This window comes from Nycticebus coucang, chromosome 16, assembly GCF_027406575.1.
Source record: "Nycticebus coucang isolate mNycCou1 chromosome 16, mNycCou1.pri, whole genome shotgun sequence".
Taxonomy (NCBI): domain Eukaryota; kingdom Metazoa; phylum Chordata; class Mammalia; order Primates; family Lorisidae; genus Nycticebus; species Nycticebus coucang.
In genome coordinates this window covers 94482306-94554394 of record NC_069795.1, presented here as the reverse complement: position 1 = coordinate 94554394, position 72089 = coordinate 94482306, and positions in this window count along the sequence as shown.

Genomic DNA, 72089 nt, shown 5'->3' with positions numbered 1-72089 from the left:
ACAATGGAGCTTTGATAGGAATTTCATTAAAATTATATATTGCTTTGGGTAATATAGACATTTTAATGGTGTTGATTCTTCCCAGCCATGAGCATGGTATGCTTTTCCATTTGTGAACATCTTCAGCTATTTCTTTTCTTTAAGTTTCATAGTTCTCTTTATAGAGATCTTTCACGTCCTTTGTTAGATAAACTCTGAAATATTTCATCTTCTTTGGCACTACTGTGAAAGGAATAGAGTCCTTGACTGATATTTTGGCTTGGCTATTGTTGGTATATATAAAGGCTACAGATTTATGGGTGTTGATTTCATAGCCTAAGACATTGCTATATTCCTTGATCATTTCTAAAAGTTTTGTAGTAGAATCCCTAGAGTTTTCCAGAAATACGATCATGTCATCTGTGAAGAGTGAAAGTTTGATCTCTTCTGACCCTGTGTGGATACCCTTGATTGCCTTTTCTTCCCTAATTGCAATGGCTAAAACTTCCATTACAATGTTAAAGAGCAATGGAGACAATGGGCAACCTTTCCTGGTTCCTGATGTGAGTGGAAATGATTTCAATTTAACTCCATTCCATATGATATTGGCTTTGGGATTGCTGTAGATGGCCACCATTAGTTTAAGAAATGTCCCTTCTATACCAGTTTTCTTAAGTGTTCTGATCATGAAGGGATGCTGGATATTATCAAAAGCTTTTTCTGCATCAATTGAGAGAATCATATGGTCTTTATTTTTTAGTTTGTTTATGTGGTAAATTACATTTATAGATTTATGTATATTGAACTAGCCTTGAGAGCCTGGGATAAATCCCACTTGGTCATGGTGTATAATTTTTTTGATGTGTTGTTGGATTCTGTTTGTTAGGATCTTATGGAGAATTTTTCCATCAATATTCATTAGTGATATTGGTCTATAATATACTTTCGTTGTTGGGTCTTTCCCTGGTTTAGGGATCCAGGTGATGTTTGCTTCGTAGAATGAGTTGGGTAGTATTTCTTTTTTTTCTATATTTTGAAAGAGGTTTAGTAATATAGATACTAGTTCTTCTTTAAAGGTTTGGTAGAATTCTGACATAAAGCCATCTGGTCCTGGGATTTTCTTTTTAGGGAGATTTTGTGTAGTTGATGCTATTTCAGAACTTGATATAGGCCTGTTCAACATTTCCACTTAATTCTGGCTAAGCCTTGGTAGGTGCCATACTTCCAAGTATTGGTCGATTTCCTTCAGATTTTCATATTTCTCAGAGTACAGTTTCTTGTAATATTCATTAAGGATTTTTTGAATTTCTGAGGTGTCTGTTGTTATTTCATCTTTACCATTTCTGATTGATGAAATTAGAGATTTTACTCTTATTTTCCTGGTTTGAATTGGCCATAGGTTTATCTATTTTATTGATCTTTGCATAAACCCAACTTTTGGATTTATTGATCTGTTGTATAATTCTTTTGTTTTCAATTTCATTTAATTCTGTTCTGATTTTGGTTACTTCTCTTCTGCTGGGTTTGTGGTTGGAATGTTCTTCCTTGTCCAGTTGGTTGAGATGTCCCATTAAGTAATTAAGTTCTTCTCTTTCCGTTATCTTGAGTAAGGCTTGCAGTACTATGAATTTCCCTCTTAGGACTGCCTATTAGGTTCTGATAATTCATGTCTTAATTGTTGTTTTGGTCCCCAAATTTGGTGATTTCCTTCTTAATCTCATCTATAACCCATCTATCCTTCAGCATGAGGTTATTTGCTTCCATGCTTTTGTAGGGGTATGCAGATTCCTGTTGTTATTGAGTTCAACTTTTATTCAATGATTGTCTGAGAAGATGCAAGAAAAAAAATTTTTTTAAATTTGATTATGTTAGATTTGTGGCCTAGGATGTGGTTGATTTTGGAGTATGTTCCATGGGCCGATGAAAAGAACGTGTATTCAGTTTTGTTGGGATGAAATGTTCTGTAGATGTCTGATACGTCCAGATGTTGAATGGTTAGGTTCAAACCGAAGATTTCTTTGCTTAGCTACTTTTTGGAGGATCTATTAGTAGTGCTAAAAGGGTGTTAAAATCTCCAACTATTAAGGAAGTGGAGGAAATGAAGTTGCTCATGTCTGTTAGTTTTCCTCTTATAAAGTGATGTGCATTCTGGTTGGGTGCATAAATTTTAACAATTGAAATCTCATCAAATTGAGCACTACCTTCAACAAATATGAAGTGTCTATCCTTATCCTTCCTTATTTTGGGTGGTTTAAAGCCTATTGCATCTGCAAATAGCGTTGCAACACCTGATTTTTTCTGTTTTCCATTTGCATGGAGTATAGATGACCATCCCTTCACCTTGAGTCTATATTTGTCTTTTTATTATTATAATTAAATCATAGCTGTGTACATTGATATGTTCATGGGGCATCATTCACTAGCTTCACAGACTGTTTGACACACTTTCGTCACATTGGTTAACATAGCCTTCCTGGCATTCTCTCAGTTACTGAGCCAAGACACTTACATTCCACATTTACCAAGTTTCACATATACCCTTGTAAGATGCACCGCTGGTGTAATCCCACCAATCCCCTTCCCTCTACCACCTTTCTCCTCCCTTCCCTCCCTTTCCCTCTTCCCCCTATTCTCAGGTTGTAACTGGATTATACCTTTCATGTGAAAACCCTGAATTAGTTTCATAGTAGGGCTGAGTACATTGGGTACTTTTTCTTCCATTCTTGAGATACTTTGCTAAGAAGATACTTTGCCAGCTCCATCCATGTAAACATGAAAGAGGTAAATTCTCCATCTTTCTTTAAGGCTGCATCATATTCCATGGTGTACATATATCACAATTTATTAATCCTTTCGTGGATCGATGGGCACTTGGGCTTTTTCCATGACTTAGCAATTATGAATTGGGCTGCAATGAACATTCTGATACAAATATCTTTCAATGCAATCCCTATTAAAGCTCCACTGTCATACTTTAAAGACCTTGAAAAAACAATACTTCGTTTTATATGGAATCAGAAAAAACCTGAAATAGCCAAGACATTACTCAGAAATAAAAACAAAGCAGGAGGAATTATGCTACCAGACCTCAGACTATACTACAAATCAATAGTGATCAAAACAGCATGGTATTAGCACAAAAACAGAGAAGTAGATGTCTGGAACAGAATAGAGAACCAAGAGAGGAATCCAGCTACGTACCATTATTTAATCTTTGACAAAACATTAAAAACATTAAAAACATTCAGTGGGGGAAAGATTCCCTATTTAACAAATGGTGCTGGGTGAACTGGCTGGCAACCTGTAGAAGACTGAAAGTGGACACACACCTTTCACCATTAACTAAATAGACTCTCACTATATTAAAGATTTAAACTTAAGACATGAAACTATATTTGTCTTTTAATGTAAGATGAGACTCTTGTATGCAGCAGATATCTGGCTTGAGTTTTTGTATCCAGTCAGCCAACCTGTGTCTCTTTAGAGGACAATTTAAACCATTCACATTAATTGAGAATATTGATAAGCCTTTCAAGAGTCTGGTGGACATTTTTAATCCTTTTGCGACTGTGAAAGTTTGAATTTGATCAAAATTTTCTGGGTGTTTTTATGTTTGTGGTGAAGGATTATGCTGGTCTTTATACAGGATAGGTCTGAGAATATCCCGGAGGGCTTGTTTAGTTGTGGCAAATTTCTTCAACGTGTGAATGTCATTAAAGTATTTAATTTCTCCATCATAAATGAAACTCAGTTTAGCTGGGTACAGAATCCTGGGTTGAAAGTTATTTTGTTTTAGGAGATTAAAAGTCAATGACCATTCTCTTCTAGCTTGAAAGGTTTCAGCAGAGAGATCTGCAATTATTCTAATATTCTTCCCTTTGTAGGTAATGGTTTTCTTTCGTCTGGCTGCTTTCAGAATTTTCACCTTCATATTATTTTTAGTGAAATTTATTATGATTTCTCTGGGAATGTCTTATTTGGGTTAATTCATGCTGGGGTTCTGAAACTGTCTCCTATCTGAATTTCAGAATCTCTTGGCATCTCTGGAAAGTTCTCTTTCATAATCTCATGGAGAAGAGACTCTGTGCCTTGTGAAGCCACTTCATCACTTTCGGGGATCCCTATAAGACGAATATTGGTGTTCTTCAAATTATCCCAGAGCTCTCTGAGAGAATGATCTGTTTTTGCCCTCCATTTCTCTTCCTCTTTGAGAGTTTGGAAGCATTTGAAAGCTTTGTCTTCAATGTCAGAAATCCTTTCTTCTGTTTGTTCCATTCTGTTACTGAGGGATTCTACTGTGTTTCTCAGATCTTTAAGGGCTGCAACTTCTTGTCTCAATGTGTCAAAATCTTTGGTCATTTTGTCTTTGAATTTGTTGAATGCTTGATATATCTTTTGGATTATTTCTTGGAATTCTAATCCGATCTTATTTGCTATCCAGAGTCTGAATTCGATTTCTGACATCTCAGCTATTTGTTTGTGCATGGGGTCTTGTGCTGTGTCCCTCTCCTTGGGGGAGTTGATCTACTCTTATTATTCATATTGCCTGAATTTTTCTGTTTATTTCACCCCATGGTTATTTTTCACCATTGCCTCTGGCCATCCTCAGAGTTGGGGAGGTTTCTCTCCAAGATTAGACCCCAGTACGATCCCTGTATTGTTGCTGGATCTTTGTAGGGAATGGCCCTGTGTAGTTTTTCTGGGGCTGCCACAGCCAGGGAGTTCTGGTTGTGGGAGCAGCTCCAGAGTGTGACTCACCCAGTTAAAGCAACAGGGTGTGGGGTGGTGCACATAGTTCTGGGAGTGCCTGGCACCCAATGACTTTGGAACAGAGGGCCCTAGGCTCCAGCATTCTCTGGCCAGGAGAAGGGCTGCACACAGATGCAGGGAGGGTTCCAGAGGGCAGGTGGCTACCAGAGTCCCTGGCCAGACGAGCAGGAAGGTGTGGAGGCTGGGAGGGGATGGGAGGGATGACACGGTACTGCAGCTCATGGAGAAGAGCAGCGGGCTGGTAGTTTGTCCCAGCACAGATCTTACTGGGGTACAGGCAGGCGCAGCTTTTCCAGAGGTCCAGGAGAGTGCCGATCGTGGGTTGCAGCGCAGCTCTTCCAGGAAGGTGATGATTGTGGGTCACAGGGTAGCTCTTCTGGGAGGGTGCTGTTTGCAGGTTGCAGTGCAGCTCTTTTGGAGGTCCAGGAGGGTGCTGATCGCAGATCGCAGCACAGCTCTTCCAGAAATCAAGGAGGTTGGTGATAGCGGGTCACGGTGCAGCTCTTCTGGAGGTTGGAGGGTGCCATTTTCAGGTCCTGGCGCAGTTCTTCCAGAGGAGGGAGGGTGCCGATTGCGGGTCCCAGCTCAGGTCTTCTGGAGGGACCGGGAGGTTCCTCTCCTGGAGGTCCGGGAATTGCCGATCATGGGTCCCAGTGCAGCTCTTCTAGAGGTGGGATGGTAATGATCGCATTTCCTGGAGCAGCTCTTTGGAAGGTGGGATGGTGCCTGATTTCACTTTTAAATACAGTTAAAGCTTGCTTGCTTTGTTATGACAATAATTAGCCAATATATTTAATTTCTTAAGAGGTTAGCATAATAGAACCATATTATCAATATAAAGAAGTTTTCTTTTTTTGTTTTTTACTTTTTCAAATCATAGCAGATGAAATGATTCCTTTACTAAAGAGCCAAAGAAATTGCAACACATGATGTATTGATGGCAGTATTACTAAGGAATTTGTGTTTTTATCCAAGCCACTTTACACTGAAATGAACAATGAAATATACAAACTGTGCATCAACTTTGTAAGAAAGCTGCCTATATAAATAGCCGGGCGTTGTGGCGGTGCCTGTAGTCCCAGCTACTTGGGAGGCTGAGGCAAGAGAATCGCCTTAAGCCCAGGAATTGGAGGTTGCTGTGAGCTGTGTGAGGCCACGGCACTCTACCGAGGGCCATAAAGTGAGACTCTGTCTCTACAAAAAAAAAAAAAAAAGAAAGCTGCCTATATGATAAAAGCTGGAGGAATTTCTACTGGATACATAGGAACAGAACTGATGGATAAGGTACAGAGACACACACAGGACTTTCCATTGAGAGGATGTGGTGTGTTTAGGATACAAGCTAAATAAATCCTAAAAGGTATGTCCCCCATCCCTGATATCCCATAACTCAAAACGACAATCTGAAGGGGCTTTGAGAAATAACATAGAGATACTGAAATGAAATTTGGAGACCCTGATTTTCCTGTGGATATTAATGAACAACCCAAACATAGTAGAGATATGCAAGGAGTAAATTAATCATTATGAACTAAGGTCATGAATAAAGTATTTGATATTGCAAAAAATTCAAAATTAAAGTTAAGACTAAATTCAAGAAATTTTTCTATCTCAGAGGAAAGGAGACAAAGACAAAGTAAGAAAAGACAAAGGACACAACCACGAAATCAGCTTGTTAGTGTCAACTATGATTGAAAAAGGAAACAGAACATTAGGAACAGGGAATATTCAAATAACAATGAAAAATCTTGATACTTGAGCTGCCAGTGGACCCCTGCTATCTAGTTGCCAGAGACCTTTTGTAGTGTCCCACCTGAGACCAGTGCTGACTAGGACAATTGATTTGGACCTCTTCAATTGGGCCAATCATGTGAGGACTATTCAAAGCAGTACCCTGGGTGTGTGATTATGGAAAGGTTTGATTTGCCTTTTCCAGTTGTTGCCTGTGGGGGATGGGGTGACTTAATTGCTTCACAGCTGAGACTTCAACCCAGAGTAACTGATTCACCAGGATCAGACAGAGACCACATGAAAACAAGACAGAGCCACTCAGCTCAACCACACCAAGTAAGTCCCCAGTGTCTCAGGCTGAAGCACTGTCCGGGTCCTTTACAAAGCTCCAGGGAAAAACATACAGACACCAACCAGTCACAGTTATGAGGCAGAGGCCTGGTTAATCACTACTCCAGTAGTCTCCAAACCCAACGTCACCTTATCTGCTCACCAAGCCAAATGGTGTAAAATAATCATGGGGGTGGAATCAACAGAAAAACTCCAGTAACATAAATAACCACAGTAGATCAACTTCTCCAAGGAATGATATGGCGGACACACAAGAAGATCTCATTCATAAACAAGTGGCTGAGATATCAGAAATGAAATTCAGAAATTGGATTGGAAATAAGAATAGAATGGAGATACAGTTGGACTTAGAAATTCAAGGAACATTTCAAAAGTTTTCTCCAGAACTCAATGAATACAAAGACAAAATCACCAAAGATTTGGACACATTGAGACAAGAATTTGCAGCCCTCAAACATCTGAGAAATACAGTAGAATCCCTCAGTAATAGAATGGAGCAAACAGAAGAAAGGATTTCTGACACTGAAGATAAAGTTTTTGAATGCTACCAAGCACTCAAATAGGAAGAGAATTGGAGAGCAAAAAATGTATCATTCTCTCAGAGAGCTCTGGAATAATTTGAAGAAAACTAATATTCACCTTATAAGAATCCTTGAAGTTAACAAAGTTGCATCACAAGGTACAGAGACTCTTCTCTACGAGACTATGCAGGAGAACGTTCAAGACATGCCAAGAGATTCTGAAATTCAGATAGCAGAAAGTTTCAGAACTCCAGCACAACTGAACCCGAATAAGATGTCTCCTGGGGGGGAGGAGACAAGATGGCTGACTGAAGCCAGCTTTCCACACAGGCTCCCATCCAGAAGGAGAGTTAAAGGACAGAAATTTAGCAAGTAACCTGGTGGATTTGAGCTGTACCAAGAGAGAAGGTTGAAGAACGCACGTCAAACCCACTGAGGTGTGCTTCGACCACAAGGATACAAACAAAAGGTACAAAATCCATCACCAAGTGGATGGGAGTCCCCTCCCCCATGAGAACGACTCAGAGTGTCCCACAAACAATTGGGCAGAGTTCAAAGGTCCTCCCACGGCACTCCACGGGAGAGACGCTCTAAAAGCTGGACCTACCTCCCCTACTAGGGTGCCGCGGCGTTCTCCTGCCAGGCATAAAACTGTATATAGTCTCCATCTGGAATTCTGAGCTCCCAGCATTCCCCTTCACTCACACTGAGGTCAGGAGGCTAGTACCCCAGGAGTTCAGAGTCTTGGGTGATTTCTTGAGTGGTGTGGACGGTGCCTGGACTGCAGCTGGTCGGCACCAGCTCTGGGGTGCGGGACCGAGGAGAGGACTGTCGGCTGAGAGGGGACCACACTGGAACAGCGGTTCCCTGAGGCACAGTGCAGCAGCAGTCTTTTGGTGACAATACGGCCAGGCATAAAACTGTATAGAACAGTGTGTGTTCTCTGCCCACAACCCTGGGATCCCAGTGCTCCCCTCAGCTCTCAGCCTAAGGTCTGGAGGTCTGTCTCCCAGGATTATAGACTCCTGGGTGATTTCTTCGGGGGGGGGGGCGGACAGTGCCTGGGCTGCTGCCAATAAGTGCCAGCTCTGGGGCGCGGGAGTGAGGAGAGGATAGTTGGCTGAGAGGGAGTCACGTCTGAGATGAGGTTCCCTGAGGCACAGTGTGGCAGCCTTCTTTGCTGACAATAGGGCCAGGCATAAAACTGTGTGGAACTGTGTGTATTCTCTGCCTGCAACTCTGGGCTCCCAGCCCTCCCCTCTGCTCTCACTCTGAGATCTGGAGGCCTATCCCCCAGGAGTCCAGACTCTTGGGTAATCGCTCAAAGGGTGTGCACAGTGCCAGGGCTGCAGCCGGTCAGTGCATACTTGGGGGCACGGGAGTGGAGAGAGGAAGGTTGGCTGGGAGGGAGCCATGGTTCCCTGAGACATAAAACAACAGTCCTCTTTGGGCAGCAATATAGCTCACTACTGGATATTCTGAAGCCACACCCCCTGTCTCCTTGGGCAACAAGAGACCGTGAGTAAAGGATTTGCCTGAGGCAACACCAACTTGCAAACAGGGGAAACTTCCAGGGCGGGGCTGATGCAGAGGTCTGCTTTACTGAGCCTAAGACGCACCTGGCCCTCAGGGGATCATCAGCCTACGGACAATATAAGAACAAAGACAAGCTGATTTGGAACTCAATTCAGATTCTCTTCTGCAGGGGAACCACAAAGTTGTTCTGTTTTGTTCTGTCAGTAACATTAATCAGGAGTGAGACTGGACCTGAGTGACAACCCCCAACCTTCATCAAGCAACTGAGGTTGTAAGGCCTCAAATCCACCTGCTAGAGAGAGGAAGAGTGCAGCGGACTGGCAGAATTCCTTGTGATTAAGGCAGGTGCAAACTACTGGAGTATCAATTCACTACAGGCAACTGGGTCAGCCAACTGCAGGGCTATCAGTGACTGGGTGTGACAGTGGTGCAAGGTGGGGAAGAAGGCATCAACCTTCCCAGACTGATCTATTGGCTGGGTGGCTCCTATAACTCCACGCAGCACTGGAGCAAGCCACACCAGAGTAGTCACCAGACCCCTGTGATCCAGTTCCCAGAGACCTCTTAAACACTCTAACCTGAGACAGGTACAGACTGAGACAATTGATTTGGACGTTTTGAATTCAACCAATTGCCTAAGGGCAAATCAGGTGGTGCCATGGGTGCACAGTGGTAGGAAGGTTTGATTTTCCTTTTCCAATTGTTTGCCTGTGGGGGGCAGGGTGAATTAATTGCTGGTATTTCTCCATAGCTGAGACTTCAATCCAGAGTATCTGTTCTTAGCCCCACCACACCAGAGAGGGCCCCAGTTTCTCAGGCCACAACATTGTACAGGCCCTCAACAAACCCCTAGGGGAAAAAATCAAAGGGAGTAAAACAAACATGGGGTGGAATCAGCGATAAAAATCTGGTAACATGAATAACCAGAATAGATCAACCACTCAAGGAAAGATATGGCAGATGTAATTGAAGATACCATTCATAAACAACTGGCTGAGATGTCAGAAATCGAATTCAGAATTTGGATTGCAGACAAGATTAATAAAGTGGAAATAGGAAAACGAGGAGAAATTCAAAAGTTGTCTCAAGAATTTAACGAATTTAAAGACAAAACCACCAAAGACTTAGACATACGGAAGCAAGAATTTGCAGCCCTCAAAGATATGAAAAATACAGTAGAATCCCTCAGCAACAGAATGGAGCCAGCAGAGGAAAGGATTTCTGACATTGAAGATAAAGCCTTTGAACACTCCCAAACTCTCAAAGAGGAAGAGAAATGGAGAACAAAAATGGATCATTTTCTCCAAGAGCTCTGGGATAATTCGAAGAAGGTCAATTTCTGAATCATTGGACTTCCTGAAACTGATGAAGTGGCCTCGCTGGGCACAGAGGCCCTTCTGCATGAAATTATGAAAGAGAATTTTCCACACATGCCTAGAGATTCTGAAATTCATATCGCAGACAACTTCAGAACCCCAGCACGACTCAACCCCAATAAGACATCCCCCAGGCATATCATAATTAACTTCACTAAAGTTAATATGAAGGAGAAAATCCTCAAAGCTGCCAGGAGAAAGACAACCACTACCTTCAAAGGGAAGAATATTAGAATGACTGCAGATCTCTCTGCTGAAACTTTTCAAGCCAGAAGAGGGTGGTCACCAACTTTTAATCTCCTAAACCAAAATAAATTTCAATCCCGGATCTTGTATCCAACTAAACTGAGTTTCATTTATGATGGAAAAATTAAATACTTTAATGACATTCATATGTTGAAGAAATTTGCCATAACCAAACCACATCTTCAGGATATTCTCAGACCTATCCTCCATAATGACCAACCCAATCCTATACCACAAAAGTAAACTCACTCAGAAACTTCGGATCAAACTCCAATTTCCATACTGGCAAAAGGATTAAAAATGCCCACTGGACTTTTGAAAAACTCGATACCCAAAACTTCACCAGACTTATCAATATTGTCTATTAATGTGAATGGCTTAAACTGTCCTCTAAAGAGACATAGGTTAGCTGACTGGATACAAAAACTCAGGCCAGATATTTGTTGCATACAAGAGTCACATCTTAACTTAAAAGACAATACAGACTCAGGGTGAAAGGATGGTCATCCATATTTCAGGCAAACGGTAATCAGAAAAAAGCAGGTGTTGCAATTTTATTTGCAGGTACAATAGGCTTTAAACCAACAAAAGTAAGGAAGGACAAGAATGGTCACTTCATATTTGTTAAGGGTAATACTGAATACGATGAGATCTTAATTATTAATATTTATGCACCCAACCAGAATGCACCTCAATTTATAAGAGAAACTCTAACAGACACAAGCAACTTGATTTCCTCCAGCTCCATAATAGTTGGAGATTTCAACATTCCTTTGGCAGTGTGGGATCGATCCTCCAATAAGAAGCTGAGCAAGGAAATCTTAGATTTAAAACTAACCATCGAAAAAAGAAAAAAAAAACTAACCATCCAACATTTGGATTTAGCAGACATCTACAGAACAATTCATCCCAACAAAACTGAGTACACATACTTCTTATCAGCCAACGGAACATACTCCAAAATCAAACACATCCTAGGTAACAAGTGTAACCTCAGTAAATTTAAAGGAATAGAAATCATTCCTTGCATCTTCTTGGATGACCATGGAATAAAAGTTGAGCTCAGTAACAACAGGAATCTTCAAACTCACACAAAAACATGGAAGTTAAATAAACTTATGTTGAATGATAGCTGGGTCAGAGATGATATCAAGAAGGAAATTGCTAAATTTTTGGAACAAAATGACAACGTAGACACGAACTACAAGAACCTCTGGGATACTGCAAAGGCAGTCCTAAGAGGGAAATTTATAGCACTGCATGCCTTCCTCAAGAGATCAGAAAGAGAGGATGTTAATAATTTAATGGGACATCTCAAACAACTGGAAAAAAAAGAACATTCCAACCCCAAACCAAGTAGAAGAAAAGAAATAACCAAAATTAGACCAGAATTAAATGAAACTGAAAACAAAAAAGTTATACAACAGATCAATAAATCAAAAAGTTGGTTTTTTGAAAAGGTCAATAAAATAGATAAACCATTGGCCAACCTAACCAGGAAAAAAAGAGTAAAATCTCAAATCTCATCAATCAGAAATGACAAAGACGAAATAACAACAGACCCCTCAGAAATTCAAAAAATCCTCAATGAATGCTACAAGAAACTTTACTCTCAGAAATATGAAAATGTGAAGGAAATTGACCACTACTTGGAAAAACGTAACCTTCCAAGACTTAGCCAGAATCAAGTGGAAATGATGAACAGGCCCATATCAAGTTCTGAAATAGCATCAACCATACAAAACCTCCCCAAAAAGAAAAGCCTGGGACCACATGGTTTCACATCAGAATTCTACCCAACATTTAAAGAGGAATTAGTACCTATATTACTCAACCTGTTTTAAAAGGTAGAAAAAGAAGGAAGTCTACCCAACACGTTCTATGAAGCAAACATCACCCTGATCCCCAAACCAGGAAAAGACCCAACAAAAAAACAAAATTACAGACCAATATCGCTAATGAATATAGATGAAAAAATATTCAAAAAGATCCTAACAAACAGAATCTAGCAACACATCAAACAAATTATACATCATGACCAAGTCAGTTTTATCCCAGGGACTCAAGGCTGGTTCAATATCCATAAATCTATAAGTATAATTCAGCACATTAACAAATTAAAAAACAAAGACCATATGATTCTCTCAATCGATGCAGAAAAAACTTTGGATAATATCCAACATCCCATCATGATCAGAACACTTAAGAAAATTGGTATAGAAGGGACATTTATCAAACTAATAGAGGCCATCTACGGCAAACCCACAGCCAACATCATATTGAATGGAGTTAAATCGAAATCATTTCCATTCAGATAGGAACCAGACAAGGCTGCCCATTGTCTCCATTGCCCTTCAACATTGTAATGGAAGTTTTAGCCACTACAATTAGGGAATAAAAGGTGATCAAGGGTATCTATATAGGGTCAGAAGAGATCAAACTCACTCTTCACAGATGACATGATTGTGTATCTGGAAAACACTAGAGATTCTATTATAAAACTCTTAGAAGTGATCAAGGAATAAAGCAGCATCTCAGGTTACAAAATCAACATTGTCATATTGGTAGCCATTATATATACCAACAATAGTCAAGTTGAAAAAACAGTTAAGGACTCTATTCCATTCACAGTAGTGCCAAAGAAGATGAAATATTTGGGAATTTATCTAACAAAAAACGTGAAAGATCTCTATAAAGACAACTATGAAACTCTAAGAACAGACATAGCTGAAAATGTTAACAAATGGAAAAACATACCATGCTCATGACTAGGAAGAATCAACATTGTTACAATGTCCATACTACCCAAAGCAATATATAATTTTAATGCAATCCCTATTAAAGCCCCACTGACATACTTTAAAGATCTTGAAAAAAACAATACTTTGTTTTATATGGAATCAGAAAAAACCTCGAATAGCCAAGACATTACTCAGAAATAAGAACAAAGCCAGGGGAATCACGTTACCAGATCTCAGACTATACTATAAATTGATAGTGATCAAAACAGCATGCTACTGGCACAAAAACAGAGAAGTAGATGTCTAGAACAGAACAGAGAACAAGAGATGGCTCCAGCTATTTACTGTTATTGAATCTTTGACAAGCCAATTAAAAACATTCAGTGGGGAAAAGATTCCCTATTTAACAAATGGTGCTGGGTGAACTGGCTGGCAACTATAGAAGACTGAAACTGGACCCACACCTTTCACCATTATCTAAGATAGACTCTCACTGGATCAAAGATTTAAACTTAAGATATGAAACTATAAAAATACTAGAAGGGAATGCAGGGAAAACCCTTAAAAAAATCGGTCTGGGCGAGTATTTTATGAGGAGGACCCCCAGGCCATTAAAGCAGCTTCAAAAATACACTATTGGGACCTGATCAAACTAAAAAGCTTCTGCACAGCCAAGAACACAGTAAGTAAAGCAAGCAAACAGCCCTCAGAATGGGAGAAGATATTTGCAGGTTATGTATCCGACAAAGGTTTAATAACCAGAATCCACAAAGAACTCAAACATATAAGCAAAAAAAAGAACAAGTGATCCCATCACAGGCTGGGCAAGGGACTTGAAGAGAAACTTCTCTGAAGAAGACAGGCACACAGCCTACAGACATATGAAAAAAATGCTCATCATCTTTAATCATCAGAGAAATGCAAATCAAAACTACCTTGAGATATCATCTAACTCCAGTAATATTATCCTCTATCACAAAATCCCAAGACCAGATATGTTGGTGTGGATGTGGAGAAAAGGGAACACTTCTACACTGCTGGTGGGAATGCAAATTAATACATTCCTTTTGAAAAGATAAATGGAGAACACTTAGAGATCTAAAAATAGATCTGCCATTCAATCCTGTAATTCCTCCAGTAGGCATTTACCCAGAAGACCAAAAATCTCACCATAACAGAGATATTTGTACCAGAATGTTTATTGCAGCCCTATTCATAATTGCTAAGTCATGGAAAAAACCCAAGTGTCCATTGATCCACAGATGGATTAATAAATTGTGGTATATGTACACCATGGAATATTATGCAGCCTTAAAGAAAGATGGAGACTTTTCCTCTTTCATGTTTACGTGGATGGAGCCAGAACATATTCTTCTTAGTAAAGTATCTCAAGAATGAAAGAAAATGTATCTAATGTACTCAGCCCTACAATGAAACTAATTTATGGCTTTCACATGAAAGCTATAACCCAGTTACAACCTAAGAATGGGGAAAGGGTGAGAAGGAAGTGAGAGGAGAGGGGAGGATGGGCAGAGGGAAGGGGATTGGTGAGATTACACCTGCGGTGCATCTTACAAGGGTATGTGTGAAACTTAGTAAATGTGGAATGTAAATGTCTTAGCACAATAACTAAGAAAATTCCAGGTAGGCTATGGTAACCTGAGTGATGAAAATTTGTCAAACGGTCTATGAAACTAGTGTATGATGCCCCATGATCACATTAATGTACACACCTATGATTTAATAAAAAAGAAAAATGTCTCCTAGGCACATTGTAATTAACATTGCCAAAGTTAAAGTGAAGGATAAAATTCTGAAAGCTGCCAGACGAAAGAAAACCACCACCTACCAAGGGAAGAATATTAGAATGACTGCAGGTCTCTCTGCTGAAAACTTTCAAGCTAGAAGAGGGAGGTCATCAACTTTTTATCTCCTAAAACAAAATAACTTTCAACCCAGGATCCTGTATCCAGCAAGACTGAGTTTCACTTATGATGGAGAAATGAAATACTTTACTGACATTCGCAAGTTAAAGAAATTTGCCATAACCAAACCAGCACTCCAGGATACTCTCAGACCTATCCTCCATAATGACCAGCACAATCCTCTACCACAAAAGTAAACACACTCAGAAACTTTTGATCAAATTCCAACATCCACAGTGGCAAAAGGATTAAAAATGTCCACTGGTTTTGTAAAACTCGATAACCTAAATACTACCAGGCTTATAAACACTCTCAATTAATGTGAATGGCTTAAATTCCTCTAAAGAGGCACAGGTTGGCTGACTGGATTCAAAAATTCAGGCCAAGGAAGAGCTGTGCTGAGACCCATGATATGGGCACACTCCAGGAACGCTGGAAGAGATACACCGTGACCTGATATCTGCAACCTAATAGACCCAGTAAGAGCTGTGCCGAGACCCTTCCGACCTCCAGAAGAGCTGCCCCATGACGTGCAATTGGCACCCTCCTGGACCTCCAGAAAAGCTGCGCTGTGACCCATGATCAGCACCCTCCCAGAACTCCAGAAGAGCTGCACCACGACCCGTGATCAGCACCCTCCCTGACCTCTGGAAGAGCTGCACCAGGACCCGCAATCAGCACTCTCCCAGACCTTCGTAAGAGCTGTGGCCGCCCAGACCCCAGTAAGAGCTGCACCGGGACCTGCTACTCTACCTGCCGGGCCTCCCCACACCTGACCAGGAACTCCTGCAACTGTGCAACCCCACGTCCTCCCTCTTGTACCCTGCCTGCCTCCACACTGGCTGGCTCATCTGGACAGGGACTCTGGTAGTTGCATGCCCTCCAGAGCCCTCCCTGCCTCTACGTGGAGCCATCTCCTGGCCAGAGAATACTGGAGCCTTGGGCTCTCTGTGCCAAAGTCACTGGGCGCCAGGCACTACCAGAATCATGTACACCACCTCCCGCCCTGTTGCTGAATCCGGGGTGTCACACTCCGGAGCTTCTCCCACAACCAGAACTCCCTGCCTGGGGCAGCCCCAGAAGAGCTACACAGGGTCACTCCCTACAAATGTCTAGCAACAATAGAGTGATCCCCCTACAATCTAATCTCTGAGAGAAACCACCCCAACTCTGAGGATGGACAGAGGTAATGGTGAAAAACGATCATGAGATGAAATCAAAGGAAAAACTCTGCCAGTATGAATAATTAGAGTAGATCAACTCCCCCAAGGACAATGGGGCAGACACAGCACAAGATCCCATGCACAAACAAATAGCTGAGATGTCAGAAATTGAATTCAGAATCTGGATAGCAAATAAGATTGGATTAGAATTCCAAGAAGTAATCCAAAAGATATCTCAAGAATTCAACGAATTCAAAGACCAAATGACCAAAGATTTTGACACATTGAGACAAGACGTTGCAGCCCTCAAAGATCTGAGAAACACAGTAGAATCTCTCAGTAACAGAATGGAACAAACAGAAGAAAGGATTTCTCACATTGAAGACAAAGCTTTCAAATGTTCCCAAACTCTCAGAAAGAAGAGAAATGGAGGGCAAAAACAGATCACTCTCTCAGAGAGCTCTGGGATAATTTGAAGAAAACCAATATTCATCTTATAGGGATCCCTGAAAGCGATGAAGTGGATCACAAGGCACAGAGTCTCTTCTCCATGAGATTATGAAATAGAACTTTCCAGACATGCCAAGACATTCTGAATTTCAGATAGCTGACAGTTTCAGAACTCCAGCATGACTCAACCTGAATACAACATCCGCCAGACACATCATAATCAATTTCACTAAAGTTAATATGAAGGACAATATTCTGAAAGCAGCCAGATAAAAGAAAACCATTACCTACAAGGGGAAGAATATTAGAATAACTGCAGATCTGTCTGCTGAAACCTTTCAAGCTAGAAGAGGATGTTCATGGAATTATAATTTCTTAAAACAAAATAACTTTCAACACAGGATCCTGTACCCAGGTAAACTGAGTTTCATTTATGATGCAGAAATTAAATACTTTAATGACATTCACATGTTGAAGAAATTTGCCACAACTAAACAAGCTCTCCAGGATACTCTCAGACCTATCCTCCATAAAGACTACCATGATCCTCCACCACAAAAGTAAACACACCCAGAAATTTTTGATCAAATTTCAATTTCCACAGTCGCAAAAGGATTAAAAATGTCCTCCGGATGCTTGAAAGGCTTATCAATATTCTCAATTAATGTGAATGGTTTAAATTGTCCTCTAAAGAGGCACAGGTTGGCTGACTGGATACAAAAACTCAAGCCAGATATCTGTTACATACAAGAATCTCATTTGACATTAAAAGAAAAGTATAGACAAAGGTGAAGGGATGGTCATCTATTGGATAAAGCCTCCAATCAGAAACCAAGCAAAGCAATTTTAGATTTAAAGTTAACGATTTAACAATTGGATTTAACTCACATCTACAGAACTTTTCTTCCTAACAAAACTGAATACAGATTATTCTCATCAGCCCATGGAACATATTCCACAATTGATCACATCTTAGGTTACAAGTCTAACCTCAAAAAATTTAAGAGAATAGAAATTATTCCTTGCATCTTCTTGGACCATCATAGAATAAAAGTTGAACTCCACAATAACAGGAATATGCATACTCATACAAAAACATGGAAACTTAATAACCTTATGGTGAAAAATAATTTGGTCATAGATGAGACTAAGAAGGAAATTACCAAATTTTTGGAACAAAACAACAATGAAGACACAAATTACCAGAACCTCTGGGATACTGCAAAGACAGTCCTAAGAGCGAAATTTATAGAACTACAAGCCTTCTTCAAGAGAACAGAAAGAGAAGAAATTAACAACTTAGTGGGACATCTCAAGCAACTAGAAAAGGAATAACATTCCAACCCCCAAACCCAGCAGAAGAAAAGAAATAACCAAAATTAGAGCAGAATTAAACAAAATTGAAAACAAAAGGATGATACAACAGATCAATAAACAAAAAGTTGGTTTTTTGAAAAGGTCAATAAAATAGATAAACCTTTGCCTAACCTAACCAGGAAAAAAAGAGTAAAATCTCTAATTTCATCAAACAGAAATGGCAAAGGCAAAATAACAGTAGAGTCTTCAGAAATTCAAAAAAATCCTTAATGAATATTACAAGAAACTCTATTCTCAGAAATACCAAATCTGAAGGAAATTGACCCATGCTTGGAAGAACGCCACCTTCCAAGACTTAGCCAGAATCAAGTGGAAATGTTGAACAAGCCTGTATAAAGTTTTTTTCCTTTTTTTTTTATTAATATTAAATCATAGCTGTGTACATCCATGCGATCATGGGGCACCATACACTGGTTTTATATAAAGTTCTTAAATAGCATCAACTACACAAAATCTCTCCAAAACTAAGATGGCTTCACATCAGAATTCTACCAAAGCTTTAAAGAGGAACTAGTACCTTTATTACTTAACCTTTTCCAAAATATAGAAAAAGAAGGAATACTACCCAACACATTCTATGAAGCAAACATCACCTTGATCCCCAAACCAGAAGAAAACCCAACAAGAAAAGTAAATTATAGACCAATATCTCTAATGAATATTGATGCAAAAATATTCAATTAGATCCCAGCAAATAGAATCCAGCAACACATCAAACAAATTATACACCATGACCAAGTGGGTTTTATCCCAGGGTCTCAAGGCTGGTTCAATATACATAAATCTATAAATATAATTCATTGCATAAACAAATTATAAAACAAAGACCATATGATTCTCTCAATTGATGCAGAAAAAGCTTTTGATAATATCCAGCATCCCTTCATGATTGCAACACTTAAGAAAATTGGTATAGAAGGGACATTTTTTAAATTATGGAGGCTATCTACAGCAAACCCACAGCCAATGTCATATTGAATGGAGTTAAATTGAAATCATTTCCACTCAGATCAGGAACCAGGTAAGGTTGCCCATATCTTCACTGCTTTTTAACATTCTAATAGAAGTTTTAGCCATCACAATTAGGCAAGAAAAGGTGATCAAAAGTATCCATATAGGGTCAGAAGAGATCAAACACTCACTCTTCGCAGATGATATAATTGTGTATCTGGAAAATCCCAGGAATTCAACTACAAAACTGTTAGAATTGATCAGGGAATACAGCAGCATCTTGGGTTACAAAATCAATACTCACAAATCTGTAACCTTTATATATACCAACAATAGTAATGCTGAAAAAACAGTCAAAGACTCTATTCTATTCACAGTAGTACCCAAAGAGGTGAAATATTTGGGAGTTTACCTAAAAAAGGACATCAAAGATCTCTATAAGAGAGAACTATGAAACTTTAAGAAAAGAAATAGCTGAAGATGCTAACAAATAGAAAAACATACCATGCTCATGGCTGGGAAGAATCAACATTGTTAAAATGTCCATATTACCCAAAGCAATATACAATTTTAATGTAATCCCTACTAAAGTACCACAATCATACTTTAAAGATCTCTAAAAAATAATACTACATTTTTTATGGAATCAGAAAAAACCTTGATAAGCCAAGACATTACTCAGAAATAATAACAAATCAGGAAGAATCATGCTACCAGACCTCAGATTATAGTGTAAATCGATAGTTATCAAATGTGCATGGTACTGGCACTAAAACAGAGAGGTAGATGTATGGAACAGAATAGAGAACCAAGAAATGAACACAACTATTTACCATTATTTGATCTTCGATAACCTAATCAAAAACATTCAGTGGAGAAAAGATTCCCTATTTAACAAATGGTGCTGGGTGAACTGGCTAGCTACCTGTGGAACTGAACCCACACCTTTCATCATTAACTAAGGTAGACTCTCACAGAATTAAAGATTTAAACTTAAGACATGAAACTATAAAAATACTAGAAGAAAGTGCAAGGAAAACTCTTGAAGAAATTGGCCTGGTTGAATATTTTATGAGGAGGACCCCCTGGACAACTGAAGCAACACCAAAAATATATTACTGGGACCTGCTCAAATGAAAAAGCTTCTGCACAGCCAAGAACACAGTACGTAAAGCAAGCAGACAGCCCTCAGAATGGGAGAAGATATTTGCAGGGTTTGTCTTTGACAAAGGTTTAATAACCAGGATCCACAGAGAACTCAAACATAATAGCAAGAAAAGAACAAGTGATCCTATCTCATGGTGGGCAAGAGATTTGAAGAGAAACTTCTCTGAAGAAGACAGGTGCACATGGCCTACAGACATATGAAAAAATGCTAATCATCCTTAATCATCAGAGAAATCAAAACTACTTGGAGATATCATTTAACTCCAGTAAGATTAGCCTACATCACGAAAATCCCAAAACCAGAGATTTTAGTGTGGATGTGGAGAAAAGGGAACACTTCTACACAGCTGGTGGGAATGCAAACTAATATGTTCCTTTTGGAAAGATGTCTGGAGATCACTTAGGGGTCTAAAACTAGACCTACCATTCGATCCTATAATTCCTCTACTAGGTATATATACAGAAGACCAAAAATCACATTATAACAAAGATATTTGTACCAGAATGTTTATTGCAGCCCAATTCATAATTGCACAAGAATATGGGGAAAAGGGATGGGTGGATGGGTGGATGGAGGGTAATTGGTAGGATCACACCTATAGTGCATCTTACAAGTATGTGAAATTTACTAAATGTAGAATATAAATGTCTTAACACAATAACTAAGAAAATACCATGAAGGCTATGTTTACCAGTTAGATGAAAATATTTCAAATTGTATATAAAATCAGTACATCATACCCCACAGTTGCATTAATGTACACAGCTATGACTTAATAAAAAAAATAATAAAATGCCTAAGAGCAAGAAAAAAAATAGAATTAAATTTAAAAAATTATATCTCAGTTATTTCCAATGGTTGTTAAGTATTATGGACTTGTTGGATAAAGAATAAGAGAAAACTAAATTCCTCTGTTCAAGGAAAGGGATAAAGAAAGACATGGAGATTAGAAAAGATCAGGAAAGAAAGACTATAGAAGAGTCAACATTGTTAAAATGTCCATACTACCCAAAGTAATATACAATTTTAATGCAATCCCTATTAAAACTACACTGTCATAGTTTAAAGATCTCAAAAAAATACTTCATTTTATATGGAATGAAAAGGGGAAAAGAGAAGAGGGAGAGGAAAAGAGATCTCAGATGGGTACTTGGGGAGTGGAATGATGTGCCTTCTGATGTAATCATTTTTCTCCATCTCTCTATTAAAAACTTGTTAAAATTTATATTGTTCACTAGTACTTTGGTGGTATAATTGGTATTAGAGCATATACATTGTGCTAATGTGTGCTGGCCTTGAGACAGGCCTAAAGGTTACTGTGAGGGAAGAAAAGTGGCTGCTTCCCATGGTGGCTGAGTCACATTAAGACTGCACACAAGAGCTTCCTTGCTCTAAAAAAAGACTTCAGTCTAAAGATTCAAAACATACCTCATGCTTTATATAAACTAACTGAAAAGAATAATATAACTGGGAAAATTCCATTGGAATTTTCAATCTCATAAGAGAATCATACACATTTTGGAAGGAAGAAATATCATGTTATCCACAAATAAAGACAATTTAGCCTGACCCAAACTACTCCACAGCACTAAGCAGCAGAGTACCAATGGAGAGACATCTGTAGGGTTTCAAGGTGAGAACAATGGCCCTTAAGAATAAAAGAAATAATGAAAATTTTCTTGGCTAGAAAAGAACTCATATGCTATAAAAGCTTATGCGGGGAGTAAACATTATGAGTCCAGATGGTCTTAAAAAGCTTAATGGAAATACTGGCTTCCAAGTATTTCCCAAAAATAGGCAGAGGACAAAGGCATTCCTAGGTATTTGGGGGAAAAAATGATCTTAGTGATGATAGCATGTTATGCAAGGAGGGGTGATCCAAAAGTTTAAAAAGAAACTTAAGTCTTGATTGCACATTAACTTATAAGAAAATAGGTACTATTGAGGTTTATTATGAAGAAATAACATGAAGGCATTAGGGTCTTGAGATTAAGCTGCAAATAGACAGGCAGGAGTAGAAACATGATGCCCAAAGGACAATGCAAAGAGTTTAGGCTTGATAACAAAAGCCTAAGATGGTGACAATGGGAACATTTAAACCAGGTGCAGGTGGGGATAATTTTGATATAAGCTCTTCGGAGGCTTAGTGTTAGTATATAGAATGAAATATGAGAGCAGAAGGAATGTACCAATTATATTTGAAAATGGCTGGAAGTAGTAGGAAAAGTGACAATGTATTACAGACAAATAGAAGAGGGTAAATCTTAATCTTCAAAAAGAAAAATGGGCAAATGTTTAAGGGAATATATGAATATGAGAGTTATATATCCAGATAATATGTGAAAGAAGACACAAAAGCAAGGAATGAGTAGAAATTGGGAGAAGCAAGTCAAGGCCGTGGGCTTGTATCTGTGTAAAAGAATTTAAGGGAGTTGCAAGCAGAATACTTTCTGAGTTACTGACACTGGGCTTTTCCACCAAGATGACTTGAAACTGGCTACTTGAGTAGGCTTTGGCAAGGAGTAATTAAATATGTTTTAGATACAGAAAATAATCATCTCTATCTTTATAGAGAGGATTGTGGGAGACCAGGACTAAAAAAGGTGGTGATACAGGGAGTCTACCATTTTAAATTCTGTTGACAGGTAAGAGAGAAAAAACTAAAGACAATTCTAAGATTTAAATCTAAATGACTGGAAGAATAAAGATACCATTAACATAAAATAGAAATGTCTGATTAGGTTAAGTTATAGGTTTCAATTGTAAGGATCTCAGTTTGTGATAAAAGTAGTGTTCACCTGTGATTCTGTGTTGCCATGAAATCAGGAGGTGCACATAGGTGAACAGTTAGCATAGCTGACACTTGGTTTTCAATTATTTCTTTTTTTTTTTTTTTTTTTGTAGAGACAGAGTTTCACTTTATCGCCCTTGGTAGAGTGCCGTGGCGTCACACAGCTCACAGCAACCTCCAACTCCTGGGCCTAGGCGATTCTCCTGCCTCAGCCTCCAGAGTAGCTGGGACTACAGGTGCCTGCCACAACGCCCGGCTATTTTTTTTTTTGTTGTTGTTGCAGTTTGGCCTGGGGCGGGTTTGAACCCGCCACCCTCGGCATATGGGGCTGGCACCCTGCTCACTGAGACACAGGCGCTGCCCCCGGTTTTCAATTATTTCTTTGTCAGTTTGGTAACACATACGCTGAGCTCAAGGACTTTAAAAACAACTTATCCCTAGATGAAACTCACTAGGAGAAAAACTGGATTAAAGCCTGAGCCGCAGAGAGAGTGAGAAAAGTCTTCTGCAGTTCATGATGGCATGCTATACAATGAATAATACCAACATTTATATGCAAAAATTAGCACTAGGTATATCTTTTGTAATATTGTAAACATATATCTCCACTAGCAGCCAAAATCACTTTTAATGCTGAGATATTAAAGCCAAACTCATTAAGTCCAGAACAAACAATGATGTTCTGGAAGTTCTGAAAAACACATTAAGAAATTGGAAGAATGTACTAAGAATACAATGAATTGCAAAAAATATGACTACGTATGCAGAAAATCAACTAAAAAACTTGAAATTATTAGGAAAGTTATGAAAAGTGATTGTGAATAAGGCTATATATATGTGTAAGTACATATATGTATAGATTTGTAAGTAAATATATGTATAGATTTGTATGTACAATATATTATATATGTAAATATATAAATATATACAATATATCATATATAATTTTATAATAACTAGTAATAATCAGAGGATAATGTAAACAAGATTCTTCATATAATAGGAAACTAAAGTAAAACCAAAACAACATAATATTTAGGAGCAACATTAATAGAATATATGAGATCTATATGAAAAAGATGATAAAATATAGTCAAGCAAGAGGGTGAAACATACCTTGTTACTAAGTAGTAAATTTAGATGTCATTGGCCATTATAGATTCTATTGGCTATTTTATATTTACACATAGAGAGGTATCAAATATTAATTAATTAATTGGCTGTATAGTTTAATATAATTTGGTTTAATGTAATTCTAGCCAAACGCTCAATATTAAAGATACAACTGTAATAAGTAAGCCAATAAAATTTAAAATAAAAATTAGGCAAATTTGAGGTTGTAGAAAAGCTTTCTGAATATAATACCGAAAGCAGACCCATAAAAAACAAGACAAAAATGTAAGACTTCCATATTAAAAATAACAAAAAACAGTAATAGAAAAAAATTTTAAGCATATGTGATTGATAAAAAGCAACATATTCTTGTGGTAGACCTTGTCAAATGCCTATGCTGCATCTACTTTCTCCTTTCTCTTTGTTAACTAACTCATATTGTGTTGGGAGAAGCAAGGTGATAACTGTTTTCTTTAGTCTTACAGTTAGAGGAGTCCCTGTAATCAAGTTTGACCAATCAGAATAAAGATAAAGTTATGTTTTCCTTATCAAAAGGAAGACTCTAAGCCATCCTTTCTTCCTCTCTTCCTTCATGAAATCTGGAATTGATTCCTGGAAATGGAACAATCATCTTTTAGACCATAAGAAAATAATAGTCATGCACAAGTCACTTGAATGCCAGCACCAGCTCTGAAATGCCATTATGAACTTGTTACATGAGGGAAAAAATACTCTTACTTGGTCAAGACACACCGTCTGGTTTCTGTTACATTCACTTAGGTTAAAAGCAAAACTTAATATTTTGAAAACTAAGATTTTTAAAGGAAAAAATGAATATCCTCAGGGAAAAAATGAACTAAACACAAAATGTAATTTCAAAACATAAAAATAAAACATGAAAAAGTATTGAAAGTCATTAACTACAAAAGAATTGTTAAACAAGATAACTTTATTAAACAATTAGGATGCCAAGATTTAAAAACAAAGGGTAATATTCAGGGTCGTGAGGGTTGTAAAAATTTTATTATGCACTGCTAGTGAGAGTATAAATTAGTAAAACTTTTCATAAGCTATTTTTTAGTATGCCTCATTACACTTTAAAATATTCATATTCTTTGGCTTATAGACCTAAATGTAAAATATGTAACATTTCTTCTTCTATGAGAAGAAAACATAAGAGAAAATCTATGTGACCTTGGTTTAGGTGATAGATACATCATTAGATACAACATTAAGAGCATACTCCATAACGAAAAAAATTGAGGTTACACTTTGTTCATATCACTTTTTGCTTTATGAAGGATATTGTTAAGAGAAGGAAGTCAAGTCCTCCAAGGTGAGAAGAAAATATTTACAGAGCACATATCAGAACATATACAGAACTCTCATTCATTGTTGGTAGGAATGGAAAATGGTGCGGTCACTAGGGGAAACAGTTTCTTTTACAGCTAAACTTATATTTCTGATGACCCTGAAATCTCAAGGGCATTAAGAGTGACTGAATTAGAACTACATGAAATCAAATGGATAACATATTCTATAATTCTCTTATAGAATTAAGAGAAAGAAGCCAGGTACGCAAAGCATGATTTCATTTATGTAAAATTCTAAAACAGGAAATACTAGTCTATGGTGTTAGAAAGGTTATTATCCTGTGGTAGAGAGTGGTTCTTGTAGGTGGGCAGGAGGCTGGGAGGGATTTATAAGAAGACTTCTGGAGTGCTATGTTTTGTTTCTTGATCTGGAAACTGATTATATGAGTGTGTTTGCTTTGTAAAAATATATACTGTACATATTAATATAAATACATAATTCAGAAAAATTTTATATGTATGTTCTTCAATAAAAAGTCTACCAAGAGACAAGAGAGAGGATTGGTTAAATTTCTATACCTATATGCAATAAAATATTCTTTAATCATTCAAAATATTCTAATATGCTATTTTAGAAACATATGCTCAATAAAAGTGAGGGAAGAAAGAAGTTACAAAAGAATATGGTATGACCTTTTCTAATAAAAAGATTAAAAGTGCATATAAAAGACAAAGATATGGAAGACTACACACTGAGATATTTAATTTGATTGGGTCATGGATGCTTTATGTTCTTTGTGCTAGTGTTCACTGTTCAATTCTTGTGTGATGAGTATATTTAGTGTCTAAAAAAAACTTAATTCATATAAAAAAGTAAAAAGGGGGCTCTTGCACTACAAAGTATCAAATATGAGATAATAAGTGGTATGAGAGTAACTATTTTCACATGTAGTAGAAAATACAGCAACAGATACAACTTTTAATATGGTAAAGGAAGTGCTACAAATATGTATGAAAAGTGGGGATATTTAATAAACAGTGCCAGGAAAATATGTGGAAAAAATAAATTTATATATACTTCTCATATAAAGGAATAAATTCCTCAAAATCTAAAGGTAAATATTAAAAGCAATTAAAAATATAGTGTAAATTAAATTATTTGACTTCACTGTCCAAACTATCCAATGGTTCTTCCTTCCACTGGGTAAAAACCAAAGTTCTGAAAACATCCTGTGAAGCTCTACATTCTCTCTCATGCTAACTCTTACCTTTACACTCCTTACTCACTCAGATTTCCTTGCTGTCTCTCAAACACATCAGATACATTCTCAGTTTAAAGACATTTAGGCTAGCTGTTCCTTTTGTCTGGGACCTTCTCTTAGTTGTCCACTGGATGGCTCTTTCACAAAAAAGATCACCTTCTTATTGAGACCCGCCCTGACCCATTTAATATGGGATCATCACTACCCCAGCACACTCTAGCACCCCCTTCCCTTGCTTTACTTTTATTTTTTCCACAGCATTTATCATCATCTAGCCTATTATATAACTTATGTATTCATTATATTGATTTCTTATTGTACATTTTCCACTCCTAAAACCTATAAGCTCCTCAAAGACAAGGATCTGTTTTGATCCTGATGACTTCCAGGAACCTTGATCAGTCTGCTTTATGGTAAGCCCATCCGATCCTAAATTAAATGTTTGTTGAAATAATGTTGAATGAAAGATTACTCTTATGACTATGTGAATGCTGAATTTCAGTGGATATCAAGGAGTATTGCAGTGGGCTAGGTGACAGCCCCGGTCATCTGGTCTTGGTGGTGGCAGTGTGATGGAAAGCAGTGGAACACTAAAAATGTAGTACAGTTTGGAAATATTTCTGAAGATAATTTGGATGCAGGAGTGTGAGGAGGGAAAAGGAAAAGAATCAAAAAGACTTTAGATTTCCTGAATGATCAACTGGGTGGCTGGTTATGCTCTGGAATGTTTAACAGGGGAGGAAAAATTACTAGGGGTAGATAATTTTTTTTTTTTTGAGACAGAGTCTCTGGGTAGGGTGACATGAAGTCACAGCTCATAAAAATTTCAGTCTCTTGGGTTCAAGAGATCCTCTTGTCTCAGCCTCGCAAATAACTAGGACTACAGGGGCACCCACCACAATGCCTATCTCGTTTTTCTATTTTTAGTAGAGGTGGGGTCTTACTCTTGCTTAGGCTGGTCTGGAACTCTTAGGCTCAAGCAATCCACCTGCCTAGCCTTCCAGAGTGCTTGGATTATAGGTCTGAGCCACTGTGCCCGGCTCAGGGGTAGATCACAATTTAATGGTAAATTTGAGATATGTGTGAGATATCCAAGAGGTAATTTTAAATAGGTGGCCATATAGGATGGTGAAATTAAAGTTCTTGGCTATGTTTAAAATTTTGGAATTATCCATTTAAGAACAGCATTTAAATGCATGGAAATAGGCAGATGAACTAGTGGATATATATTTTTATTATCATCTTCTGAAGAGGATCTTACTTTGATTCTTGGATCAGCATAAGGATAGTGAGAAGGAGCAGTTAAGAAGGTGAGGAAAAGCAGAAGGTAATAGCATATTAACAGCCATAGAAAAAAAATTTTCAAAATTTTTCAAGTGTGCACTGGTTTTGGTAAAAGCAGACTTCTATTCATGACATTATTGGTGGCAACAATCTTAGTGGAGTGGTGGGAGTAGAAGCCAAATTATGTTCCAGAATATCACTATGTCTTCGAATTGTATTACACGAGGAAGTAAAATTCTTACAATCTTTCAATCAGATCAGGCCAAACTAATTATATACTTATCCACTCAAGAGTAAAATTCTGAAAACAATCCAAGATGGCCACCGAGTAACAGCTTCCCCGCAACAGGGCAAGGTGAGTCTGGGGAGATAAGACTCCAGGCATCTCTGGCTGGTGGGATCTGCCTATAATCATCCCTATGAGGATACAGGGAGTCAGCAAGGGACTTCTGGACCCCAAGAGGAGGACAAAAAACAGTGGAAAACTGGCAAGTGGTTGAGTGTGTTCAATTGACCTAATCCCGCTGGGAGCCGTAAGTACAAGCAGCAGTGAGACTGCAAACCAGAAAGGTCTTACCTGTGAACTGTTTCAGTGTTTTTTGACTTGGCGCTCAGATGAACTGCCTTGGGGAGAGCTTGAGCAGGAGTGGAGAGAATTTTGGGCATTGTCTAGGGCCCTAGACTGAGCTGCTGAGCTGGACAGAGCCAATACGGTTTGGCTGTGGGCCGCAGGGAGCCATTGTGAGAGAACTCCCTGGCATGCTCCGCCCTAAGGGTCACAGAGCAATGATCAGGCGGGAGCTAGTAACCTAGTGACTGAGTAGCCTAAGGCGGGGAATGAGCTGCCTTACAGCCTTAACCCTGTGGGGCAGAGTGAGACCAGTTTTGGCACACTGGAGCCTTGGATTGTTGCCCTGGGTAGGGTGCTGTGGCATCACAGCTCGTAGAAACCTCAAACTCCTGGGCTTGGCACAGCCCAGACCTCCATAAGAGCTATGCCGTGATACCCGACCTGCAATCTGTGCCCACCAGGACTCCAAATGCCCTGACCAGGAATGGCAGTAACTGCACAACACTGAATTCTCCCTCTTGTAACCTCCTGCCTCCACACTGGCCCGCTCGTCTGGCCAGGGACTCTGGTAGCCGTGTGTGTTTTGGAGCCCTCCCTCTGTGCAGAGCCTTTTCCTAGCCAGAGACTGCTGGAGTCTTGGGCTCTCTGTGCCAAAGTCACTGGGTGCCAGGCACTCCCAGAACCATGAGCAGCACCTCCCACCCTGTTACTGGATCAGGGTGTGTCACACTCTGAAGCTGCTTCCACAACCAGAAATCCCGGGTTAGGGCATCCCAAGAGGAACTACACAGGGTCACTCCCTACAAAGATCCAGCAACAATAGAGTGATCCCGCTGGGGTCTAATCTTGGTGAGATACCTCCCCAACTCTGAGGACGGCCAGAGGCAACAGTGAAAAACAATCATGAGGTGAAATCAACAGAAAAACTCTGGCAATATGAATAATCAGAGTGGATCAACTCCCCCAAGGATGAATGGGGCAGACACAGCACAAGATCCCATGCACAAACAAATAGCTGAGATGTCAGAAATCGAATTCAGAATCTGGATAGCAAATAAGATCGAATTAGAATTCCAAGCAGTAACACAAAAGATATCTCAAGAATTCAACAAATTCAAACAAATTACCAAAGATTTTGACACATTGAGACAAGAAGTTGCAGCCCTCAAAGATCTGAGAAACATAGTAGAATCCCTCAGTAACAGAATGGAGCAGGCAGAAGAAAGGATTTCTGACATTGAAGACAAAGCTTGCAAACGCTCCCAAACTCTCAAAGAGGAAGAGAAATGGAGGGCAAAAACAGATCACTCTCTCAGAGAGCTCTGGGATAATTCGAAGAAAACCAATATTCGTCTTATAGGGATCCCCGAAAGCGATGAACTGGCTTCACAAGGCACAGAGTCTCTTCTCCATAAGATTATGAAGGAGAACATTCCAGACATGTCAAGAGATTCTGAAATTCGGATAGCAGACAGTTTCAGAACTCCAGCATGACTCAACCAAAATAAGACATCCCCCAGACACATCATAATCAATTTCACTAAAGTAATATGAAGGAGAAAATTCTGAAAGCAGCCAGACCAAAAAAAAAAAAACCATCACCTACAAGGGCAAGAATATTAGAATAACTGCAGATCTCTCCGCTGAAGCCTTTCAAGCTAGAAGAGAATTGTCATAGACTTTTAATCTCCTAAAACAAAATAACTTTCAACCCAGGATCCTCTACCCAGTTAAACTGAGTTTCATTTATGACAGAGAAATTAAATAAATACTTCAATAACATTCACATGTTGAAGAGATTTGCCATAACTAAACCAGCTCTCCAGGATATTCTCAGACCCATGCTCTCTAAAGACCAGGATAATCCTACACCACAAAAGTAAATCCACCAAGAAAATTTTGACCAAATTCCAACTTCCACAGTCGCAAAAGGATTAAAAATGTCCACCGGACTCTTGAAGTCTTATCAATATTCTCCATTAATGTGAATGGTTTAAATTGTCCTCTAAAGAGGCACAGGTTGGCTGACTGGATATAAAAATTCAAGCCAGATATCTGCTGCATACAAGAATGGCATCTTACATTAGAAGATAAATATGGACTCAAGGTGAAGGGATGGTTATCTATATTCCAGGCAAATGGAAAGCAGAAAAAAGCAGGTATTGCAATCCTATTCACAGATGCAATAGGCTTTAAACCAACTGAAATAAGGAAGGATAAGGATGGATACTTTATATTTGTTAAAGGTAATACTCAATATGATGAGATTTCAATTATTAATATTTATGCACCCAACCAGAACACACCTCAATTTATAAGAGAAACTCTAACAGACATGAGCAACTCAATTTCCTCCAGTTCTATAGTAGTTGGAGATTTTAACACCCCTTTAGCATTGCTGGATAGATCCTCCAAAAAGAAGCTAAGCAAAGAAATCTTAGATTTAAACTTAACCATTCACCATCTGGACATAACAGATATCTACAGAACATTTCATCCCAACAAAACTGAATACAAATTCTTCTCATCAGCCCACAGAACATACTCCAAAATCAACCTCATCTAGGCCACAAATCTAACCTCAGCAAATTAAAAAAAAAAAATAGAAATTATTCCTTGCATCTTCTCAGACCATCATGGTATAAAAGTTAAACTCAATAACAACAGGAACATGCATACCCATACAAAAACATGAAAGTAAAAAAACCTTTTGGTGAAGGATAGATGGGTTATAGACAAGATTAAGAAGGAAATCACCAAATTTTTGGAACAAAACAACAATTAAGACACAAATTACCAGAACCTCTGGGATACTGCAAAGGCAGTCCTAAGAGGGAAATTTATAGCACTGCAAGCCCCAAGAAAATGGAAAAATAGTAAGTTAATAACTTAATGGGACTTCTCAAGCAACTGGAGAAGGAAACACTCAACCGCAAACCCAGCCGAAGAAAAGAAATAACCAAAATCAGAGCAGAATTAAATGAAATTGAAAACAAAAGAATTATACAACAGATCAATAAATCAAAAAGTTATTTTTTTTAAAGGAACAATAAAATAGATAAAACTTTGGCCAACCTAACCAGGAAAAAAAGAGTAAAATCTCTAATTTCATCAATCAGAAATGGTAACTATGAAATAACAACAGACCCCTAAGAAATTTAAAAAATTCTTAACGAATACTACAAGAAACTCTACTCTCAGAAATATGAAAATCTGAAAGAAATTGACCAATACCTGGAAGTATGCCACCTACGAAGACTTAGCCAGAATGAAGAGGAAATGTTGAACAGGCCTATATCAAGTTCTGAAATAGCATCAACTATACAAAATCTCCCTAAAAAGAAAAGCCCAGGACCAAATGGCTTTGTCAGAATTCCACCTACCCTTTAAAGAAGAACTAGTACCTATATTACTAAACCTCTTCCAAAATATAGAAAAAGAAGGAATATTACCCAACACATTCTATGAAGCAAACATGACCTTGATCCCCAAACCAGGGAAAGACTCAACAAGAAAAGAAAATTATAGACCAATATCATTAATGAACATTGATGCTAAAATACTCAATAAGATCCTAACAAACAGAATCCAACAACACATCAAAAAAATTATACACCACGACCATGTGGGATTTATCCCAGGCTCTCAAGTCTGGTTCAATATACGTAAATCTATAAATGTAATTCAGCACATAAACAAACTAAAAAATAAGGACCATATGATTCTTTCGATTGATGCAAAAAAAGCTTTTGATAATAGCCAGCATCCCTTCATGATTAGAACAATTAAGAAAATTGGCATAGAAGGCACATTTCTTAAACTAATAGAGTCCATCTACAGCAAACCCACAGCCAATATCGTATTGAATGGAGTTAAATGGAAATCATTTCCACTTAGATCAGGAACCAGGCAAGGTTGCCCATTGTCTCCATTGCTCTTTAACATTGTAATGGAAGTTTTAGCCACCGCAATTAGGGAAGAAAAGGCGATCAAGGGTATCCACATAGGGTCAGAAGAGATCAAACTTTCACTCTTTGCAGATGATATGATTGTATATCTGGAAAACACTATGGATTTTACTACAAGAGTTTTAGAAGTGATCAAAGAATACAGCAATGTCTCAGGCTACAAAATCAACACCCATAAATCTGTAGCCTTTATATATACCAACAATATATACCAACAAGCCGAAAAAACAGTCAAGGACTCTATTCCTTTCACAGTAGTGCCAAAGAAGATGAAATATTTGGGAGTACACCTAACAAAGGATGTGAAAGATCTCTACAAAGAAAACTATGAAACTTTAAAAAAATAAATAGCTGAAGATTTAACAAATGGAAAAACATGCTCATGGCTGGGAAGAATCAACATTGTTAAAATGTCTATACTACCCAAAGCAATATATAATTTTAATGCAATTCCTATTAAAGCTCCATTGTCATATTTTAAATATCTTGGAAAAATAATGCTTCTTTTTATATGGAATCAGAAAAAAAACCTTGAATAGCCAAAATATTACTCAGAAATAAAAACAAAGCAGGAGGAATCATGCTACCAGACCTGAGACGGTACTATAAATTAATAGTGATCAAACAGCATGGTTTTGGCACAAAAACAGAGAAGTAGATGTCTGGAACAGATAGAGAACCAAGAGATAAATCCAGCTACTTACCATTATTTGATCTTTAACAAGTTAATTAAAAACATACAGTGGGGAAAAGATTCCCTATTTAACAAATGGTGCTGGGTGAACTGGCTGGCCATCTGTAAGAGACTGAAACTGGAACCCATACCTTTCAACATTAACTAAGATAGACTCTCACTGGTTAAAAGATTTAAACTTAAGAAATGAAACTATAAAAACATTTGAAGAAAGTGTAGGGAAAAGTCTTGAAGGAATTGGCCTGGGAGAATAATTTATAAGGAGGACTCCCCAGGCAATTGAAGCAGTATCAAAAATACACTACTGGGACCTGATCAAACTAAAAAGTTTCTGCACAGCCAGGAACATAGTAAGTAAAGCAAGCAGACATCCCTCAGAATGGGAGAAAATATTTGCAGGTTATACCTCCAACAAAGGTCTAATAACCAGAATCCACAGAGAACTCAAACATATTTAGCAAGAAAAGAACACGTGATCCCATCTCAGGGTGGGCAAGGGACTTGAGGAGAAACTTCTCTAAAGAAGACAGATGCATGATCTACAAACACATGAAAAAAAGCTCATCATCCTTAATCATCAGAGAAATGCAAATCAAAACTTTAGATATCACCTAACCCCAGTCAGAGTAGCCCCCATAATAAAATCCAAAAACCAGAGATGTTGGTGTGGATGTGGAGAAAAGGGCACACTTCTACACTGCTGGTGGGAATGCACCCTAATAAGTTCCTTCTGGAAGGATGTTTGGAGAATACTTAGAGACTTAAAAATAGACCTGCCATTCGATCCTATAATTCCTTTACTAGGTTTATACCCAGAAGACAAGCAATCACAATATAACAAAGACATCTGTACCAGAATGTTTTTTGCAGTCTAATTCATAATTGCTAAGTCATGGAAGAAGCCCATGCTAAGCCAAGCCCAAGCCCAAGAAGCCCATCGACCCACGAATGGACTAGCAAATTGTGGTACATGTATACCATGGAATATTATGCAGCCTTAAAGAAAGATGGAGACACTGCCTCTTTCATGTTTACATGGATGGAGCTGGAACATATTCTTCTTAGCAAAGTATCTCAGGAATGGAAGAAAAAGTATCCAATGTACTCAGCCCTACTATGAAGCTAAATTATAGCTTTCACATGAAGGCTATAACCCAACTATAGCACAAAACTATGAGGAAAGGGCCAAGGAAGGGGAAGGGAGGGGGGAGGTTGGGTTGGAGGGAAGGTAATGGGTGGGGCCACATCTACAGTGCATCTCAGAATGGGTATAGGTAAAACTTACTTAAGGCAGAATATACAATAACTAAGAAAATGCCATGAAGGCTACGTTGAACAGTTGGATGAGAATATTTCAGATTGTATATGAAACCAGCACATTGTACCCCTTGATTGCACTAATGTACACAGCTATGATTTAACAATAAAAAAGAGTAAAAATCTATAAAAAGTATTAGACAAAACAAATAATGTGGATCAAATTTGCCTTTTGAATCTAGAGAGCAGGGTAGGTATAATGGGCTAGTAGAACCCAATAGATCCTAAAAAGTAGACAGAATATTGAAGGAACATTCCAGACAACGAAAATAAATGGCTTGCACATCTATTCTAATCAATCATAGCACTCTTTCCTTGCAAGGTTGGATAGCATCTGAGGATTACAGTCAGCCTTCCAAATTGATCACAAGAATTTGCTATCCATATCTTGAGTCCCATCTCGGTCTCATCTCCTTGTCTAGTCCCCTTTACTTCACCTTTACAAGACCAGAAGCAGTCATTTAGTGTCCACTTTGACCAGGGGTAGGAAACCTTTATCTTTTTCTCTAGATTGAGCCAATAGCTGATTCTCATCACCTTAGAAGGAATGACTTTATTCATTAGAAGTCATTGAGTCCTAACAGCCACCACTATCTTTTTTGTCTCCATATGTCAACCTTTCAATGTTTTGCTAGAATTTTTTTTCTAGTGAAAACAAACTTTTTTTATCAAAAGTCCTTAATATCACGTGGTTTCTAGTCTCATTCACTTTTATTACCAGCACACCCATTTACCTAAAAAATATACACACCACCCCCAACACCTACACCACCATGCCTCATACCCTCAGATGAAACTAGAAAACTAGCATGTTGACTCCAAATAACAGAGGAAAATGTGCATTTCTAACTTACAGTTAGTTCCAGCTACCAGATGCTAGATTCCCCCCAGTGACAGAGGGGGAATGATAATGAGCCTAAAGAGCTCCATGGGGAAGTGGGGAGATCAGGCAAGGCGGGCAAATGTTCCAGCTGTTGGAACTTCAGTTATCCAACTACTGAGCAGAAATGATGATTCAGTGCCAGGACATTTTTCCCTTGGGGCATGTGGATTTTAGGATTGAAATATCTAGCAGAACAAAAATAGGTTCTGAATAAAATTACGGCATATTTAAGATGAATAAATTTGGCTCTAACCTAATAAAACATACTGCATTATCCTTTAGACAAATTTACATAAAGGAAACACTTTTACCAAATCTCCTTAAGCATTTCAGAGGAAAAATTTTCACATTATTTTTCAGGTTTCTTATAAGTTATTAATACTTTATTAGAGCAATATTGGGATTTGCTCAGAACAAAAGCATTATATTTTATCTCCAAATAGATACTAAACTCTTTAAGGGCAAGGGCAGGTTTTTTTCTCTTGTATTTTACCCAGTGATTGGAATATAAAGGATGCACAGATTAAATGCTTATTAAAATAAAAAATAATGAAAGTTTGAATTATATAAAAATAATGAAATTCCTGACTTCATGAAAATAATAAATAAATGAAAACATGTTAAAAGCATAGGAAACATCTGACACTTTGGGTTAGTTTTCACTTTCTTTACTGCCAAGTCTGCAGAAACAACCAAAAATTTCAGTCTTTGAAAATTTCTCTCTCCTGGTAAAGCACTGAGGCCTTCCATTTGCACAAGATGAAGTCCTTATTTCTTTATCCAATCTTCTCTGCCTTGGTTTTCCTCTCTTTTCTAGCAGCTTCTTATACTCATCTGAAATAACATTCCATTACTCAGAAACTTCTGTTGTAGCCGTCTCTCACAGGACTTTATAAATGCTGTAGTCAGTTTAGGTTGTGAGTTCACAGCAACTTGGTTTTTTCCTTTTCTCTTTATCCAGTATTCCATTGTTTCTGTTCCAGTATGCCTAGTCACTCTCAGTAATAAGAAAGAATGCCTGTGGCTCAAGCGGTTAAGGTGCCAGCCACATACACCTGAGCTGGCAGGTTCGAATCCAGCCTGGGCCGGCCAAACAACAATGACAGCTGCAACCAAAAACTAGCCGGGTGTTGTGGTGGGCACCTGTAGTCCCAGCTACTTGGGAGGAGGAGGCAGGAGAATCGCTTGAGCCCAGGAGTTGGAGTTTGCTGGGAGCTGTGATGCCACGGCACTCTACCCAGGGCAACAGCTTGAGGCTCTGTCACAAAAAACAAAAAAGAAAGAAAGAAAGAATGCCATCCCACTGCTGTAAGTCCCATACCTAAAGAAGTACAGGTCTGTGGGTCATAGACAAAGCTTTAAATTCGTAAAGCTTCTTGCATAAGAAGTTGACAAAATGACATTGACACTAGTTGAGTAATTTGAAAAATGAGATGAAAATACTTCCTACAGATGAGTTTAGGGAATCTTGGCTTTCATCTTTCTGAGAGAAATGCTTATCAGAATGAAAAATCTTTAGGGTAAAGGATTTTCAAACTATGAGCAAGAAACTAGGAAACTAGGAGATGATTTGTTATACTCTAAAAGATACAAGCATTCAGAGCAAAAGATGCTTTTACTTTTTGAGTAAACAGTGTTTGAACTTTACCTACAAGAATTGTTGCATCCTTTCACCTTCAGCCAGAAGGTTCTCCTTGTAAAATCATCTGTGTTGTGATATTCTTTCAGCTGCAAAGATGAAAATACTTTAGCAGTTGGATATTTCTTCAATTTGATATCAATCGCTCTAGTTTTTATTAGTGTTTTTCACGATAATATTATAACACTATATATGTATACTTGTGTGTGATACATGCATAGATATATCAATTTGCATCCACACTTCTGAGATATAAGCTTCTTCGTAATTTTTTATGACCCAGAGGGGATCATGCCCTTTCCTTAAAAGTAAGCCAAAGAGAATGTTAAAATTTTAATGCTGCAAAGTTTCCAGGAGATCATATAGTTCAACATCTTGATTTTACAGATGAAGAATTGAGCCCCAGAGGTTAAATGACTAGGCAAGTATTATAGAGTGCAATTGAAACAGCTTTGCAAGCCTCAGAGCCGCTCATTCACTGGCTTGCAGTGACCCTGGTCCTTGCCCACTTGCTCTAAAATTCCAATCAGACTCTCAATGCCTGGCACTGAAAGCACTAAAAGCAATTAATCAACAGGGGTTAGGTAAGTGGAATAATTTATTTTATGGACATTGTTAAAGTTGGAAATAGGGTGGAGAAAAATTATGAATTAAGCAATATTTGTCTTTGGTATTCCTTTCCACCTATTTCTCAACCTCTTGCTTTTTTCCTTTGCTACCTTGGAGGCCTCTTTAGCTTCTGAAGTCTGCTCCTAGCACAACTCCTGTTGGAACTTTTAATTATCAGAAGTGACCCAGATATTCATACATTAATTAACTGACTAGCCAAACTCATTTAACTCATCTTCTATTCATCTATTTAATGAAGTTCCACTGTGATAAACTGTAATCTAGAGGCCACTACCATTTTCCCCAATCCTGCAAAATACTTACCTCGTAACATGCTGGCATTTCAAATATAAGCAGGATGGATATAAAGCTTCCACACCTCATAGCTGTACTTCTTATGGCTGTTGCCTGTGTTTCACAGCTGCTCGTGGTTGTCTCCAGCAGAAGCTATCAACTCCTTTTCCTTCTTGACGTTCTCCTGTGTCAATGACAAGGCTTCGAGTAAGAAGCATTTGTTCTTGTGAACTTTTTCTCTAGCTAATTTAATGGTCTCCATTTCATAACTAGTACAACAGTCTCCCTTTTCCACAGTTTTCCTCACCATTGTTTAAGATATTTTGAGAGAGAGGGGAAGAGAGAGCAAGAGAAACCATGTTTACAGACCTTTTATTGCAATATGTTATATAATTGTTCTATTTGGTTATTGGTTATTTTTGTTAATCTCTCACTGTACTTAATTTAAAAATTCAACTTTATCATAGATATGTGTAGGAAAAAATATAGTATGTGTAGGGTTTAGTACAAGAGCTGACAATTAAGTTTATGAACTCATCCTAGAAAAAATACTACATATGTCATTGCTAAATATCACTATGAACATCTTCTAAGAATTCCCCCTTGTGAATCTGTGCACTGATGCTGCCACTTAGTCCACCCTTCAAAGCAATACTGGGACTCTTCTTATTGAATGGCCAACAGAGCTGTCTTCAAATTACACTTGATGTCCTGAATGTCACCAAAATAACTCCCTTTCAATATTTCCCTTATCATTGGGTAAAGAAAATAGTCGTAGGTGGCCAAATAATGTGAGTAGGGAGGGAGTTCTACTACTGTTACCCTGTTGCCCCAAAAATAAGACAGTGTCTTATATTAAGGTGTGCTCCCAAAGATGCACTAGGTCTTATTTTCAGGGGACATCTTATCTTTCCTGTGAGTAGGTCTTATTTTCGGAGGATGTCTTATTTTCGGGAAAACAGGGTATTTGTTTACTGGCTAAAAACTCTCTCACCGATGGTGTTATGTGGGTTGATGCATTGTTGTGATGTAAAAGCCAAGTTGTTGGCAAAAAGTTCAGTTCATTTTCATCTTTCTTTTTCACATGGCCTTTTCAGCATTCCTAAAAAATAAACTTGGTTAACTTTCGTCCAGCTGGTACAAATTCATAATGGATAATTTCTTTGAGATCAAAAAAGGTTAGCAACATTGTTTTGACTCTTGATATGGACAGATGGAACATTTTTGGTCACGGAAAATTAGCTGACTTCCACTGTCCACTTTAATGCTTTGTTTTGGGGGCATGTTAGTTACAGCCATGTTTCATCACTAGTGATAACACAGACAAAACAACTCTCCTTTGTTTGTGTTCATTGGTGAGCTCCTTCAGGATCACTTTTGCACACACCTGCCTCATGCCAAAATTTTCAGTTAAGATTTTCCTGTTTCACTATCAATATTTACTCAGTCTGTTATGGTTTTCAAAGTTAGGCAATGATTTTGGCACACAGTTTGATGAATTTTTGCAATGTTTTCATCAGTTCTACTCATGACTGGCCACCCTGACCTTTCTTCATCAATGACGATTTCTCTCTCCTCAGAAAAACATTTAATCCATTTGTATACTGCCATTTTCTTCATGGCATTATCCCCATAAATTTTGATTAATGTGTCCCTGATTTCATTCCCAATCTTCCCAAGTTTAATAAGAGATTTATACATGTTTGTTTTTTGCTCTAATTGAACTTGGACATTCTTGCAATGGCACACAAAAGCACACAACAAGAATACTGAACACCACTCAGCAAGATACCACTATATGTTAACAAACACAGCTGCAAAACACTGATACACCAAGTTTATCAGACCTTACCCAAGTTGTTTGTACAGTGCTGCCAGCCTAAGAGCATAGTGGCAAGTTTACAAACTTCATTGTCATGCCAGTGTACAAGGAACTGGGGGTTTTGGAATGAACATATCCCCATTGATAAAAGGGTACTATTGTATGTTATTTAACCTGACTGGCATTATGCTTTGTTTTTTAAAGTCAGCTGAAGTTTCTTGATCTTAATACCGAAGACAATTATTCTTACTTTGTAACAATGACAGGAATAATTATAATAAATATTTCCTGAACACTTCCTATATTATTTGTTATCATTTCAACAAGACTTTGTTCTAAATGCTATCAATATCTCCTGAATTCTTCACATACAAACTGCTACCTATGTGATCTTGGGTTAATTATTTACCTTTCTGGATTTCTCTAAGATGAGAATGATAATTATACTTATCTCATTGATGATTCAATGAAATAATCCACATAACATGTTTATCACCTTACCTAAATTATAGTAAGTGCTCTATAAATATAAGCATTTATTAAGTAAGGTGTCCTATCACATACAGCTAATAAGTGGTGGAGCCAGGACTCAAAGCTAGGCAGTCAGCCTCCAGAGACATACTCTACTGTCTCTAAAATGGTACTCGGAAAACAATAACAAAAAATGATTAGTATAGAATCTGATTAGCCTGGATGCTGAAGCATGAAAACAGCTCTCTGCTTACTGTTTGCTCTTCCCAAGTGAACTTTAAGTTTGATCCCCTAAATGTTATTTTTAATTTTGCTATCTCCTTTAACAAATGTGAAATTCTGCAGCAGCAGCTTTACATTTATATAACACATTCATTTATAGGTGATGAAATAAAATGTTATCAAAGGCAAACCTAAATCCAAGACAAAATTTACAAGGATGGCTGTTCATAAACTTGCAGCAAGGAGATTTATCTTCTGTTTTAGCAGAGGTTCAAAAGCTTCAGAATGGAGACTAACCTTTATAGGGGAAATATGGAGATGATCTCTATTTGGCACGTGTTCTGTGAAGGAGGGATTTTTAGAAGTAGAGGAGACTTTCTAATTGGCGGTTCTTGGTTGACTGTAAAAGGCAAGAAGCAGTTTGGGGTGTTCCCAGTGAGGATGGAGTGTCTGCTGTCTGCACTGAGGATTTTCTAGGCCATTCTCTTCCAAGAACAAGTGGGTTTGGTGGTGGTCTGTTGTTATGGTGACTTCTCAGTATTCCCAAGTGATCCTCAGCAGAGACCTGTGAAGAAGGGAAGCAACTGTCATTGCCTTCATTGCTGGCTGATAAACCAGCAGCTGATAAACCGTAGCTGATAAACAAAGGTCTTCTCAGGCCACCCAGCTATTAAAGCTGGACTATAACCTAGGTGTTCTCACTTCCTGTTCCTTGTTCTTTCTACCAAGTCACGTTGATTTCATACCTCTTTGCCAATTTAGACAAAGTTTAGTTTTGATCCAAAGACAACTAGCAATGCTTGATTTAATATCATCAAAAAGTAGCTTCACCATGTACTAGAGAAATTGTCTGGAAATCTTTTTAAGCCTGCCAACCTTTATAAGAGTTTACTTTCAGAATATGAAATCTGTGTGCATGCCATTTAAAGAGTTTCTCCTGTTGGCCTCTGGAAGAAATATTTGCTAACTGAATTATCTTTTGCCTCCCCACATATCTCTTGCAACCATGTACAGACTGTGCAAGCCCTATCCATTTTATACATAAACGTATTTCACATATAAGATTTGTTTTTCTTAACCTTACTCTTTTCTAAGGCTTATTCTGCAGTTCACATTTCTTCTTTGATAGCAAAAGCTGAGTGAGAAGAAATCTTCCTTGTAAATGATAGAGTGGTCAGTTAAACACACAAGTACTATTTTCCTCTGCACACAATCTCTTCTGTATCTTTGTAAAGGCTGGCCTTAACCAAATTCTCCTTGCTCAGAAACAGTTTGGCCTATTGGTGAGCCCTGAGTGGATCAAGGTCATTTGGGTGCTTGAGAAACAGAGCAAGCACCAGGTAACTTGCAAACTGGTTTTAGTGAATTTCTTAAAAACACATTTGCAGAGTCCATATTCTAAAACCTTTTGTAAGTGTCAATTAGCTTTAGCAACTACAGAAGAACATTCAGTGTGTGAATCACCACAGCCTCCTTCACTTCATCCTCTTTCTCTCCCCTTCCTGTAGTCTCACCAGTGGGAAGATTATTGATGGCAGCAAGTGAATTAAAAGAACTAAAGTCAGCATTCCCCCCCAGATTATATCCATTTCATTACTGAAATTGGTTATAATTACTATCACCAACTTTGGAAATGCAAATACATTTTCTGGAAATTGCAAAGAAAGTGCAGATTAAGAATTAAATAAAAATCTACAGAGGAATCCTAGTGTAACCTCCGAGGGTTATTTTTAATGCAATTGCTTATTTTTTAGAAAGGAATGTGGTTTATGGTTTGCTATTAGCATACATTTAAAAAAAGAGAATTTCAAAGTAGTAAGACTATAAAGGTAAACTAAAGCTTTTCTGTGATGAGTGTGAATAGTTCGGGGAAGGGAGAAGAGAAAGAACCAATCTGATGCCTGTTTCTGAGGCAGTGTTTAAGACAAGCACAGAGGCCAAAAAATTCCAAAGAAGGAACATGGTTGCCATCAAGTACTTTGATGTCAAGTTAAGAGTTTTAGAGGTTTCATAGAAGTCAGGAGTCAGTGACAAAAGTAATGGATAACTTAACCATTTATTTATCTGATACTTTTTTAAACTAAATTATCATTATTAAAATAGTGGTGGTTTAACATCATTTGAGCTCACCTGCTCAAAGGCTTTTAAATCATTGAGGTACAAAAAGAGCATGATGACTTAGAAATCCTAGAGAATAATAGTTCTAGAAATTATCCCTTTCTTTCTGGAATTTACAGCAGTAGCAACTATCAACACCTGGTGACAGTATATCTGGGTAGCAGAATAATCATTTTGAAAAATACTATTACTTCTTAAATATGGCATCTAAAAGTGAAGACATGAAATAATGTCGAATGAATTTCTAAGACTTTTTGACCTGGGCTGAATAATGATGTTTTTGTCTAAAGTCTCCATTGGTTTTACCCACAAAATTAGTAAAATCTGAGACTGAGCTGACCTAAAGTCCCACCTGTGTTTATTTGACTTAGGTGAGACTACAGAGTTAGCAAAGGGTCACTTTGTAGAGTAGTTAATTGAATCATTAAACAACTACCTAACTTAATTATTATGAAAACAAATAACAAGGCTGTGGAGTAAATGATCTGATGATCCTATACTAAATAGGCCACATGGGCTGGGCGCAATGCCTCACGCCTGTAATCCTAGCACTCTGGAAGGCCGAGCCGGGTGGATTACTTGAGCTCAGGACTTCCAGACCACCCTGAGCAAAAAGAGAGACCCCGTCTCTACTAAAAATAGAAAAACTGAGGCAAGAAGATCTTTTGAGCCCAAGATACTGATGTTGCTATGAGCTATGATGCCACAGCACTCTACCCAGGGCAACAGCTTGAGACTCTGTCTCAAAATAAATAAATAAACAAAAAAATAAATACAATAATCAATAAATAAGCCACATCAGTCACATATTTATTGCTCACTAATTGGCTATTTAGACAAGGATGGGGATAATAATATTGGACTCACCTGTGAAGACTGTGCTATAAAATTAACCATAATGGCTTCCACTAGGGACAAAAAAAAAAGAAAAAGAAAAAGAAAAAAATATATGCATATATATATATATATATATACACACACACACACACATACATACTGCATGGAGAAAGAGCACATGAATGCAAGCTTAGAGTTTTCTCTTTCTTCTTAGTACTTTTCCCATCCCGTAAAACGTTCCAAGTTAGGAATGAGCTGTTGGAGATCTAAAATCAGGTCTGAATTTTTGGCTTCCCAGTAATTTTTAGCTATCCTTTCCAATAGTAAACTCAACACCAAACACAAGGAAAAGAAAACTGCATACTGAAGTCCTACTGTGTCGGGAATTTCTATTTGTAGCATTAATTTCATCTTCCAGGATGGACAGTATTTTCTCCACTGGCCATTGTCTAAGAAAGAAATTTCAGGGAAACAGTTAAAATGTGTGAGTATTAGGTGACAGAGGAAAAGAGCCTTCTCCCACCACTCCCTTTAAAGTTTTAAATTTTACTGTTCAAAATGAAAATATCTTATTTTTTCTGATGACATGTTATGGGGAAGATGAGTTAGTTAGGCTTTCTCACCTGAAGGCTGTGAGGTACCTGAGTATTTTGAGTAACCATGATTAACCCAGCAGGTACCATGTTGTTTTAAGGAATCATCGTTATAGTGCTTGATTCCGAGCCACTGTAGTTCTGGCCACTACACGTGTAAGGCTCTGAGGCTTTCCTCCTGGGCAGACTTCCCAAGACAGACTTCTCCTGGGGAGAGCGTCTTAAGGCAGCTCTCCTACCCCTATCAGCTGAATAACGTGGACTTCTCCTGAGGAGAGTGTCTTATGCCAGGTCCCCTGCCCCTATCAGCTGAATGAGGTGGATGTCCCCATGCTAGCTCGCTGCCCACCATAAGCTGAACAAAGGGCGTGTCACAGCTACCTTTGGCTGTTCAGTTTTTCTTGGATCTGTCTGAATGGCATGGCCTAACTTCCTTGAGGCAAACTTCCTTGGTCCTCAACCATTGACATTACAGTTGTAATCATTCTAGAATCTAAAATCATGCAAAGAAAGTTAAAGATCCCTTCTCTGATTTATACCCCCACACACTACCATACAACCATCTTGGTAGCTTAATCCTTCCCTGTAAGGAAGCATCCTTGACTATTATTTTACACTGTTTACAGAAGCTATGAAGAACAAATAAATATCGAAAGGTTTGCAAATACTATAGTTGAGAACAACTGTCAAGTCCCAGAGTACTGGTGAGGGTTCTCCAGAGAAATAGAACCAAAACAGGGCTCTCTCTCCATATATGTACTCACTTTCCATGCCTGCATACATTAATGAATATATGGAGAGAGAGAGATTTATATTATGGGAATAGATCATGTGGTCATGGAGGCCAAGAAGCTCTCCCATCTGCTCCTGGCAAGCTGTAAAACTAGGAAAGCTAATGGTCTAATTAGTCTGAGTTTAAAGGACTGAGAACCAGGAGTGCTGACGTCCAGGACAGAAGATAGAAGTTTCAGCACACATAGAGGATTTGCAAGAAGTTCCAAGCACAGTAAGTATATTCTTTTTATTACTTTTTTTTTTTGATCAACATAATTTAAGTGTGCTGTGCAAGTTTAACTATAGGTTCAAGTATGCCATGAGGTAAAAAGGTTTAAAAATACTGGTTTGGATTTACCATGCCTTGTTCCTTCAATTGTCTCTCATATGACAGGATCAATATTTTTCCTGGACAATATCTTAGAATTGAACATAATAGACTAGGTGTAGAAAGATCAGTCCAATTAACATAAAAAAAGTTTGACTGTCTTATTTTGGATGCTTTGGTTTTAAAGCACTTTCTTGAGCATATCACCCAGAACCTACCTTTGCATGTACTTTCTGGAACACCTGTATTTAATTGTTGGCTACAACCATTGTCTCTTAATGAGTCTGCAGCTGACTAAGTATTTTGCTAAATCTTCTATGTTTGAACACCTGTTTGCTTTATTTGTGTATCTTCTACATTAATTTCTATTACGTTTCTATTTTTTGCCTGTAATCCAAGCCTGGTCAAACTTTTCTTAAAATTTTCTGAGAATAATGGCTGTGTGTTCTGTAAGACTAAATTATTGAATTAGTTCTATCATCCAGTATTATATTAGCAATCTCTTCCGGGCTCTGTCACTTCAAATTGATCATATTCACCTCCTATGTCTTCAAGTTACTAAGACAAATATCCAGCAGGTCAAACCTAAGATCATAGCCCTATAGTTTGTCATTTAAAACACCCTTCCAACTTGTTATCAATGTATTAATCAGCTGCCTTTGTGCCATCAAATGCTGTCATGGAGAAAAATCTACTTATTGGTATTTCAAATTAGCTTAAATTCCTCCACACAAGGATTACAGCATTAAAAAGTTTTAAGGGTTATGTGCCAGGTGCATGCAATATGACAGATGCACCAGCACATTTAGTTTCATAGTTATACATTTCTTATGGTGTACATTAGAAACTATATTACTGATACATTACAAACCTGTGGCTTTATAGATTTTCCATGTATTGTAAGGCTAGGTTTAAATAAAAACAATGAATTAATTTAAAACATTTTTACGTGCAAAGATGTACAGATAGTGTGTTAATATAGGAAAATAATATGGAAGTATTAAGCAAATGACCAAACTTAGCAAATGCCTGCTATAGAGTTTTATAGTTTTCAATACACAAATACATTATCTAACCCTCATAAATTACAATAGGAAGTGTATAAGACACATCACTAAATGCCTTACAGAACACACAGCCATTATTCTCGGCAAATTTTAAGAAAAATAAGAAGAGTTTTCACATAATTTTACTTATTCTAAGTAAACATTTATAGATTTCTAGAGTACAATATCTATATCTAATCCTTTATGGAAGTAGGAAGCATTCAAATATAATAATAGAAATGTATTTCTCTGTTTTTTTTTTCTAAAGTGCTCACAAAACACCTGTTTAATAATCTGCTTTACAATTGTGTATGGCCTCAAGCTTATGAATCTAAACATACTCTTAATCCCATTGTGAAAACTGGGATATTGCCTATTTCCAGTCTTTTGATATTTCAACTACCCCAAATTCCTCCAAGACCCTGGCAATAGCTCCTAAATTAGCTCCTAACAGAAGTTTGGGGGGTTTTGCTACAAAAAAATGCATTTCATTTGCCCCTAAGGACTTAAATTAATTTAAACCATGTGCACACTCTCATCAGTCAGTCAATACAATACAATGAAGAGCAATACACTTAGAATTGTTGTCCCTGGGGAACTAGGAGTTTAGTAGGGGAGACAGATCTATAAATAAATGCATAGTTATTTACAGCATGGTATGTGCTATGATAGGAATATGTGCAGAGGACCATGTGAATACAGAGGATAAATATTTTTATTAATATGAACATTCCCATGGCTGTAAAAAGGTGGAGATATATGAGTTGGGTCTTAAAGACTGAATTCTGTAGGCCGAAAAGGCATTCACACCGAAGAATCAGTAAATGCAATGGCCACTGAGATATTTGACGAAGCTGGAACTCAAAAAGCATGCAGAGAATAGCCAGGAAGGAGATGAAAGCCCGGAGCATACCGTGAAGAACCTTGGGAGCCATGGTAGAAGTCAAACGTAACTCTATAAATTATAGAGAATTTTAAAAATGTATTTAAACAGGGCAGTGGCAAGATTTATTTTCAAAGAAATAATTTGTGGAAGTTGTTATCTTTATTGGATCAAAAGCTAAAGGGAGAAAATGTACACCAAACAGCAGAAGGAATGTTGAGGAAGTTGCTAAGATCAGGCAAGCAATAGCGAGGGCCGAAATCAATTCCTTATAAATATGTTCTTCTCCCAACAATTTCATAATTATTTTTGATAGAGGAGGTGAAAACAAAATAGGGTATGGTACTAACTCTATATTTCTCCGTCACCTATTAATGGTAGAATTTTACCAAGAGAGAATTGTCAACTTCTTGTTTTCTATTTTTTCTAAAAAATAGTTTGAAGAATTAATCACATGCTAGTGGTTTTTTAGCATCTTCCATAAACTTCAGATTATTCCAGGGTTTTATCATTCCTGCCCTAATTTTTATAGTTTTCTTTCATTAAATCATAGCTGTGTACATTTTTTTTTTTTTGGAGGTCTGCTTGTTTGAACTTATGGTTCACTTTATTCACTTTAATATTGAAGTTTAATGGTTTCCCATTTGAAATAGATAACTCACCAAGATATACAGATCCTTGGAAGGAAAATGGAAGGAAAACATCATGGGCTATGCCTAGTAAATTAAGATGCTAATTTTTTAATTTTATCCACCAATTATGCAAAAACTTTTCTTATAATTTTCCCATCTTTACTGATTTCAGTTGATTAATCTTGCAGCTTTTCTGTGTACATTAATGCAATTATGTGGTACAATGTGCTGGTTTTATATGCAATTTGAAATACTTTCATGAAACTGGTTAACATAACCTTCACCACATTTTCTTAATTATTGTGTTAAGACATTTATATTCTACACGTAGTAGATTTAACATGTGCCCTTGTAAAATGCACCATAGGTGTGGTCCCATCAATTACCCTCCCTCCACCCATGTTACCCCTCCCCTCCTCCTCCTCTTTCCACTTCATCTTGGGCTGCAGTTGGCATATAGCATTGATATGGAAGTGTGGGTGTTTATAAATTGGTTTCATAGTAAGGCTGAGTACATTGAATACTTTCCTTCCATTCTTAAGATACATTGCTAAGAAGAATATATTCCAGCTCCATCCATGTAAACATAAAAGAGGTAAAGACTCCATCTTTTTTCAAGGCTGCATAATATTCCATGTTGTACATATACAACAATTTATTGATCCATTCATGGGTTGATGGGCACTTGGGCTTCTTCCATGACTTAGCAATTATGAATTTGGCTGCAATAAACATTCTGGTACAAATATCTTTGTTATAAAATGATTTTTGGTCTTCTGGATATATAACTAGTAGGGGAATTGAAGGATCGAATGGCAGGTCTATTTTTAGATGCCTAAATGATCTCCAAACATCTTTCCAAAAGGAATGTATTAGTTTGCATCTAACAAGTAGTGCAGAAGTGTTCCCTTTTCTCCACATTCACTCCAGTATCTCTGGTTTGGGGATTTTTGTGATGTGGGCTAATCTTACTGGAGTTAGATGATATCTCAAAGTAGTTTGGATTTGCATTTCTCTGATGATTAGAGATGGTGAGCATTTTTTCATGTGTCTGTAGGCCATGCACCTGTCTTCTTCGGAGAAGTTTCTTTTCAAGTCCCGTGCCCAGCCTGAGATGGGATCACTTGTTCTTTTCTTGCTAATACATTTGAGTTCTCTGTGGATTCTGGTTCTTAAACCTTTGTCAGAAGCATAACCTGCAAATATCTTCTCCCATTCTGAGGCCTGTCTGCTTGCTTTACTTACTGTGTTCTTGGCTGTGCAGAAGTTTTTAGTTTGATCAGATCCCAATAATGTATTTTTGGTGTTGCTTCAATTGCCCGGGAGTCTTCCTCATAAAATATTCAACCAGGCCAATTTCTTCAAGTGTTTTCCTGCACTTTCTTCTAGTATTTTTATAGTTTCATGTCTTAAGTTTAAATCTTTAATCCACTGTGAATCTATCTTAGTTAATGGTGAAAGGTGTGGGTCCAGTTTCAGTCTTTTATAGGTCGTCAGCCAGTTCACCCAACACCATTTGTTAAATAGGGAATATTTTCTCCACTGAATGTTTTTGGTTGGCTTACCAAAGATCAAATTATGGTAAGTAGCTGCGTTCATTTCTTGGTTCTGTATTCTGTTCCATACATCTACCTCTCTGTTTTTGTGCCAGTACCAGGCACGTTTGATCACTATCGATTTATAGTATAATCTGAGGTCTGGTAGAGTGATTCCTCCTAATTTGTTTTTATTTCTGAGTAATGTCTTGGCTATTAAAGGTTTTTTATGATTCCATATAAAATAAAATATTCTTTTTTCGAGATCTTTAAAGTATGATAGTGGAACTTCATAGGGATTACATTAAAACTGTATATTGCTTTGGGTAGTGTGGACATTTTTAACAATGTTGATTCTTCCCAGCCATGGGCATGGTATGTTTTTCCATTTGTTAACATTTTCAACTATTTCTTTTCTTAAAGTTTCATAGTTCTCTTTATAGAGATCTTTGATGTCCTTTGTTAGGTAAACTCCCAAATATTTCATCTCCTTGGGAACTACTGTGAATGGAATAGAGTCCTTGACTGTTTTTTCAGCATTACTATTGTTGGTATATATAAAGGCTACAGATTTGTGAGTATTAATTTTGTAACCTGAGATGCTGCTGTATTCCTCGATCAATTCTGAGAGTTTTATAGTTGAATTTCTGGCATTTTCCAGATATACAATAATATTATCTGTGAAGAGTGAGTGTTTGATCTCTTCTGACCATATAGGGATACACTTTATTGCATTTTCTTCCCTAATTGCGATGCTAAAACTTCCATTACAATGTTAAAAAGCAGTGAAGATATGGGCAACCTTGCCTGTTTTCTGATCTGAGTGGAAATTATTTCAATTAAACTCAATTCAATACAATATTGGCTGTGGGTTTGCTGTAGGTGGCCTCTATCAGTTTAAGAAATGTTCCTTTTATACCAATTTTCTTTTTCTTTTTTTTTTTATTGTTGGGGATTCATTGAGGGTACAATAAGCCAGTTACACTGATTGCAATTGTTAGGTAAAGTCCCTCTTGCAATCATGTCTTGCCCCCATAAAGTGTGACACACACTAAGGCCCCACACCCTCCCTCCATCCCTCTTTCTGCTTCCCCACCCATAAACTTAATTGTCATTAATTGTCCTCATATCAAAATTGAGTACATAGGATTCATGGTTCTCCATTCTTGTGATGCTTTACTAAGAATAATGTCTTCCACGTCCATCCAGGTTAATACGAAGGATGTAAAGTCTCCATTTTTTTTAATGGCTGAATAGTATTCCATGGTATACATATACCACGGCTTGTTAATCCATTCCTGGGTTGGTGGGCATTTAGGCTGTTTCCACATCTTGGCGATTGTAAATTGAGCTGCAATAAACAGTCTAGTACAAGTGTCCTTATGATAAAAGGATTTTTTTCCTTCTGGGTAGATGCCCAGTAATGGGATTGCAGAATCAAATGGGAGGTCTAGCTTGAGTGCTTTGAGGTTTCTACATATTTCCTTCCAGAAAGGTTGTACTAGTTTGCAGTCCCACCAGCAGTGTAAAAGTGTTCCCTTCTCTCCACATCCACGCCAGTATCTGCAGTTTTGAGATTTTGTGATGTGGGCCATTCTCACTGGGGTTAGATGATATCTCAGAGTTGTTTTGATTTGCATTTCTCTAATATATAGAGATGATGAACATTTTTTCATGTGTTTGTTAGCCTTTCGTCTGTCATCTTTAGAGAAAGTTCTATTTATGTTTCTTGCCCATTGATATATGGGATTGTTGGCCTTTTTCATGTGGATTAATTTGAGTTCTCTATAGATCCTAGTTATCAAGCTTTTGTCTGATTGAAAATATGCAAATATCCTTTCCCATTGTGTAGGTTGTCTCTTTGCTTTGGTTATTGTCTCCTTAGCTGTACAGAAGCTTTTCAGTTTAATGAAGTCCCATTTGTTTATTTTTGTTGTTGTTGCAATTGCCATGGCAGTCTTCTTCATGAAGTCTTCCCCCAGGCCAATATCTTCCAGTGTTTTTCCTATGCTTTCTTGGAGGACTTTTATTGTTTCATGCCTTAAATTTAAGTCCTTTATCCATCTTGAGTCAATTTTTGTGAGTGGGGAAAGGTGTGGGTCCAGTTTCAGTCTTTTACATGTAGACATCCAGTTCTCCCAACACCATTTATTGAATAGGGAGTCTTTCCCCCAAGGTAAGTTCTTGTTTGGTTTATCAAAGATTAGGTGGTTGTAAGATGTTAGTTTCATTTCTTGGTTTTCAATTCGATTCCAAGTGTCTATGTATCTGTTTTTGTGCCAGTACCATGCTGTCTTAACCACTATGGCTTTGTAGTACAGAGTAAAATCTGGTATGCTGATGCCCCCAGCTTTATTTTTATTACTAAGAACTGCCATAGCTATATGGGGTATTTTTGGTTCCATACAAAATGCAGAATCATTTTTTCCAAATCTTGAAAGTACAATATAGGTACTTTGATAGGAATGGCATTGAATAGGTAGATTGCTTTGGGAAGTATAGACATTTTAACAATGTTGATTCTTCCCATCCATGAGCATGGTATGTTCTTCCACTTGTTAATATCCTCTGCTATTTCCTTTCTGAGGATTTCATAGTTTTCTTTATAGAGTTCCTTCACCTCCTTCGTTAGATATATTCCTAGGTATTTCATTTTCTTTGAAACTATGGTGAAGGGAGCTGTGTCCTTAATTAGCTTCTCATCTTGACTGTCATTGGTGTACACAAAGGCTACTGACTTGTGGACATTGATTTTATATCCTGAAACATTACTGTATTTATTGATGACTTCTAGGAGTCTTGTGGTTGAGTCTTTGGGGTTCTCTAAGTATAAGATCATGTCGTCAGCAAAGAGGAAGAGTTTGACCTCCTCTGCTCCCATTTGGATTCCCTTTATTTCCTTGTATTGGCTAGAACTTCCAGCACTATGTTGAAAAGTAAAGGTGACAGAGGACAACCTTGTCTGGTTCCAGTTCTAAGAGGAAAAGCTTTCAGTTTTACTCCATTCAGTAAAATATTGGCTGTGGGTTTGTCATAGATAGCTTCAATCAGTTTTAGAAATGTGCCACCTATGCCTATACTCTTCAGTGTTCTAATTAGAAAAGGATGCTGGATGTTATCAAATGCTTTTTCTGCATCTATTGAGGGGATCATGTGATCTTTATTTTTGCCTCTGTTAATATGGTGGATAACGTTTATGGACTTGCATATGTTAAACCAGCCTTGCATCCCTGGGATGAAGCTTACTTGATCATGATGAATGACTTTTTTGATGATAAGCTGTAATCTATTGGCTAGGATTTTGTTGAGAATGTTTCCACCTATATTCATGAGTGAGATTGGTCTGAAATTCTCCTTTTTGTTTGGGTCTTTTCCTGGTTTTGATATCAGGGTGATGTTTGCTTCATAGAATGTGTTGGGGAAGATTCCTTCTTCCTCAGTTTTTTGGAATAATTTCTGCAGTACAGGAATAAGCTCTTCCTTGAAGGTTTGATAGAATTCTGGAGTGAAGCCATCTGGACCAGGGCATTTTTTGCTTGGAAGATTTTTTATTGTTTCTTTGATCTCAGTGCTTGAAATTGGTCTGTTCAGGAGGTCTATTTCTTCCTGCCTAAGTCTAGGGAGAGGGTGTGATTCCAAATATTGATCCATTTCCTTCACATTGTCAAATTTCTGGGCATAGAGTTTCTGGTAGTATTCAGAGGTGATCTCTTGTATCTCTGTGGGATTAGTTGTTATTTCCCCTTTATCGTTTCTGATTGAGGTTACTAGAGATTTTACTTTTCTATTTCTAGTTAGTCTGGCCAATGGTTTATCTATTTTATTTATTTTTTCAAAAAACCAACTCCTTGTTTCATTAATTTTCTGAATGATTCTTTTTTCAATTTCATTGATCTCTGATTTGATTTTGGATATTTCTTTTCTTCTACTGAGTTTAGGCTTAGATTGTTCTTCTTTTTCCAATTCCATAAGATCTCTTGTGAGATTGTTGATGTGCTCTCTTTCTGTTTTTCGAATGTAGGCATCTAAAGCGATGAATTTTCCTCTCAAAACTGCTTTTGCAGTATCCCACAGGTTTTGGTAGCTTGTGTCTTCATTGTTGTTATGCTCAAGGAAGTTAATGATTTCCTGTTTGATTTCTTCCTGCACCCATCTGTTATTCAACAGAAGATTGTTTAGTTTCCATGCCTTTGGGTGGGGTCGAGCATTGTTGTTGGAGTTGATTTCCACCTTTAGTGCCTTATGGTCTGAGAAAATACAAGGTAAAATTTCTATTCTTTTGATTCTGTGATATTTGTTTTGTGTCCCAGGATATGATCAATTTTGGAGAATGTTCCATGGGATGATGAGAAGAATGTATATTCTTTATCTTTGGGATGGAGTGTTCTATATGTGTCTATCAAGAATAGTTGTCTAGGGTCTCATTTAAATCTCTTATATCTTTGTTTAATTTCTGTTTAGAGGATCTGTCCAGCTCTGTAAGAGGAGTGTTAAAGTCCCCTATTATGATGGTATTATCAGATATCATATTGCTCAGACTGAGTAAGGTCTGCTTCAGGAATCTGGGAGCATTTGACTTGGGTGAATAAATATTTAGAATTGAAATGTCTTCTTGTTGTATTTTTCCCTTGACCAATATAAAGTGACCATCTTTGTCTTTTTTGACTTTAGTTACTTTAAATCCACATGTATCTTAAAATAAGATTGCAACTCCTCTTTTCTTCTGAATTCCATTTGCCTGAAAAATTGTCTTCCAACCCTTGACTTGGAGCTTTAATTTGTCTTTTGAAGCCAGGTGTGTTTCTTGCAGACAGCAAATGGATGGCTTGTGTTTTTTAATCCAGTCAGCCCATCTATGTCTCTTCAGTGGGGAATTCAAGCCATTAACATTTATTGAGATAATTGATAAGTGTGTTAGTATTCTATTCGTCTTATTTGGTGAGAGTCCATTGCTTAGTTTTATCTTTTGCATCAGTGTGGAGGTTAGGTTCTGTCCTTTGATTTCTGAGTTCTTACTTTGCTGCTGATCCATTGTGGTGGTCAGTGTGCAGAACAGGTTAAAGTATTTCCTGTAGAGCTGGTCTGGCGAATTTCCTCAATGTTTGTATATCCGTAAATGATTTGATTTCTCCGTCAATTTTGAAGCTTAGCTTAGCAGGGTACAGAATTCTGGGCTGAAAATTGTTCTGTTTGAGTAGATTAAAGGTAGATGACCATTGTCTTCTTGCTTGGAAAGTTTCATTAGAGAAGTCTTGACTTTGGACAGGTTCATCACAATGTGTCTTGGAGAAGCTAGGTTAGAGTTGAAGCGACCTGGGGTCCGATATCCCTCTGAAAGCAGTGTGTCAGAATCTGTGGTGATGTTTGGGAAATTTTTTTTATAATATTCTCTAGTATGGCTTCCATTCCTCTGGGGCATTCTTCTTCCCCTTCTGGAATTCCTATAATTCGTATGTTGGAACGCTTCATAAAGTCCCATAATTCTGACAGTGAACGTTCTGCTTTCTCTTCTTTTCTGCCTCTTTTACTGTCTGAGTTATCTCAAGAACTTTGTCTTCTACCTCTGAAATTCTTTCTTCTGCATGGCCTAACCTGTTGCTGATACTTTCCATTGCATCTTTAAGTTCCCTAATTGACTGTTTCAGTTCCTTCAGCTCTGCTATATCCTTTTTATATTCTTCATATCGTTCATCTCTTATTTGATTCTGTTTTTGGATTTCCTTTTGGTTATTTTCCACTTTATTAGCAGTTTCCTTCATTGTTTCCATCATTTCTTTCATTGTTTTCAATATGTGTATTCTAAATTCCCTTTCTGTCATTCCTAACATTTCTTTTCAGGTGGAATCATCTGCAGTAGCTACCTCATGGTCCCTTGGTGGGGTTGTTCTAGACTGGTTCTTCATGTTGCCTGGAGTTTTCTGCTGATTCTTCCTCATGAGTGATTTCTTTTATCTGTTTCCTTGCCCTAATTTTCCTTTCACTTCCTCTTGCTCTTTAAGTTCTTGTACCTGTGGACTAAGGGTTACAGGACCAGAAGAGTCAGAAGGTTGAAGAGCAAAAAAGGGATGAAAGAAAGGAGGACCGAGTGATAAGAAAAAAAAGAAAGATAGAGAAAGGAGAGGGGGTGGGTATAGGGAATATTGACAAAAAGAAGAGAGGCACAGAAAGAGGGAGACAGAGCAATATAGGTGTACAGTAGCGTACTTTGACACAACCTTAAAAAAAAAACCGCCTTCTGGGGGTGCCCAGTTGCGTGGTTCCCTTGAGGTCAGCAGCTCTTTGCTAACCTGATCAGACACAGTACCCCACCTCCACCAAGTAGAGAGGAAAGACAAAAATGCTATAAATCAAACCAAAACAAGCAAACAGAAAACTTTACGGGGATAAATTTGGGTGAAAAACCAAATGATAGCGGTAGAAACACTAGCAAAAATGAAGTTCTAGTTATTAAAAAAGGCAGCAATGGGAAATTATGATTAAACTAGTAAAATTGAGAAAGAGAAAGGGATCTGTATGGAAAAGATTGAAATTAAAAAACAAAAGAACATCAACAACGTCAAAATAAACAAAATAAAAACCAAACAAAATAAAAAGAAAAAAATACACAACCCAAAACAAAGCAGTTTTTACATGTTACTGAATATTGTCTGGGCAACACGTGGTCTTCTGGGGTATGAGATGTTAATCACAGTTCTGATATGACTGGAGGCTGCTGATTTCTCAAGCCTCAGCAGGTAGACACCCTAAATCTCTCTTCAGCCCACTTAAAGGCACTTTAAACTTGTAAACTTGCTGAGCAGAAGCTCTCCCAGCTTTCTCGCTGGAATCACTGCTGAAGTGGCTATCCACTTACCCAGTGTGCCAAAACCGGTCTCACTCTGCCCCCGAGGGTTAGGGCTGCAAGGTGGCTCAGACCCCACCCTTAGGCTACTTGGTTGCTGGGTTACCAGCTCCCACCCGTTTCTAGCTCTGCGACCCTGAGGGCGGAGCTTGCCAGGGCAGATCTCTGACAATGGTTCCGTGTGACCCACTGCCAAACACTATTAGCTCCGTCTGGCTCAGTGGCTCAGACTGGGGCCCTAGACAACAGCCAAAGTTCTCCACACTCCTGCTCAGGCCCTCCCCAAAGCAGTTCAACTCAGTGCCAAGTCCAAGGACACCAAAACAGTTCACAGGTAAGGCCTTTCTGGTTTGCAGTCTCGCTACTACTGAACTTACAGTTGTGGGCGGGTTTAGACGGATTGAACACACGCGACCACTTGCTGGTTTTCCACTGTTTTATTCCTCCTCTTGGGGTCCAGAAGTCTCTCGCTGACTTCCTGTATCCTCATAGGAGTGATGATAGGCAGTTCCCACCAGCCAGAGATGCCTGGAGTCCTATCTCCCCAGACTCATGGTGCCCAGATGCAAGGAAGCTGTTACTCGGCCGCCATCTTGCTCCGCCTCCTATACCAATTTCTTAAGTGTTGTGATCATGAAGGGATGCTGGATATTATCAAAAGCTTTTTCTGCATAAATTGAGAGAATCATATGGTCTTTGTTTCTTAATGTGTTTATGCAATGAATTATATTTATAGATTTACGTATATTGAACCAGCCTTGAGACCCTGAGATAAAACCCATTTGGTCATGGTGTATAATTTGTTGGATGTATTGCTGGATTCTGTTTGCTGGGATCTAATTGAATATTTTTGCATCAATATTCATTAGTGACATTGGTCTATAATTTACTTTTTTGTTGGGTCTTTTCCTGGTTTGGGGATCAAGGTGATGTTTGCTTCATAGAATATGTTGGGTAGTATTCCTTCTTTTTCTATATTTTGGAAAAGGTTAAGTAATAAAGGTACTAGTTCCTCTTTAAAGCTTTGGTAGAATTCTGATGTGAAGCCTTCTGGTCCCAGACTTTTCATTTTGGCTAGATTTTGTATAGTTGATGCTTTTTAAGAACTTTATATAGGCGTGTTCAACATTTCCACTTGCTTCTGGCTAAGTCTTGGAAGGTGGCGTTCTTTCAAGTATTGTTCAATTTCTTTCAGATTTTGGTATTTCTGAGAAAAGAGTTTCTTGTAATATTCATTAAGGAATTTTTGAATTTCTGAGGAGTCTGTTTTTATTTTGTCTTTGTCATTTCTGATTGATGAAATTAGAGATTTTACTCTTTTATTCCTTGTCAGCTAAAGGTTAATCTGTTTTATTGACCTTTTCAAAAAACCAAACTTTTGATTTATTGTTCTGTTGTATAATCCTTTTGTTTTCAATTTCATTTAATTCTGCTCTAATTTTGGTTATTTCTTTTCTTCTGCTGGGTTTGGGATTGGAATGTTCTTCCTTTTCCAGTTGCCTGAGATGTCCCATTTGTTATTAACTTCCTCTTTTTCCGTACTCTTGAGGAAGGCCTGCAATGCTATAAATGTCCCTCTTAGGTCGGCCTTTGCAGTATCCCAGAGGTAATTCATGTCTTCACATCCCTTCTCCCTGAGTCTATATTTATCTTTTAAGGTAAGATGAGATTCTTGTATGCAGCAGATATCTGGCCTGTGTTTTTGTATCCAGTCAGCCAACCTGTGCCTCTTTAGAGGAATTTAAGCCATTCACATTAATTGAGAGTATTGATAAGCCTGGTAGTATTTGGGGTATAGAGTTTTTCAAAAGTCCAGTGGACATTTTTAATCCTTTGCCACTGTGAAAGTTGGAGTTTTATCAAAAGTTTCTGAGTGCATTTACTTTGATGCTAGAGCATTGTGCTGGTCATTGTGGAGGATAGATCTGAGAATATCCTGGAGAGCTGATTTAGTTATGGCAAATTTCTTCAACATGTGAATGTCATTAAAGTATTTAATTTCTTCATCATAAATGAAATTCAGTTTAGCTGGATACAGGATCCTGGGATAAAAGTTATTTTTTTTAGGAGTTTAAAGGTCAATGACTATCCTCTTTTAGCTTGAATGGTTTGAACACAGAGATCTGCAGTCATTCTAATATTCTTCCCCTTGTAGGTTATTGCTTCTTATGTCTGGGTGTTTGCAAAATTTTCTCCTTCATATTAACTTTGGTGAAGTTAATTACAATGTGTCTTGGGGATGCTTTATTTGGATTGAGTCTTGTTTGGGGTTCTGAAACTGTCTGTTATCTGAATTTCAGAATCTATGCCATGTTTGGATAGTTCTCTTCAACTTACTCCTGGAGTAGAGCATCTGGGCCTTTTGAAGCAAGCTTGTCACCTTCAGGATTTCCTATAAGGTGATTATTAGGGTTTTTTTGGGAATTATCCTACAGCTCTCCGAGAAAATGATCTGTTTTTTGCTCTCCACTTCTCTTCCTCTTTGAGCATTTGGGAGTGTTCAAAAGCTTTGTTTTCGATGTCAGAAATTCTTTCTTCTGCTTACTCCATTCTGTCACTGAGGGATTCTACTGTATTTCTCATATCTTGGCAGGTTGCAAATTCTTTTCTCAATGTGTCAAAGTCTTTGGTGATTTTGTCTTTGAATTCATTGAATTCTTGAGACAACTTTTAAATCATTCCTAGAATTTCTAATTACAACTTTACTTCCATTCTGTTAATCTTATTTGCCATCCAAATTCTAAACTTGATTTCTGACATCTCAGCCATTTGTTTGTGAATGGGATCTTCTCGTGTGTCTGCCATGTCATTCCTTGGGGAGTTTATCTACTCTGACTATTCATGTTGCCAGAGTATTTCTGCTGATTCCACCCCATAATATTTTTCACCATTTGGCTAGATGAGCAGTTAAGGTGAAATTGGATTGGGCACTCCTGGAGTGGGGATTAACCAGCCCTTTGCCCAAGAGCTGGGACTGATGACTACAGCTTTTCCCCTACAGCTTTGCAAAGGACCCATACAGTACCACATCCTGAGACACTGGGACCTCCTTGGTGTGGTGGGGCTAGGTATCTGTGTCTTGTATTCAGCCAGTCTCTGCCCAATCCTAGTGAATCAGTAACTCTGGGTTGAAGTCTCAGCTGTGGATAAATATAAGAAACGAAGACACCTCATCCCCCATGGATAACAACTGGAAAAGGAAAAGGAAAATCAAACATTCCCACAACAACATAACCAGGGTACCACCTTGGATGGTCCTTGGGTGATTGGCCCAGGTCAAGAGTTCCCAATCAATTGTCCCAGTCAGTACCAAGTCTCAAGTGGGAGAGTTCAAAAGGTCTCCAGCAACTAGATAGCAGGGGTTGGTGGCAGCTCAAGTGTGGCTCGCTCCGGTGCTCCATGGAGTCAGAAGGGCCCGCCCAGCAAATGAGTTAGTCTAGGTAGGTTGCCTCCTTCCCCACCTTGCACCTATCACACCCAGTCACTGGTAAACCCGCAGGGGTCTGGCCCAGTTCCCTCCAATGAGCAGATGCACCAGGGGTTTGCACCTGCCTGAGTCACAGGGAGATCTATGTCTCCTCGGCCAGACCACCACTCTCTGCCACCAGCTGGCAGGGGGAGCTGAAACCTGATTACCTCAGCTGCTTATTGGAAGCTAGGGAGTGTCACTCAGTTCCAGCCCCACCCCAGATTGATGTTGCTGCCACTTGTATTCTCAAGGAATTTACATTTCTTTCCTGGCTATATTCCACTGTGGGCCAGGTGCTGTTTGAGTTCACAGAAACTGCGATTCAGCCCCACCCTGTGCTGCTGCCGCTGCACCAATTCTCATGGAGCTGGAGTCTCTGCCTCTGCTGCACTCTGTGTTAGGACGGGCATGGTTAGAGCTTACAAAGGGCTCTCAGTTCCTGTCCCTCCCTGAGCTGATGCTGCTGCCATGCCTGCCTTTGCCCCAGCTATGCTCCACTGAGGGCCGGGTACATCTTGGGCTCACAAAAGCAGAAATTCTGACTCAGTCCTGCCCTGGGCGTATGATGCCTCTGTGTGTATGTATTCTAGTCTCTGTCACCACACCCTACCCAGACAGCTACCACCTCTGGGATGCTCATGGGGCCTGCATTTCTGTGGCTGCCACTGTAGTAGAGGCCCAGCTCCCTCTGGTTGCTAAGAGAGATGGGAAGCATTTCTCCAAAATATCACCAGGGGTGTGAGCCCTATTGTTCCTGCCACCACTGCCACTGCTGCTGCACTGTGCCATGGGGCACCATTTCTCCCCCTCCCATATGGCTCCCACAGTTCCCACTTTACACCCATGCTGCTGATTCAGCACAGACTTGTAACAGCCCACACCTGTCCATACCTCTCAATAAAATGCCCAGGAGTCTGGATTCTCTGGGGGACAGGCTTCCAGACCTTGAGTGGAGTATATGTTCAGTTTTATGCCTAGCAGGAGAGTGCCATGGGACACTAGTGGGTCCTCTATTGGGAAGGAGATCTGGTTTTTAGTGTCTCTCTCCCATGGAATAGAAAAAGAAGAGATCTGAACTCTGCTCACTTATTTGTAGAAAGTACACTGTGAGCTGTTCTCATGGGAGAGGGGACTCCCATCTGCTTTGCAATGAGTTTGTACCTATTGTTTATTTCCTTGGGGTCACAGCTAGCCTCATCGGGGTGATGTTTGCTCTTCAATCTTCTCTCTTGGCTCAGCTGCAAACCATCAGCTTATGTGATAAACTTCTGCCCTTTAACTCTTCTTCTGGATGGGAGCCTCTGTGGAAAGCTGGCTCCAGTCAGCCATCTTGCTTCCTCTCCCCAATTGTTATAGATTTATGTCATCTTTTCTAATTGAACTTGGTTTACATATGTGTGTCAAAACTTGCTAGATACCCACCAATATGTGTTTGATTCCTTTTTGTTTACTAATGAAAATTCCTTCCATTTACTAATAGAACTTCCAAGTCGAAACACAAATGTGTAGAATAAAGTTTTTGTTTCCTAGCCTCCATTATAGTGGCCATCTGACTAAATTTGGCCAAGGGAAGTAAAAGGAACTAGTATGTGCAATTTCAGAGTATCTTTCTGGCATGGAGGAAAGCCCTTCTTCCCTTCCTCCTTGTTGATGGTTGAAATATAGAAGTAATGGCTAAAACTGGAGCAGCCACATTAGATCTTGAGGTGACTTTGAGAATAATGTCTACATGCAGCACAGCCACAAGGAAGACTGGGTCCTAGAACCCAGGAGAACACAGACGCTGCATCTGTCTTCAACTATTTACCTTCAGACTTTAAAGATAAATTAATTTCTATACTATTTAAATTATTATAAGTTTAGTTTCTTAAAAACAAAACCAAATACTGTCATGGTATGGCTTCTTTAAATGTTAGCTTCTCCTTAGTAAAATTTAAAGTTAGTATCATCTAAACTTCAAATGATAATAAACTTCAAATAGAAGAATAAATAAAAACCATCATTGCCACTGCTCCTGGAGGGTCACCCAATTCTTGTGTTGCTATTTGAGCACAAAAATCTTGAGTACAATTCTTGGTGCTTTTCTTCCTTCTTAGTAGTAATCACAACTTACAATGTCAACATGTGATTTGAAGGCCAGTCATTAGACTGAGTTGCCATTTAGTTTAAAGTTGGTGGTTAAAAGAGTCTATCCATGTTTTCTAAAACCTCTGAGAAGTCTTCTTTTTTTAAATAAAGTGTGCTCTATTCAGATCACCCAGATTTAAATTTGGTTCTACCACTAATTTTCTGTAGATATTGAGCAAATTACTTTTCTGTAAATGTTGAGCAAATTACCATTCTAAGGCTCAGTTTCTCCATTTTTAAAATTCAGATTATAGTTGTGAATATAAAATGAGTCTATCGGCATGAAAAACTTAGTACAATGTTTTTATAAAGCAACAAACTAAATCTAACTTTAGTGGAAGGACCAAATGACAAAGTTCAGGGAAGAAATAAAATAGAAACTAGGGTAAAAAATTAAAAATCAACAAAACTAAGAGTGGTTTTGTTTTCATAAAGCTAAGCAAAATTGATAAGCACTTAGCAGGATTAACCAGGTAAAAGGAGAAAGATTCAAATAAATGAAATGAAGAACAGACTACAACCAATACCACAGAAAAACAGAAGATTATGAAAAGTGCTGTAAACAATTGTATGCAAATTAAATGATCCAGAGAAATAGATACATTCCTGGACACATGCAACCTATGGAAATTGAATCATGAAGCAACAAAAAAATCTGAAGAGACAAAGGTGATGACAGCAGTTCTTTCAAAAACGTAGTCTGACAGTGTTGTGAAAAGAGTCAGAGCAGAAACCAGAGTGTAACAAGCCTGCAAAAAATCCATCACAAGGGCAGGATACAAGATGGCTGACTGAAGCCAGCTTTCCACAGAGGCTACTGTCCAGTTGGAGAATTAAAGAACAAAAGTTCAGCAAGTAACCTGGTGGATTTGAACTGCACTAAGAGAGAAGGTTGAAGAACGCATGTCAACCCTGCTGAAGTGAGCTACAACCACAAGGATACAAACAAAAGGGGAACCGCAGAGTTGTTCTGTTCTGTTCTGTCAGTAACATTAATCAGGGGCGAGACTGGACCTGAGTGAAAACACCCCAACCTTCATCAAGCGCCAGAGGTTGTCAAGCCTCACCTGCTCCTGCTAGAGAGAGGCAGAGCACAGTGACCTGCAGATTTTCTTGTGATTCAGGCAGGTGCAAACTCCTGGAGTACTGATTCTGGGTGGCTCCTCCTGACTCCACGCAGCACTGGAGCAAGTCACACAAGAGTAGTCACCAGACGCCTGTGATCCAGTTCCCAGAGACCACTTAAACTCTCTCACCCGAGACAGGTGCAGACTGAGACAATTGATTTGGACTTTTGAACTGAACCAATGGCCAGAGGACAAATTGGGTGGTGCCCTGGGTCCACAGTGGTAGGAAGGTGTGATTTTTCTTTCCCAATTGTTTACCAGTGGTGGGTGGGGTGACTTAATTGCTGATATTTCTCCACAGCTGAGACTTCAATCCAGAGTATCTGTTTCACTAGAGTGTAACAGAAACCAGCTGAAAACAAGACAGAACCACTTAGGCCCACCACACCAGACAGGGCCCCAGTTGCTCAGGCCACAACAATGTAAAGTCCCTCAAAAAAGCCCCAGAGGAAAAAATCAAAGGGAGGAAAACAACCATGGGGCATAATCAGCAGAAAAACTCTGGTAACATGAATAATCAGAATAGATCAACCCCCCCCAACGAAAGATATGGCACATGTAATTGAAGATCCCATTCATAAACAACTGGCTGAGATGTCAGAAATCGAATTCAGAATTTGGATTGCAGACAAGATTAACAAAGTGGAATTAGGAATGCGAGGAGAAATTCAAAAGTTGTCTCAAGAATGTAATGAGTTTAAAGACAAAACCACCAAAGACTTAGACACACTGAAGCAAGAATTTGCAGCCCTCAAAGATATGAAAAATACTGTAGAATCCCTCAGCAACAGAATGGAGCAAGCAGAAGAAAGGATTTCTGACATTGAAGAAAAGCCTTTGAACGCTCCCAAACTCTCAAAGAGGAGGAGAAATGGAGAGCAAAAACGGATCATTCTCTCAGAGAGCTCTGGGATAATGCAAAGAAGGATAATATCAGAATCATTGGAGTTCCAGAAATAGATGAAGTGGCCTCGCTGGGCACAGAGGCCCTTCTGCATGAAATTATGAAAGAGAATTTTCCAGAAGTGCCTAGAAATTCTGAAATTCAGATAGCGGACAGCTTCAGAACCCCAGCATGACTCAACCCCAATAAGACATCCCCCAGGCATATCATAATTAACTTCACTAAAATTAATGTGAAGGAGAAAATCCTCAAAACTGCCAGGAGAAAGACAACCATTACCTTCAAAGGGAAGAATATTAGAATGACTGCAGATCTCTCTGCAGAACCTTTTCAAGCCAGAAGACGGTGGTCACCGACTTTTAATCTCCTAAAGCAAAATAACTTTCAACCCTGGATCTTGTATCCAGCGAAACTGAGTTTCATTTATGATGGAGAAATTAAATACTTTAATGACACTCATATGTTGAAGAAATTTGCCATAACCAAACCAGCTCTTCAGAACATTCTCAGACCTATCCTCCATAATGACCAACCCAATCCTATACCACAAAGTAAACTCACTCAGAAACTTCGGATCAAACTCCAATTTCCACACAGGCGAAAGGATTAAAAATGCCCACTGGACTTTTGAAAAACTCGATACCCAAAACTTCACCACTTATCAATATTCTCCATTAATGTGAACAGTTTAAACTGTCCTCCAAAGAGGCACAGGTTAGCTGACAGGCTACAAAAACTCAGACCAGATATTAATTGCATACAACATTCACATCTTAACTTAAAAGACAAATACACACTCAGGGTGAAAGGATGGTCATCCATATTTCAGGCAAATGGTAATCAGAAAAAAGCAGGTGTTGCAATTTTGTTTGCAGATACAATAGGCTTTAAACCAACAAAAGTAAGGAAGGACAAGAATGGTCACTTCATATTTGTTAAGGGTAATACTCACTATGATGACATCTCAATTATTAATATCTATGCACCCAACCAGAATGCACCTCAATTTATAAGAGAAACTCTAACAGACATGAACAACTTGATTTCCTCCAGCTCTATAATAGTCGGAGACTTCAACACTCCTTTGGCAGTGTTGGATCGATCCTCCAACAAGAAGCTGAGCAAAGAAATCCTAGATTTAAACCTACCATCCAACATTTGGATTTAGCAGACGTATACAGAACATTGCATCCCAACAAAACTGAATACACATACTTCTCATCAGCCCATGGAACTTACTCCAAAATTGATCACATCTTAGGTCACAAGTTTAGGTCACTCAGTAAATTTAAACGAATAGAAATTATTCCATGCATCTTCTCAGACCACCATGGTATAAAACTTGAGCTGAGTAACAACAGGAATCTGCATACTCATACAAAAACATGGTAGTTAAATGACAAAACAGCCAGCACCACAGGAGAAAGAAGAAAATCAACAAAAAAGGAATACTTCAAACAAACATGAACAAGCACACTGAAATTAAAAATAAAAAAAAGTAAAAAAAAAAAAAAGAAAGAAGTCGCCAATTTTTGGAACAAAACAACAATGAAGACATGAACTATCAGAACCTCTGGGACACCGCAAAGGCAGATCTAAGAGGGAAATTTATAGCACTGCAAGCCTTCCTCAAGAGAACAGAAAGAGAAGAATTTAAGAATGTAATGGGACATCTCAAGCAACTGGAAAAGGAAGAACAGTCCAACCCCAAACCCAGTAGAAGAAAAGAAATAACCAAAATTAGAGCAGAATTAAATGAAATTGAAAACAAAAGAATAATACAACAGATCAATAAATCAAAAAGCTGCTTTTTCGAAAAGGTCAATAAAATAGATAAACCTTTGGCCAACCTAATCAGGAAAAAATGAGCAAAATCTCTAATCTCATCAATCAGAAACGACAAAATGTAATAAAAGCAGACTCCTCAGAAATCCAAAAAATCCTTAATGAATATTACGTGAAACTGTATTCTCAGATATATGAAAATCTGAAGTAAATTGACTGATAGTTGGAAGCACATCACCTTCCAAGACTTAGCCAGAATCAAGTGGAAATGTTGAACAGGCCCATATCAAGTTCAGAAATAGCATCAACCATACAAAACCACCATAAAAAGAAAAGCCCGGGACCAGATGGTTTCACGGCAGAATTCCACCAAACTTTTAAAGAGGAATTAGTACCTATATTACTCAACCTGTCCCAAAAGGTAGAAAAGAAGGAAGACTACCTAACACGTTCTATGAAGCAAACATCACCCTCATCCCCAAACCAGGAAAAGACCCAACAAGAAAAGAAAATTATAGACCGATATCACTAATGAATATAGATGCAAAAATATTCAACAAGATCCTAACAAACAGAATCCAGCAATACATCAAACAAAGTATACATCATGACCAAGTTGGTTCTATCCCAGGGTCTCAAGGCTGGTTCAATATACGTAAATCTATAAATGTAATCCAGCACACAAACAAATTAAAAAACAAAGACCATATGATTCTCTCAATCGATGCAGAAAAAGCTTTTGATAATATTAAGCATCCCTTCATTATCAGAACACTTAAGAAAATTGTTATAGAAGGGACATTTCTTAAACTGATAAAGACAATGTACAGCAAACACACAGCCAATATCATATTGAATGGAACTAAATTGGAATCATTTCCACTGAGATCAGGAACCAGACAAGGCTGCCCATTGTCTCCATTGCTTTTTAACATTGTAATGGAAGTTTTAGCCGCCGCAGTTAGGGAAGAAAAGGCGATCAAGGGTATCCATACAGGGTCAGAAGAGATCAAACTTTCGCTCTTCGTAGATGACAGGATGGTATACCTGGAAAACACTAGGGACTCTACTACAAAACTCTTAGAAGTGATCAAGGAATGCAGCAGCGTCTCAGGTTACAAAATCAACATTCATAAATCGGTAGCCTTTATATATACCAACAATAGTCAAGTTGAAAAAACAGTTAAGGACTCTATCCCATTCACAGTAGTGCCAAAGAAGATGAAATAGTTGGGAATTTATGTAACAAAGGACGTGAAAGATCTCTATAAAGAGAACTATGAAACTCTAGGAAAAGAAATAGCTGAAAATATTAACAAATGGAAAAACATACCATGCTCATGGCTGGGAAGAATCAACATTGTTAAAATGTCCATACTACCCAAAGCAATATACAATTTCAATGCAATCCCTATTAAAGCTCTACTGTCATACTTTAAAGATCTTGAAAAAACAATACTTTGTTTTATATGGAATCAGAAAAAACCTTGAATAGCCAAGACATTACTCAGAAATAAAAACAAAGCAGGAGGAATTACGCTACCAGACCTCAGACTATACTACAAATCGATAGTGATCAAAACAGCATCATATTGGCACAAAAACAGAGAAGTAGATGTCTGGAACAGAATAGAGAACCAAGAGATGAATCCAGCTACTTACCACTATTTGATTTTTGACAAGCCAATTAAAAACATCCAGTGGGGAAAAGATTCCCTGTTTAACGAATGGTGCTGGGTGAACGGGCTGGCAATCTGTAGAAGACTGAAAGTGGACCCACACCTTTAACCATTAACTAAGATAGACTCTCACGGGATCAAAGATGTAAACGTAAGACATGAAACTATAAAAATACTAGAGGAGAGTGCAGGAAAAACGCTTGAAGAAATCGGTCTGGGCGAGTATTTTATGAGGAGGACCCTCCGGGCCATTGAAGCAGCTTCAAAAATACACTACTGGGACTTGATCAAACTAAAAAGCTTCTGCACAGCCAAGAACACAGTGAGTAAAGCAAGCAAACAGCCCTCAGAATGGGAGAAGATATTTGCAGGTTATGTCTCTGACTAAGGTTTAGTAACCAGAATCTACAGAGAACTCAAATGCATTAGCAAGAATAGAACAAGGGATCCCATTGCAGGCTGGGCAAGGGATTTGAAGAGAAACTTCTCTGAACAAGACAGGTGCACGGCCTTGAGACATATGAAAAAATGCTCATCATCTTTAATCATCAGAGAAATGCAAATCAAACTATTTTGAGATACCATCTAACTCCAGTGAGACTAGCCTATATCACAAAATCCCAAGACCAGAGATGTTGGTGCCGATGTGGAGAAAAGGGAACACTTTTGCACTGCTGGTGGGAATGCAAATTAATATATTCCTTTTGGAAAGAGATATCCTTTTGGAAAGAGATATGGAGAACACTTAGAGATCTAAAAATAGATCTGCCATTCAATCCTTTAATTCATCCACTGGGCATATACCCAGAAGACCAAAACTCACATCATAACAAAGATATATTTGTACCAGAATGTTTATTGCAGCTTAATTCATAATTGCTAAATCATGGAAGAAGCCCAAGTGCCCATCGATCCACGAATGGATTAGTAAATTGTGGTATATGTACACCATGGAATATTATGCAGCCTTAAAGAAAGATGGAGACTTTACCTCTTTCATGTTTACATGGATGGAGCTGGAAACATATTCTTCTTAGTAAAGTATCTCAGAAATGGAAGAAAAATTACGCATTGTACTCAGCCCTACTATGAAACTAATTTAGGGTTTTCACATGAAATCTATAACCCAGTTACAACCTAAGAATAGGGGGAAGGGGGAAAGGGAGGGGAGGGAGGGGGTAGATGGGTAAAGGGAAGGGGTTTGGTGGGATTACACCAGCGGTGCATCTTACAAGGGTATATGTGAAACTTGGTAAACGGTCTGTGAAGCTAGTGAATGATGCCCCATGATTATATCAATGTACACAGCTATGATTTAATACAAAAAAAATCCATCACAACTTTCAATTATTAAACTATATAAACTGGTGAATTACATGTCCTGCAGCAAGCTTTAGAGAGCTTCAAAAATTGCTCAATCTGTCTGCATTTTTGTCCAGACTTCAAAAACCATTTATGCTTTTTGCTGCAGAACTAATAAAGGGGGTCATGATCCTTCCTTCCCATGAACATAAGAGCTAAATAGATGGATATATTAAACAAATCAATAAAGTGAAAAAACCTTGTATATTCATATTAGGTTTAAATAAAAAAAATAATGGCTATAGTTTTTAGAACTCAGGATATTCATAATCAGCACTGCTCAGATGCCACAAGAATGAGAAGGCCCCTTTAGACAAGGTGTCAGTCAGCAAAACTCACTCTGAGAAGGTAACATCCAAGTGGAATCAGATGAAAAAGGCAGCCAATTGGATATTTGAAGGAAGAACAATCTAGGCATATGAAAAAATGTATGCCTGGTGTGTTCAAGGAAAAGGAAGGAGCAGCATGAGCAAAGAAGAAGAAATGGCAGAAAACGGGGACAGAGAAATAGGGAGGGGCAGATGAGGGGGGTTATGGGCCATGATAGTAACTTAGAATTTTCCTCTGAGTGAAATGAGAAACCATTGCAGGACACTGAGCAAAGGAATGAGTGATACAAAGTAATTTAAATTTTTAAAAGGATTCCTCAGCTTGGAACTTTAGTTGGGGAAAAGACAGAAGCAGAGGGATCATTTGTAAGGGGACTCACAGAAGCGAAAAACACTTTGGGAGTCTCTTCTCCCAGTGGAAAACCCAGAGAAGCACTCTTGAAGGCTGGGAGAACCTTAGAGAAAGGGAAGCGAATATCTCACTTCTCACAATGGAACCACAACCACAAAGCCCAGACGTCCATGAAGGTGTGACACCCACCCCCCCTCCAGAGTGAAACTCAGTGACACAGTTCTTGGAAGAACCTGATAGGTGGCCCTGGCATTGGGGGGTATTTGAGAACTGGAAAATAGATGCTTGCCTTTCACCTGAAGACAATGAAGGTTGCCGGAGCTACCCATAATGGCAGCATAGTAAGTGGCAAAGGAGAACCACCTGCTCTTCCCCATTGCTGCAGGATCAGTATGAGTTTCTGTGGACCAGTGGGCCACCATAGAAAGTAACCTGGCTCCAGATACCATAGAACTTAATTTCCTGCTTAGAATAAAGAAACCAGGAGAAAGGGGGGAAAGTATACCTCTTGAGAAAGGAACTGAGTTCCAGCTTGATACCCTGGTTACATAGCCCCTTCTTTATTAACAGCTCTTACAGACAAATTACATGTATATATTTTTTTACCTTTTTCCTATATTCTCCCTTCCTCCCCCATCTGCCATACAGAAAAAAATTTTAAATAGTGAAAGAAATAAAGAGATGATTTGGTTAAATAAAAAGACAAGTTCTGCCCCACCTTCCTTCACTCCACAGACCCTGCCTTGCTCCATAAGCATGATGAAAACACTCACGCCCAGTAGACTGCTTGTCAGCAGGAATATAGCTGCTCATTTCTCATTATAACCCAACTTGCATTGTAAGAACCCAGGGTAGTTTGCATAATATTTATAGACAACACCATAGCCAATTATGGAAATGAGTTTTTTTAGAAATAGAACATAGAGAAAGAAGGTCATTCCTGTCTTCCATCTGAATGCCACTGTCTTTATTTAATCTTGACAGAAATTCATCTGCAGCTGCTTATACAAAATATGACAGGGATCTCTTTAAACCTGTGGGGAAACTAAAGATGACACTTTAGACTTCCAACTACTGAATACCTAATACATAAAGAATCACATAAATAAAGGATAGAGAAATAATGATAGAGAATAAGTAAATGGTAGAGAATACTGATGTTTATAGTGTAGATTTACACAGTTGGCTTGAATGAATAGAGATGCCTTCTTTCAGTAAGTCCTTCCTGAGTATTTACTATGAGGTAGGCACTTGGTGAGAGCAGATTTCTTCCAATCCAGTGGGGGAGGTAGATATTTTAAAAGTAAACATACCAATGATTATATAATTCTAAATTGAAATGAGTATCAGGAAGCAGAAGGAAAAGATGTAGTGATGAAGAACTCTTTACATTTGGAGGTTAGAGGAAACTTCTCTGAGCAGATGACATTTAAGCTGATGAAGGAAGAATGAGAAGAAACCAGCAAGTGAAGAAGCCATGATGTAAAAAAGAGTTTGGTATTTGCCACATATTTAGGCTATGGGAGCCAAAACGGCATAGTACTAAAATAAAGATAGAGATACACCAAGAGAGAGAAACTATAAATTAAAACATATAGCTACAACCAATTGATCTTTAACAAAATAGACAAAAATGTACACTGGGGAAATGACATACTATTTAATAAATAGTGTTGAGAAAATTTGACAGCTACATGTAGAGGAATTAAACAAGATCCTTATCTCTTGCCATATACAAAAAAAAATTCAAGATGGATTAAAGACTTAAATGTAAGGCCTGAAACCATAAAATTTGTAGGAGAAAACATAGGAATACCTCTTTTAGACATTGGCATAGGCCAAGAATTTATGAATATGATTCCAAAGGCAGATATGGCAACAACAAAAATAAATGAATGGGAATAAATTAAATTAAAAAGCTTCTTCAGGGGTGGAGACAAGATGGCTGACTGAAGCCAGCTTTCCACAGAGGTTCCTGTCCAGAAGGAGAGTTAAAGGACAGAAATTTAGCAGGTAACCTGGTGGATTAGAGTTGCACCAAGAGAGAAGGTTGAAGAATGCACATCAACACTGCTAAGGTGAGCTACGACCCCAAGGATACAAACAAAAGGTACAAAATCCATCACCAAGTGGACAGGAGTCCCCTCCCACATGAGAATGGCTCAGAGTACCCCATAAACAAATGAGCAGAGTTCAAAAGTCCTCCCATTATACTCCATGGGGGGACCCTCTAAAAATGGACCTACTTCCCCTACTAGGGTACCATGGCACTCTCCTGCCAGGCATAAAACTGTGTAAAACTGTATATATTCTCTACCTGAAATTCTGAGCTCCCAGAACTCCCCTCCACTGTCACTCTGAGGCCTGGAGAACTGTCCCCCAGGAGTCCAGATTCTTGGGTATTTTCTCAAGAGGTGTGGACAGGGCCTGGACTGCTGCTGGTCAGTGCTGATTCTGTGGCATGGGTGTGAGGAGAGGACGGTAGGCTGAGAGGGAGCCACATTGGAGCGGCGGTACCCTGAGGTAAAGAGCAGCAGCCATTTTTGGCAACGATAGGGTTCACCCCTGGAATTTTGGAGTCACACGCCCTGTCTCTCTGGGCAACCAGAGGAGGCTGGGCATCTTTGCAGGTGGCAACCACCGGCAGAAGAGATCTGGGATGGAAATGCAGGCCCCGTGAGTAAAGGGTTTGCTGGAGGCAGTACCAGCCTGGGTGGAAAGTGGGGACTGGAAAGTGCATGTGCAGTACCGGCAGACTTCAAGGGCAGGGCTGACTCAGAGGACCACTTTACTGAGCCTAAAACACACCCGGCCATCAGAGGATCATCAG